This window comes from Myxocyprinus asiaticus, chromosome 6 (genome assembly GCF_019703515.2).
Source record: "Myxocyprinus asiaticus isolate MX2 ecotype Aquarium Trade chromosome 6, UBuf_Myxa_2, whole genome shotgun sequence".
NCBI classification, from domain to species: domain Eukaryota; kingdom Metazoa; phylum Chordata; class Actinopteri; order Cypriniformes; family Catostomidae; genus Myxocyprinus; species Myxocyprinus asiaticus.
In genome coordinates this window covers 20,524,754-20,596,842 of record NC_059349.1, presented here as the reverse complement: position 1 = coordinate 20,596,842, position 72,089 = coordinate 20,524,754, and the positions used below count along the sequence as shown (strand labels likewise).

At 39.8% G+C, this 72,089-nt stretch overlaps 1 long non-coding RNA gene across 1 annotated transcript; it reads left to right on the top strand.

Annotated features, from left to right (window-relative positions):
• The first annotated feature begins 12,122 nt into the window (after positions 1 to 12,122).
• LOC127442452 (uncharacterized) lies at positions 12,123 to 65,753 on the top strand. The gene is made up of 3 exons (XR_007897485.1): positions 12,123 to 12,208; positions 64,262 to 64,426; positions 65,025 to 65,753. It is a non-coding gene; the product is annotated as an uncharacterized LOC127442452 (long non-coding RNA).
• The last annotated feature ends 6,336 nt before the right edge of the window (positions 65,754 to 72,089 follow it).

Below are 72,089 nucleotides of genomic sequence, written 5' to 3'. Positions count from 1 at the left end.
ATAGGGGGATGGGGGTGTGTGTAAGCATGCAGAGGCATCAGTGGTGAAGTGTGGTGATAAAACAAGTCAGTGATGCTTCAGCTTGAATTAGGATGTCTATTATGTGCTTCCACCCAGGAGATGCTTAACGAGCTACACAGCAGGATTAAGGGTGGCAACAGAAATGGGCCTGATTGATTTCCCCACGTTGCATAATGCAAGGCTGTGCTAAAGCAGGACAGTGCAGTATCACCCGCAATCAACCAGATGGCAGCCTTGGACTTCAGTACATTTTAAAGTGGCAGCAGCTCTGCTATTATGTTAAAAAAACGGTCTTGGATGAATTGTGAAAGATAAAGAAAAAAAAAATAGTTCTATTGACTGCAGATTCATTGACATAAACTCTGCTGCCCGACATACTGCACCAATATTTCCTAAACCAGTGTAATATGTTAGAGGTTTGGGGGTTATAAAATGAAAAATATAAGGAGAAAAACTACTAATAATAGTGATTTTATTATAATATTGCGCACATACTGTAAGTACAATTACCGATAATATTGCAAAATTGTGTCCCATTGAAATGCCCACTCAACAGTAAAGCGTATATTTAGGAATTGGGATGCAGATGCACATTTACTGATAATAACAACAGTAATCTGTAAAATGTTAACACCTAATTTATATTGGGCTAAATTAAAATATTCTAACAGTGGGAATGAGTTAGTACTACTTAACAGTTTCTTTTCATCAGGCTCATACAGTAATCTGAAGGCAGACAAAGCCAGTTACTTTTTCCTACAGTCAGAGACCATTAGAACAGACTTTACAGGAAAACTTGTAGCTTGGTCCATAATTTACAAAGGTCCATACTTTAAAGCTCTTGATTATACTATGCCTTTAAAAAAAAAAAAAAAAAAAAAAAAAAAAAGTTAATACAGTGAGTATTACTATTTGTGATATATTTTTGCCTTACAATGTATGTCTGTTCATGGTGCAGTTTTCTCCTGTTGTCCTCGTCAATGCTGTTTACAATGACTTTAAACTAGTTTAAACATAGACACATTTGGAGTTTTCATAGAGGTTTTCAACAAAAACATTCAGTGCTGAATTCTGTGACCCACCCCGCCGTTCTCACAGTGCTGTTTATGATGATAAACTTCTGCGCGGTTGAGAGCTCAAGTCCGAAGGTAAACACACCTGCTCTGCGCTCGTGCTGCTATGTCTGCTGAGCCCTGCTGAAAATAGACCGTATTCACAGTAGTGCCATATTTGATTTTTGACATGAATAAAAGTGAGGCTGGTGGGGATATACTTTGAGGACTTTCTCATTGAATGTTTACTATGAAAAAAGAGCACTTTTTGCATGAAAAATGGGTCATTTGAAAGCTGTTTTGCAGACTGGGGAGCGGACCATGGTACTGAACTCGAGACTACCTGTAGGAGGTGGTCTGAGCTCAGTTGCTATGGAACTGTGGCACTGTACTTGGGTCCACTTGTTCAGGAAGTAAAATAACTTGCGCATGCGTTTTTGACAATTTAAGCATGACAGTATCATCAGTTGCACAAAAAAAACAAACAAAAAACAACAACAAAAACACGTGCACCATGAGTGGTAGGGGAACATAAGCAGCACTAGAAATACATTGCTCGCAACCACCTGTCTCCTTAAAAGACATTTTGCAAGCATCAACAGGGATGGGAGGGTTACTTTTTAAATATATTGAATACATGCTATAAAATGTAATTTGTAACGTATTCCATTAGATTACTCAAGGTCAGTAATGTATTCTAAATACTTTGGATTACTTCTTCAGCACTGGTAGATTTTTGCACTTGTTTTGACTACAAAAACTCTGCCAGTACAGTAAGACAAAATACACGTTAAAAATACATTCTCTGAAAAACCTAAATATCTTATGCAGTGTTGTTTCTAAAACAAGATCAATCAAATTGATCTTGTTTTAAGGATTTTTAGATATTTTTACAGGAAAACAATCAAAAAATTATTATCAAGAATACGATTTTTGCCCTAATATCAAAGGTCTTACTAGAAAAAAAGAATTTATGATCCAACATGAATTTTCTTGATAAAAAAGTATGATCGTAACATGTGCATGTAAAATGGCTAGAAATAGCATTTTAGCTTAGCATAAAGCTGACAATTTTCACAAGGTTTATTTCTATTTCTTCTGCTCCAAACTTACTTCAAACTTACTTCTCTGTCTGCTCGTATGAATGTAACACCCATAAGAAAGTGTTTTACCGCTGTTCAGATGTACTTTGGATCGCATCATTTATATGTATAAATGTTTTCCATCTGAAAGGACTAAATATTAAATGAAACAAATGACAATAAAATGCAAAGTAATCTCTTCAGTAATCAAAATTGACTTTTTGAATGTAACTGTATCCTAATTACCAATTATTTAAATTGTAACTGTAGTGGAATACAGTTACTTATATTTTGTATTTTAAATACGTAATCCTGTTACATGTATTTCGTTACTCCCCAACCCTGAGCATCAGATGTCCTTCTCCCGGACATGCATATCTGCTAAATGATAGCATGCATCGACAGAGGCGCAAGTGTTGTTCACTCTGGTGTGCATAATGACACCAAATTAATTAAAAAAACACACAAATATAGTGACCCGTGTTGTGTTCTACATCATGTGCACATTTGTGATGACGCAAGTTGATGACGGAAAATACCTGGGGTTTGACAAAATCTGAAAGTTTCTGAAACCAGACCAACGCTGCGGGTGGAATAATTGCACTCGGATTCAGACCGCAGCAAACGTACCCAGTATGAAAACCACCTTACTGTCTCTTCAATGGCATGCACTGTATAACACTATATAAAGCTCCTAGATCACAACTAATTTTCCACAACTCATGTTTTGAGTTTTTTTGTCTACTGAAATTTCTTTTAAATATATATTTTTTTAATGTTTTTTCAGCTGAATGATCCAAAACACTTTATAAAGCAATACAACCCATTGAAGAGACTGTAAATAAAGGCTGGTTTATACTTCAGCGTCGAACCTATGGCGTATGCTCCGCGTAGTGGCCAATGTGTTGGTTTGCATTTATAGTTCTGCGTTGGTGTTTCTGCGTTGTTTTGTGCATACACAGCCAAAATGCTATTCTTTTGAGACAAAAATGCCTTAATTTCTGTAATAACTGTATGTTTAATAAATAAACGAAGCAATACAATGGTATTCGTGTATTCAAATGTATTTCTTAAATTATTGAAACATTAAAAACGAGTTCATCAGTGTAGTATTTGGGTACATATTATTTATTATACATGTTGCCTGACATGCAGAGAGACAATAAATCAGGCATATACTGTATGATTGCTTTTGATTTGTGTAATAATAAATAAATAATGTGTCATATGTTGATGTTAATCAGTAAGTGCTTGCTTGACCAACACACAATAGGTGTCGTTTTAAAGCTTAAACTCTTTACTATGCATTTAGGTAAAATAACCAACTCTTAACAGGTGCTTTTTTAATCGGCTGACAAATTAGAAGTGTTCCGTTTTCATAACCTATGAAATATGATTATTGACATTATACAGTCAAACATATGGTCAAAACATCATACAGATCGGAAAGTTCTCGAATAGAAAATGACAAATATTTTTTCACTCATATACCTGATAAATAAAGAGTCTAAATCCCGATAAAAAAAGCACAGCATTTATTATATGTAAACAGATGTGTCATTTGTTGCATTTTTACTTGACTTGTTCATATAAAACAGAATATAAAAACAGCAGATTCTCACAAAAAACGAAACGGGTCCAAACACAATGTGACATGACCACTGATTAGTAGATATAGATGCATAGATAAAATAATCTTTGAGAAAATGCTACGCTACCACCGATAATTTCTTGTCATGCTGGGGGTGGTCTCTGGTAACACAACGGACCAACCACAGCTGTTGTCATCTGCGTTGACGCGACACACAGTTATATTTTTAAAGAGGTGCACGTCAGGCTACGATGTAGCCTACGCCGTAGGTTCAACGCTGAAGTACAGATCGGCCTCAAGTCTATCCCCCACAGCTTTGTTGTCATTCCTGTAAAAAATTAAAGATGGCACTACAGTGAATAAGGTCACAGCGCCTAGCATGTTTCTTTCTGCTTTTGGGGTGTTTTCCTTTTGATATTTCTCATATCCAACAGAAAACGACAGCACATCAGAGAGAGTCAGCCAACTTTTAGTCAGCCGACCATTTAGTCACAGTCTGGAGCCCTTTTTATTGCTGATTGATATATACAAAACAGAAATGTTTACAGTAGCCTACTGTACATAGCATCTGGGGGGTCAGGTAAGAGTGTTATGAATCTTTCAATATGTCCTCATCTATTTTTTAACTTGAGATGGATGGGAATGTCTAGGGAAATTAAAAACGGATCATACTGTTTAGATTTTAATTCTTTTAGACACTAGTCTGTGTATGCAGTAGTTTGTCCTGAGTAGTCTTTCACCACAGGAATGGTTCCATTAAAAAGCGTGGAGGAACATGACATCAGGTAACACTTTACTTGTTCTGTAAGTGCACTTAAAGGCAATAGCTTTTGGAAAATAGCTGATAGTGAGACCTGTTTGATATTCAGCATATGCCATCTTTTTTACAGATAAAATGTCAAAATTACAAACTAGTCTGGAAGAAACACCAAGCAACAGCCAGACAAGCAAAAAATATTCTAGAGAGTTACTCTCGTGCTTTTAAGATTTTTCACCTTTGCTAGTGAACTAAAGTCCACCAAAACTTTTCATGCACAGAAATGTAGGAAACAGTATGTGTGAGCTAGGAATTAAATTAAACTGTCCTTATTCTACATCATTATTATGTAAGGAAATTTATAATGGAATTAGTCACATTTGACAACCATTATAAGCAAGATAAATGACAAATAACTAGATTATTTGTCTGAATAAAATTCTCCACCATTAAAATCGTTATACAATGTCTCGTTGTATCCACTCACAACTTCTATTGTAAGGAATTAGCTTTAATAAGGGAATTATGATTAATTCACTTATTGGAGTAATATTATTCTCATGGCTTATTGAAAATAATATCACACATATTTAGTTATAGCTTCGAAGCAAAATCTTTTAAAAACAGGCATGAGATTATTTATCAAAATATACCACAGTCAAATGATCTTTGAATACAGACAAACTTTATTGCTATTCTAAACATAAAACTAATCTAACACATACAACATGAAACAGGTTGGTGAGTATTGACAGAATGTGAAATAAATGATCAATACATAGAAAATGAACTTTATGGAGTCTGTTGACAATGCGTTAAGAACAATTTATCCTTCTTTGAGTCTACATCGATTTACAATTGGATTACCCAAAGTATTTAACTTATACACCAGCACTTTGAGCAAAAGTCTGGAGATGTACTTGCGTGTCGATGCGTTTCCTTGCATTGCGTTTCCTTGTGTTGCTTGGTTCTTTGGCGTTTGAAGAAAGTTTGTTCCGTTGATGTTTTGGACCTCTGTTAGATCGGGATATCTGTTGTGTCGATGGATGACTCCCGTTGGGTGTGTGAACCGTAGAGCAGAGAGTGAGAGGCTTCCTCTGGACTTTGTGTTCCGAGTTTTCCTTGGACTCTACATGGCACGGAGGCTGCGGAGCTGAAGAGCTGCAGTGAAGAGCAAGAGACAGGACCAAGAGACCGTTCCAAGAGACGAGTTCAAGAGAGCAGTTCTAAGAGAGAGTTTTTCCTTGGTAGGAAAGTTTTGAACTGAAATTGGCCACACCGCAAAGGTGTCCTGAGCCAATCAGAAGTGGCTTTCCAAATTCACATGGTCAACTGGTCTGTCCCTTTCAAAGTTGATTTACAATCCTTTGTGTGGAGAATCCTTACATTCTTCCCGCTCAAAATAGCAGGATCATGAACTTTTATATCTTGAAAACAGTGCAAGAGACATGACATTCATTGTCATCAACATTCTCTACATAAACAAGCAAGCATTTACATTCTAAATATGACATGCTTTCATGAATATTACACATGTAAGTAACAAAACATGAAAATCCCTGTTTACAAATCATACTGGTTAATTAATTGGTTTTACAACATGGATAACACATTACACGTTATGAGAAACCTGATTGTCGGGGTATATTATCAAGTTAAGCCTTGAATAATTACCATTCTTAGTAGAATGAGATGAATCATACAAGATTAAAGATTATAATCATCGATTTGTCAGTTATAAGTGATTACAAATCACTACACATATTTTAAAAGGTACATCAGGCTATAATCATTAATTTGTCAGTTATAAAAGTGATCACAGGTCATAAAGTCATTTTCAAGATAATCTAGCAAGACTAGGTTTGGATACATTGTGGGTCTCTGCTGAGCTAAGAGAGAATGTCTTTGGAATGTGCAGATGGGGAGAGGAGGTGTCCCAGGGGAGGAACAAATGTCACTGTGTTAGGTCTATTTTGATTTTGGGCCTTGGGACTGTCTTCATGAGTCTCCGTTTCCTGATATGGCTGCGGATTTATGCATTAAGGTCACAAGGTGTTACTTGGCCATTTGGTCTTACAGAGGGTTTAAGTTTGTGGAACAAAGAAGGGTTATCTTTATTGGTCAGCTCTGTCATTACAAACCCTAGTTTGAGATTAAGCAGGCATGGGAGAGACTTCAGCAATTTAGGCGCCATGGATTAGTTTTTATGACTCTCTAATGGCTTGGTGGGGGATCTCTCTGATCTGTGGAATGTGGTGTTGTGTTCATTTGATGGCTTCGTTCATGGATAATCCTACAGAACAACACTTGTGTTTGTCTGCAGCGGATGCATTGAATATGCAAAGATTTACAGAATCTGAGCTGTTCTTTTAAGGTAATTTATTTGACAGACAAGCAGATATGATAAAAACATTAAACCATAATAATTGCAATCAAGGCACAACTTATACATCATCAGCAGTGGTTCACTTCCGCAGTTTTGGATGATTGTGTTCATACTGTATAAGCAGCGAACCGTACCGGAGTGAACATGAACCATACCCCGGACCACCTTTTCAAGCAGACTCAAGTGCGGTTCATGGGTGCACACCCAAGTTCATGAAACAGCATTTACATTATCAAAACAAACCAAACTTTGACATCAAATTAACCCAGTTGTGCACCAAATGTACTAATGTGAAAGCACCTTTACATTGAGAAAGACATTAAGTTATTGGCATCTTAGGTATGAGAAAGTTTAAGTGCTTATAACCTGCATAGCTCTTACATCAAACATACATCATACATTTTTTTTATCACGTTTTAGCTAAAGCTCTTCAGTTGCTTGCTGACATTACCCTACCCTCAAATTTTCATTTAAAGCTGTCCTTGTTTTCTCCCTCATTACCATGAGAAACAAATTGATGCAACACCTTGTGGAAGTTCGTTCCATTTCTCTGTGTCAATGCAAGCTTTTGTGTCTTTGAAGTCATCACATCCATGCGCTTAAGTTCTGAACAGTTGTTTGTTCTTTCTGGCTTCAGTAACACCACGTTTTAAGCATTTTGTGTAATTTTGTAGTTGAGTACACATATACAAGTCAAATTACTCTAAAGAATAAATTGAAAAACTAATGATACGCGTACATTGATAACGTTACATCACTAATAATGTTTCAGAATAATCTAAATAAAAAAAATAAAAATTTCAAATAAAAAGCATAGATTGTTGATCAATATGCAATAAAAAACATCAATATTTAAAAGTATCCAAAAAAGCAACAAACCCCCCCCCCCAAAAAAAACCATTAGAGCCACCATTAGAGTAATGCACATACTGTTTATAAAGACTATCACACAAAATGAAATACATTAGTAGTGTAACTTTTAGCCTGTTAACAACAGGGGAGAAAATGTGCTCTGCTGGCACAAGGACACATTGATACAGGTCTGAAAAACAACCAATTTTACTGTGTAAAATTGTGCTTGTAGTGCTTCATGGTTTCTTTCCACCATAAAAGTGGATCCTCATCTGGTGAGATGCGTTACTCAAACAAGAACCGAATATACCAATAAGAATCAAAATGTTGCCACAATTGGATACACCTGAAAGCACACAGCATCACCTCTCATCACTCCGACATCATGTATCCACAACATCATCCAGAGAATTCAGTTGTAACAGCGAGATTTGGCTTAGAGATTCAGTGGGAATCTACATCTCATTGTTACCTACAGCAAACAAAGGCACCATTGTAAATCAAATTTTGAATTTTGAATCTTTTTTTTTTTTTTTTTTTTGTCAACTAGTTGTTGCAGTCGATTAGTCAATTACTCACGCAAATCCCTAGTTTCAACTTGCCACTCAGCAATAAATGGGTACAAAATATAGCAAATGCAAAACTTTATGGCAAATAGGAAAAGATAAGGCAAAAAAGTTCTGATTGTTTCATGTAAAAAACTAAAAGTTGGTTGAATATAGCCTGATAGGAATAAGTCTGCAAAAATTACATTAATCTTTCATGCAGATGGGGATAACACTGACATGAGGCAACTTTTATTCAACTGTGCGTGCAATTTAGATGTCATCAGGAAAGATTGGCCTGTATTATACTGTGTAAAATAGTGCTGGTTAAGAAACAGAGTCAGCACAAGACAGGCTGCATCCATCAATTTGCTATTTAGAGGGATGAGTTAGGCTGCACTTTCACACCATGAAACTCTTCCCAATGTGACTTGCGTGGCAGGGCAGAGGCAGTGGTTAATTAATCAGCCTGTGAGTGGAGCACCAGTGTAAACACTCCTGATAACAGAAGTGTGAGCGATGTGGTCAGGGGGAGATAAACAGAGTGCAATGGGGCCCTTTGGCAAGAGCACTTCATTAAGCTGTTTTAGTTCACTCTTTCTCTGGCTGCTCCTAATGCCTAAGTTATCAGTAAATTTGCTGTGGCTGTGATCTTACTCAATACTCACATGAGGAGTAATTAAGCAGGAGAAACCAAATTAAGCAGTGACATTTGCATATTCATGCAACTTTAAGTTGAGGGTGGAGCCAGAATGCCCCACCTCGCTGCTGTTTAGAGCCATTTTGGTTTGGAAAGTAAAGTATGCTGTTTGAATGAAGAGCCATTCAAAGAGAAATTAAGGAACTGGTTCTTTCTGAATTGAGCAGATACATTTGGAATTGAGTCTTTTAAGTAAAAATGTAAACACATTTCTCAATGTTTCCAAAGTTAGAAAGCTCATCAAACAGCAAAACATTTTGTTAGCTAACAGTAGTTTGCAGTTTAAATGAAAAACAGATCTTTTGTTGAAAAAATAATAAATAAAAAAAATCTATTGATCAGGGACTGAACAGTTGTCAGTTATGTTTCATGTATCAAATTTGTCTCAAATGTTTCTCCTAAAATTCCTTTGACATTGTTCATCATACTTAACATCAACATAAGTTAGCTTTGTACAGAAGGTTGTAACTTATTTGAATAAACATTGTTTGAGTCATATAAACTTAACCTCTAAAATGTTACGGATGTGACACAGCGCTGAAACGCAGTGACATCATAAATGTGGCTCTTATAATTTTAAAAAGAAGTGCTGTTATGACACAGTAAGTGAACATATTTTTCACATAATTCCTTCCTTGTCTCTCTGGAAAATAATTATTTTTGACATACTGTAAAGTGAAAATAAATAGACCTTCAGCGTCTCTTTTGCCATTATAAAATATGGCTGTTTGAAAATTTTGTTTTAGAAATTCAACTCATGTGAGTTGAATAAACTATGCCATTTCCTAAACAAATCCATTCTAGCAATATAATAAAGTAAAATATAGATCTAAATGAACAAATTAAAAGGGGTTTTCTGCCTTTGCTTAAAACTTTATTTTTCCATGGAATGGTTGACGTTTTCGTGAAATTTCTCTGTAGGGAGAATGGAGACTTCACCAGCAAGACTCCATTGGTGAGCCAGGTGTGGGAGAGATACGGGCAAGCTGTCATATCTCTTCACATTGCCCAAAAATGCTCACTTAGTTTAATCTGAACCAGTTGTGTCAAAAGCAAATCTGTGCAAGAGAGACCCAGCATGTTTGTTAATAGAGACTGAATGGCAGCCAGAAATATTTTTAAAGAGAAGATTTTAAAGGGGTCATGACACGAGGAATCAAATTTTCCTTGATCTTTTGACATATAAGAGGTCATTGTACTATAAAAACATACTGTAAGTTTCAGAACTGAAAACTTCCTCCTTAATAGAAAAAGAGCATTTATTTAAACCAAGCTGCAAAAACAGCTCATTTGGAAATCGTGGAACTTGTGACGTCACGAGTACCAAATGCATCTGCATATGCAATACCTGTTTTTCTGTCATTGCACCCTTGGCCCCTCCCACTTGTTCTCAGTCAGTCACACAGTTGAAGTGGAGAGAGATGGGGCCTGTCATGGGAGATTCATCCAAAGTGGACTTACACAGAACACCTTTATGTGCCTGTCTGGATTTTAATGTTTTTCTACATAAACATGCATAGACAGACATCTTTGATCACTTGATGCATATCTCGGGCCACTTTTAAAAGACGCAGTGTCAAGTTACAACTCTGAAGAGGATAATATCTTTGTCATTCAGCTGTTGCCTCGCGTTCTTTCGCCCATCTGCACTATTTTTAGTTGTTGGTGTATGAAAACATGATGGATTGATTCTGGAAACTGGGTGTGGATGTGTCTTCAATGTATTTTAGAGTGGATTGTATGTTCAGCTCATATCATACCAGTCATTTTACGATTCAAGCTTTGCAAAGGAACTGTTATTGAAGGATGGGGCAGTTAAAAACACTTGGACACGATCACAAAAAACTTGAGTAAACAGTTTCATTCATGAATATTTCACATGTTATGGCTGTGTGATAGTTTATGGTGCTGATATCCGATGCAACAGCTTGAGGCTGCCTACACCAGGTGCGTCGATTCAAACTTTCGAAACCGTTTATTTGTGTTGTTGGCTGTAGTAGCGCTACAACGTGCAGTGCAAAATGGAACAGGACATCTGTTTACTGTCGGTGCAACGTGACGTGCCGCAATGGACGCATCCATGGTAGACAGCATCATTGATTATAATGGGTTCTATTGCTTTTGACATGACTCTCGCGTCCGGTGTAGACAGGGTGTGTGTTAACAGTTGTGCTTGAGTTGAACAGTTTAATATATTTGGATGCAATGTGTTGGATGTGCGTTATGTATAAACATTATATTGTGGTGCTTATTAATTTTTTTCTGACTGAGTTTCAAAAATGGCTCTATTCAAGGGGCTGCAGGATGCTAGCCAATCATAACAGTGGGCATTTACACTGAAGTTTTAAGGGGGTGCTTTGGTCAAAACCGAGCTTTTCAGACAGAGGGCCAGAGACAGGGTGCAAAATTATCATATATTACTAAATTATGAGTGTTTTAATGCAAAAAAACTTTACTAACATTATCAGTGGACCTCAGGGAAGATAATACACTATAAAAAAGAGCATTTCATGACCCCTTTAAAAACTTCAGCATTCAATTTGTTTTGTATCTGTATGTATAGTGTCTAATATATTAATGCATTGGCAATGTACACTTAATTTTATCTTGCCAATAAAGCTTGATATGAATTGAATCTGTCCATTTGGTCCTATTATTTTAAAAAAAGTGTACTGGAAAATGGCAGAAGATTTTGCCCAACTTTTAATTACAGCATGTCAACTGATTTTATGGCATGTCTTCATGGCTCATAGTAGAACCATTATCCCAAAATTCCTAAGACTTGGCAGCCCATTATTACACCACTTTCTGTCCCTCTCAATAATAGCAAGCTTGTTTTAATGGACCAAAGATCTCAGAGGCAAAAAAGCAAGTCCGATGTTCACTGGTGGTCTAAACACAGCATCTCTGTCCTATGCTCGTGATTTTGAACAACCTGAAAGCAGGGCTGAGGGACAAGGCCAAGCCATGTGGCTCTCTAGTGGACTGGCTCTACCACGGTCTGTCTGGCTTAAGCTTTGCACTGCCCGCTCCTTCCTGACAGATGGCAAGGCTAACCAAGCGTGATGCCCCACTAGTGGTGCACTGGGTATTTATAGAGCCAGACCAGGGGAAGGAATTTCTTTTGAAGTGCTCATGGATATTGATGGTGGTCAGAGATATACAGAATGTGAAGATATGTGGGATAAAATGAAGGACAGCAGGATTTGACCCACACTGCATGTAAGCTGGAGCCAGCTGACCTCATTATATTATCTGAATTTGCTATTTGTTATATCTTGTGCAATATTTACAGCTACTTCTGTCTTTGATTGTGATTTGATTTTTAAGTAAAAACCATAATTGTTCAGGTTTTTTACTTAAGGTAATTGATTCAATTGAAGTATTTGACATCAAAGGACAGTAGCGCCATATTTGATTTTTGATGGGAATAGAAATGGGGGGATAGACGTACAGTCTCTTCAATAGCATGCACTGTATAAAGTTATATAAAGGTCCTAATTTTTACAACTTGTGGTTTCTGCCTGGAGTTTGTAGGTAACTCTCAATCTGCTGCTAGCAATGACTCATCATGTAACAATATATCAGGCCCCTTTGCCATATTTTATGTGTGATCATAAATGAACAGTTTTGTTCTGTTATGTATCTGTTAGTAAGAACGATATTATATGTGTCAGGAAAATGCAAATTTTTGATTGGGCACAATAAGGCATGACCGGGTGTTTTTGGAAGCATGTTTGGAAGTAGTTAACATGCTTATACACTGCAGGCACTTATAAATTTATGTCTTGGTCATTGGTCAGGTTGAAAGGAAAAATTTCGGTACACCCAAAGCATTGGACATCTTATCAGCATTTCTAATAGAGAAAATTAAAATTAATCCTGTTTTGCATTACAAAGAAATAGTGGCCAATATTTTATATGTTTAATTAAAAAAGCTTATAAAGAAGTCACATTGATCCATACATGACATAATACAAGTTCAGCCATTTTCTTCCTGCTGGCAGGGTGAATGGCTTTTTGTTTGTTTTATTGGGGGCATGAAGGTTATGATGTTGCTTGGAGCTGTTGATATGCAGTAGATTGTCTGCTCACTGTGTGCCATGCCAAAATAAAAGGAGAAACAATCGCAGCCATTGTAAACCAGGCTAGCATAGAATATAAGGTCGTATTTTTTCAGACAACAGAAATACAAACTGACTTTGCATACTGCTGTGCAATTTATGTTACAAAGCTTAATATACCCTCTCAGTTCATATCATACAATAAGGAAAGAATATGAAAAGATACTGTTTGTTGGCCTATACATAGCTTGCTACATTTACATCATTACATTAGCTCCACCTTTGTCCTGTGTCTCTGGGATCTTGCAAGTAAACATACGCTGCTTTTCTACCTTTGGGTCGAACGGTTGTTGCGGACCGTACCGTTCAGTGCTGATCCTCACCAGTTGGCACTGTGGTTACGGTTTCTTTTTTCACTGTGGTGCTTGAACGTACCTAACAAATACATCAGTTAGCAATGATGTGAGAGGTAAACACTGGAGTGAGTGCGCTATGGAGGATGATTGCATAAAGCACAGGAAAGACATGTCCCATGTTGCAAAAAGGAAAGCAAAGAGAAAAAGTCGAGAGATTTACCATCCTATGCTGAGAAGTTATGCATGCCACCAGACACAAACATACAGAAGGTAAAAGTTCCCAGACTAGCTAAAAAATACATTTATTGACAAAACATTATACGAGTAATAAATTGATATATTATATGAGTTTTAATGAGCTATCTAGCGTAATCTCACTCCCTGATGAAAAAGGCATGTAGCAAAATAATGTACCATACTAGTTAAACCATCAGCATAAAATCATGAAGATACACCTAACATTCACTTTTTTTTAATAAAGAATTAAACTCAATTAACCATAGCAAACTTTGCCAACTACCTAGAAACAAATGTGTTACCTTGGTGTAGGAAAATTGACAATCGTGAGTCCCCACGTACTAAAGACATTCCACCAGCACGGTTGAGCGCGGTTAAGAAAGGTTAGCTAACTATGCAGAGAAATCCAGGCCAGGAACGTTTTGTAATCGTGCCGTGCGGAACAGTGCTCAAGTGGAAATGCTACTGGAACCGTTCCTTTCTGTGAAAAGCAGCTGGGTCAGTTCTTAAACACAAGGTGACGTACACGATGTCATGACAATGATTTTACCAATAAAGAAATTTAGAAACATTTCACAAGTCTCAGGATAGGAAGTGACATTAGGATTGTTATTACTGTATATCAAGTGATACTGTAAATAGATGTAAGGACTATGGCAGTTGTTAGAAATAATGTCAGAGAGATACTGATGTTTTTCTGATTTAACAGGGTGCTGATATTTCTACATCCATCCATTTTCTATAGCTGCTTGTCCTGGGTAATGCCGCAGGGAGTGCTGGAGCCTATTCCAGCTGTCTCTGGCCGAAGGCAGGGAAACACCCTGGATAGGTATCCAGTCCATCTCAGGGCTAACACATAGAGACAAACACATTCACACTTTCACTTACACCTATGGGCAATTTAGATTCTCCAGTTCACTTGACCTGCATATCTTTGGATTGTGGGGGGAAACTGGAGCACCTGGAGGAAACCCACTTAAACACGGGGAGAACATGAAAACTCAACACAGAATGGCCTAGGGTGAGCCAGGACTCGAACAGGGGGCTTCTTGCTGTGAGGCTACAGTGCTGCCCACTGAGCCACCGTGCTGCAGTATTTAACTGAACAATTCCTGAAAATTTAATAAGAAGCTTGCAGACAACCGGTTCAATAACTAGAACAAGACTCTTTAATCAAAGATTAGACAGCTAAATTGAATGTTAAAATCGGCAAGATCAGGGGCGTGGGTAGCTCAGCGAGTGCTGACGCTGACTACCACCCCTGGAGTCGCGAGTTCGAATCCAGGGTGTGCTGAGTGACTCCAGCCAGGTCTCCTAAGCAACCAAATTGGCCCGGTTGCTAGGGAGGGTAGAGTCACATGGAGTAACCTCCTCATGGTTGCGATTAGTGGTTCTCGCTCTCAATGGGGCGTGTGATAAGTTGTGCGTGGATTGCGGAGAGTAGCATGAGCCTCCACATGCTGTGAGTCTCCGCGGTGTCATGCACAATGAGCCACATGATAAGATGTGCAGATTGGTGGTCTCAGAAGCAGAGGCAACTGAGACTTGTCCTCCACCACCCGGATTGAGGTGAGTAACCACGCCACCATGAGGACATACTAAGTAGTTGGAATTGGGCATTCCAAATTGGGAGAAAAAGGGGATAAAAAAAATAATATATATATATATATACAGGTGCATCTCAATAAATTAGAATGTCGTGGAAAAGTTCATTTATTTCAGTAATTCAACTCAAATTATGAAACTCGTGTATTAAATAAATTCAATGCACACAGACTGAAGTAGTTTAAGTCTTTGGTTCTTTTAATTGTGATGATTTTGGCTCACATTTAACAAAAACCCACCAATTCACTATCTCAAAAAATTAGAATATGGTGACATGCCAATCAGCTAATCAACTCAAAACACCTGCAAAGGTTTCCTGAGCCTTCAAAATGGTCTCTCAGTTTGGTTCACTAGGCTACACAATCATGGGGAAGACTGCTGATCTGACAGTTGTCCAGAAGACAATCATTGACACCCTTCACAAGGAGGGTAAGCCACAAACATTCATTGCCAAAGAAGCTGTTCACAGAGTGCTGTATCCAAGCATGTTAACAGAAAGTTGAGTGGAAGGAAAAAGTGTGGAAGAAAAAGATGCACAGTCAACCGAGAGAACCGCAGCCTTATGATTGTCAAGCAAAATCGATTCAAGAATTTGGGTGAACTTCACAAGGAATGGACTGAGGCTGGGGTCAAGGCATCAAGAGCCACCACACACAGACGTGTCAAGAAATTTGGCTACAGTTGTCGTATTCCTCTTGTTAAGCCACTCCTGAACCACAGACAACGTCAGAGGCGTCTTACCTGGGCTAAGGGAAGAAGAACTGGACTGTTGCCCAGTGGTCCAAAGTCCTCTTTTCAGATGAGAGCAAGTTTTGTATTTCATTTGGAAACCAAGGTCCTAGAGTCTGGAGGAAGGGTGGAGAAGTTCATAGCCCAAGTTGCTTGAAGTCCAGTGTTAAGTTTCCACAGTCTGTGATGATTTGGGGTGCAATGTCATCTGCTGGTGTTGGTCCATTGTGTTTTTTGAAAACCAAAGTCACTGCACCCGTTTACCAAGAAATTTTGGAGCACTTCATGCTTCCTTCTGCTGAAAGATGCTGATTTCATTTTCCAGCAGGATTTGGCACCTGCCCACACTGCCAAAAGCACCAAAAGTTGGTTAAATGACCATGGTGTTGGCGTGCTTGACTGGCCAGCAAACTCACCAGACCTGAACCCCATAGAGAATCTATGGGGTATTGTCAAGAGGAAAATGAGAAACAAGAGACCAAAAAATGCAGATGAGCTGAAGGCCACTGTCAAAGAAACCTGGGCTTCCATACCACCTCAGCAGTGCCACAAACTGATCACCTCCATGCCACGCCGAATTGAGGCAGTAATTAAAGCAAAAGGAGTCCCTACCAAGTATCGAGTACATATACAGTAAATGAACATACTTTCCAGAAGGCCAACAATTCACTAAAAATGTTTTTTTTATTGGTCTTATGATGTATTCTAATTTTTTGAGATAGTGAATTGGTGGGTTTTTGTTAAATGTGAGCCAAAATCAACACAATTAAAAGAACCAAAGAATTAAACTACTTCAGTCTGTGTGCACTGAATTTATTTAATACACGAGTTTCACAATTTTAGTTGAATTACTGAAATAAATGAACTTTTCCACGACATTCTAATTTATTGAGATGCACCTGTATATATATATATATATATATATATATATATATATATATATATATATATAGAATAAATTGGCAAGACCCAGAAGCATATTAGAAGAACTGTAAGGAACAATTTAAAATAACAAATTTGAGAATGCAGTTCCACAGTTGCACCCCTAAACGCCAATGATTTTTAGAAGACAATATTCTGCATTTATAACAATGTATGCACAATCTTTATTTGCCTCAGCAAATATTAAATAGGCCTATACCAATTACTTCAGTGATAATATCTTCATGGCAATTAATTATTATGTGCATGTTAAGTATTCAGGACCTATAAGCACATTGCACCTGTCTAGTTAGTCTAAATCCCAGCTGCCTCCCTGTCAGATAAGCTGTTTTGTTTTTTGTTGTGAAGCTTGTGCAGAGATTGCTCCCACTGTCACATGTTGCTCCTCCATAATGCATCAGTCAATCTGGTTTTATCAGCAAAGAAAACACATGTTAAATCCCCAGTCAATTCAGTGGCTTTGGCAATCTTTTATTAGTTGTATATTATGCTTGGAATAATAAGTTTTCTTTACACCCCCTACATTTTTCATAGATGGAAGAATGTGTGATATATTTTTACCCCTCATGCATTTTTCAGTGCTCTTCAGGTTAGTACCAGAAAATCCTCAAGGAACTGTGCTGTCACCTCTCTTAGTGCTTCACCATCTACAGTATACTGTTGCTTTTTAATAGATCTCAATCTCTTTCTATCAGCCTTCCCTCAGAATGCCCACAACAATAAGCTCAAGGATTTTTTTTCTTTCTGCCAGCCTGGTTAGATTTGTATTTTTCCTGCCAATATTTTCACTGACCCCAGCACAAAACATGAAATATTTTATTTTGAGCAACATAGGCTATTTGTATGTTTCAGAAAAATATATATTTATATTATGGATGTCAATTTTACATGTTAATTTAGTGTGATTAATTTATAAACAATGTGAATATTAACACAATTAATCATGCCCCCTTGACTAATAATCTTGACACGGCATCTAAGTGCAGAACGGCCAAATGGATTGCTGTGGACTAAAGCCCAGGGATAGACTCTAGATGTTCCAGTCATCTGCCACCGTACTATACTTTCCTTTGAATTATGTTCATTTGGGGGCTTACTTGATATGTGATTAATTGTGATTAATTAATAAGCATAACATGTATTTAATTTACATTTTTTAATTGATTGACATTTGACAGCCTTAAAGTACAGCATATGTAGGAGTTCGATAAACATTACAACATTTATTTTAGGTTTTTAATTCACAGTAATAGCTGGGAATTATACAGCAATAACGTATCCCCATGAAAGCTGAGCTATAAATTACTAAATTCAATCTGACATTTAAGTCTTACAGAATTTGCAACAGCCATGCTCAATACATCACACAAAAATGTTTAAGAGTGCAAGACATAAAAACTCATGTATTATCAATAAATGTAAGACATGGAGACAATACAGCTCTGGTCCGAAAGGGCAAGTGACTGGCCCAAAATGCCCTCACACAGGCCCTGTGGCATCAGGCCATCTTTATTGTTGAGCCTGAACTATTCATCCCTCCTTTGTGATTCAGGAATATCATAGAGTCACAGTATGACACAAACTCTTTGAAGTGTGTCCTTTAAAGAGCCTGGACATAGGAGCAAGGTTGAGGGAGCATACATGATGAGTAATGGAACTAGGGTCAAGGGTCAGATCCCTATGGAGTAAATGCCAGCTGCACAACTGCTCTGCTCTGCTGCAGCTTAGAACAAATGTGGGAAAACTTGATGCATTTTTAGTAGCACTTAGTCAAGGTATTGCTGCTCTTCTGTAAATACTGTAGTTTCACTATGACTACGTTTACATGGACACCAGAAAGCGGGTTACTGCGAGAAAGAAGTGTTCCGGTTTACATGCACTGTTTAAGTGGTGTAGTCTTTACTCCTGTATACATGTGGCCTGGTCAGTAAGCAGCTTTCTCCACAGCAACGTAATTTCCCCGTGACACTTGTGTAAATAACAAACATTTAACATGCTATCTGAGGAAGACTTCACTATTTTATTCTCTGTTGCTTCGCTTTATTTCCAGATATTCCAGTGTTGTTGCTGTGTTTGTTTCCTTACCTTTCTATCGTGACCTGCTGCGAAATTGTGCTTCAGTAGTGGGGTTTCCCTTTGTGTAAAACTCCGATATTTCCTCAATGTACCAGCGCAAATACTCGAACGTTAGGGACTGTCAATATTTTACAGTGGTGTTTATAAATGGGTATAGTTTATAGTGTATGAGCTTTTCCCACTGTACTCCCAGAAATGTTTTGTTGACATGTTGTTGGGCTCCGTTTGTTATTCGGTCTGTTCCACACACATGCGCACTCTTCAAACACCTGTTAGAAAGCTGCTTATGTGTTTCTCTTAATCCCTTAAATGGCATTAAGGAAATCAGCATTCTCATTTACATGACGTTTCAGAACGCCGCTCTCTGCAAAAACCCTGGAATAACCTGTTTTCTTAAGTGCATGTATACATGGTCTATGATCCCACTCTGGAAAAAATTATTCATCCATTATTTTTATGCTGCATGCTTTTAACTGGAAGCCACCAGATGCTCAAAATCTGGTGCTCTAAAACATGCTCTAAAACAAAAGTACCCGATTAGCAGTGATTGTTTGGTTCGTTGGTGCAGTTGGTAATCAAGTAGTGCTGATCAAGGTGACCAATACTGATAGAGCAGAGTGGCCAGTGGTAGGGCCCAATGATATCCGCGATACGGAAAACATCGACGGAATCACGGAATCCAGTAAATTATAAAATGTGGAATGTCACGGAATTTAACATATTTTAGATAAAATGAATATATGAAAAATGATACAATTAAAATCATGATATGTCCTAGTGTGATGATTAAACCACAGAAGGCTGCAATTTAATTAAATAAATAAATAGACAGTCTACCTGTGCTGCATGCTTCAAAATGGATGTGTGAAGGCTGCCACTCATACACTGATAACACCACATTGTCCCTTTTAAAGCTAAATAGTCTCTCATCACTAGCATCAAGTATTTAAGCAGATAGCAGATTGTGTTAAAGTCCCCGTGAAGTGCCTTGAAAAGCACAGCTTACTTTACACTGTTGACGTATTTCCTACTGAAACATGAAGTTGGGGCGGGACTTGTTGGCTCATGCCATTATTTTAAATAGCCAATAAGCACAGTCATACAGACACACACACGCATTCCTCTGTCCACCATGCTGCTGTTAGAGAGTGAAACTGTACAGAAACTGAGCGATCTCAACCTATTTACAGCCGCTTTTCCACTGACTTGAGATCTGAACAGTGATCAAACTGACCCTGTTACAAACAAAAACAGTGCATCGCGGACTTCACTAATGATAAGGCAGGAGCTGTTGTGCAAGTCACGAAGATTAATCAGAAACAAGCGAATAAAACATTACAACATATCAATGTTTTGAATCACACTACACTAAATAAAAAGAGCAAAGAACACTTACTTGTGATGTACATCCCAAGAAACCTCTGAAAAACGGCTGTATTAAATATAAACTCCAGACACTTTCATCGCGTCTAACTCCCGCGAGCGCGTCCAATTAGAAGTGATAGTCCCTATGCCCTATTCCCATCAAAGACAATTACCCTCCACTCTGAGAGCTTCAGGGGGCTGAAAGGTGATAACGGTCAGTCACAACTCATTTCTACAGAGATTATTATTGAAAATTCAGTTTGGAAAGACCCCACAGCATGGGATATGCTCTCTTTGAAGTGCCCTGCAAAGGAACTATCAGCGCAGCCATGTGCAGTGAGCAGATTAATTGGGCGGGTGCGTTCTCGTTCTAGAACATATTTGAGGACGACAAACTACAGCCGGTGCTAGCCTGACATCACATCAGTTTTTTTACTTCAGAGGATGAACTGATGCCAGCTCCAACTGCAAGACATCGGACACTTCATATGCCACTGCCTGAACCTTGGACTTAGGATGGACCCCACTGAATCTCACCGAAATGACCTGCCGGTTGAACTGCCATGCACCTCATCATTTATCTCTGCCTGCATCACCTTTGTCTATTGATGGACTACATTTCTGAAATGGAATACATAGACTATCATTCAATTGCCAACAAAAGCCTTCATCAGCCAATTAACAAAGATCAATGCATCTATGTAAACTTCTGCAGTTAATCCAGATTGGACTTCAAAGACATTAGTCATTAATCGTAAAGTAAAAAACTTTTTTTTTTTTTTTAAATCACTGGACCTTAACGCTTAATTTACACATTTAAAACCATGATTTGCACTGCACGCAAATAACTAATATTGGCATTATATTCATGTTGTTTTGCCAGAGGGGAACTGGCCCCCACAGTGAGTCTGGTTTCTCCCAAGGTCATTTTTCTCCATTAACCAACATCTTATGGAGTTTTGTGTTCCTTGACACAGTCGCTTTTGACTTGCTCACTGGGGTTCTAAATACAATTATTATTTAATTATTTAATTTCTATACACATTTTACAATCATATTTAATCAAACTACACAATGATCACTGTAAGAAATTATACATATTACAGTTTCATATTTTTGTTTTTGTTAATGCATGATTTCCTGTAAAGCTGCTTTGAAATTATGTGTGTTGTGAATAGCACTATACAAATAAATATGACTTGACTTGATTGGACAAAGTTTCTCTAGAACAGTTTGAGGTCATGATTTGACTGTGTCTTTCTAGTCGGAAGAGAAACTGCATAATTTAAATGCTAAAATCTTCTGAAAATGTATTTTGTCAACCTTTAGAAGTACACTGGCATATAGATGACCCTAAAGCTAATAGAAGCTAATGTCAAAAACAAACAGAAACTGTAAAGGCTTCACTCAAAAATAAAAGCATTTAGCAAAAATAAAAGCTCAATTTAACTAGATGCGTGAAATTGAAGAAATTGCGACAAAAATATATCACTACTATATTGTAAAATTTTATATTCAATGTAGTTGTAGTAATAGTAATAAGAATATATCAATAATAATTACATTATATTTAAGCAATATCTCACAAGCAAGAGTGCTTTTGTACTGAAAGCTTTTATCAATGCTTGACAAAAGTCAATGACAAAAATAAATAAATAAATAAAATAAAATTAAATTAAATTAAATTAATGATAATAAGTCCAATGTTGTGTTTTGGATTGTGTTGTGAGAATCTGTAAAGAAGCACTTCATTTTATATAATGTTTTTTCATTTGTTTAAAAGTTCTAAAAATGTATTTGATTAGACAGTTTTTTGTAAGGCTGGGTATCGACAGCCACCTCACGACACAATATGTATTGTGATACACGTCACGATTCGATATATCACGATACATCACAATATCATGATTCGTTTCCTATTCACAAGCTTTCAATTCTAAGTTGGGTATATTTCAGTTATAATGTCCATTTTGTTTAGATACAGTATGAAAGAAATTCTCTTTCAGTTAATGCTGTAACTAATTTTACAGAGCATCTTCTAACTTTGTTAATTGCGTAAATATTAATTTAAAAATTTTTATCATTCGTTTTTCGTCATTTTAGTCACATTTTAGCTTTTAAAAATACTCAAATTCCATGCCTTCTATCAATAAATATGATGTCTTGAGTACGGTTACGCCATGTGAAGGGCAGGTGACGCCATGCGAAGGGCAGACATGTGAGAGACAGCTCTGCGCACTTTGCTAATTTTTTTTATTATTTTCATGATATAATCTGGTGAAATTCGATACACCCAGTTACACATTTACTGTTCGAGGTAAACATGGCAAAGAAGTCAGAATCCTCTGGAGACATTAAAAGACACTTACGGGTTCAAGATGAAAGCCCAGACAGGCCTGTGGACCGGGGACTCGATTTGGATGGCGCGGCAGGAGAAGGAATCCAGCATCAACTGTCCAACATGTCACTGATGTTGACGAAGGTACTTGCAGACTTGGAGGATCTTGCTGTAATACGTCGATCAATTACGGCGATGGCAAAAACATTCTCTGAGCTAGTCACAAGAGTGACAGATGTTGAAAACGAATAGATTATTTGGAGTCATCAGAGAGGGAATTAGCCGCTAAACCGCCCGCGACCAATGTTGATTTGGAACGTGTTCTTGAAAAGCTTGAAGATCTTGAGAATAGAAGCCGCAGGAATAACATTCTAATTGTTGGAATTCCTGAGCATGAGGAGGGCAGAGATATGATGAAATTCCTAGACGAGCTTTTCCCGAGTCTGCTCGACATAACAGACCACAAGCTGGAAATCGAGCGAGCTCACAGAGTCCCAGCTCACAGATCTGCTGAGGGAGGAAGGCCCCGATCGATTCTGGCCAAATTTTTGAAATCATCCGATAAAGATCTCGTGTTGCGCAAGGCGAGGAGCAAATGAAAGCTTTCTTGGAAGAATTACAATATTTTCTTGTTCCCGGACTTTGCAAACTCGACAAGAGAGAAACGCGATCGGTTTAAGGAATGCAAGAAACTCTTACATCAGTGGAAGATCACTTTTGCTCTGATGTTTCCAGCCAGACTGAGAATAAACACCAAGGATGGCAGCAAAGTATTTACATGTCCCAATCAGGCAATGTCTTTTATTGAAACAATGGGTGAGTAACCATTAGGTGTTTTTCTTGTGAGTGGATTGACTCACTGTACATACTCTGGCTTTCAGAGGAAGCTGGGCACCATTTTTGTTTCCTTTTGTGTTGGCTCCGCCGAGTGGTTGGAGTTTGTTTTGTTTTGTGGATTAATACTTTTCCTTAAAGAAACTTTTGCACTGACGGAAGATCACTTTTACAATGAAGTTCCCGGGCAGATTGAGAGTGGACACTACGGATGACCGCAGGATATCTACATGACCACACGGGGGATGTCTTTTATAAAGTTGGCGGACTGTATAAATCGTGGGATATACTTTTATGAGGCCTCCGAGTGAATTGGCACTTGACCATCCGAGGAACTGGGATGCGTGTTTTGTTTCCTTTTGTGCTGGTTCCGCCTAGCGATTGGAGCTTGTTTTGTTAAATAACATTGCTTTGGGACAGTTGTGGATGAATCTGTCAGATCCTTGCAAAATATTTGATGTTATGTAATTTTGCCTTACAAATTTGTGAGGCAAAATCGAGCAATCCGATGGCAAAGTTGTTGCGGGGGCTCTCGTAGGCGTACATTGACTCTTTGAGTTTAAAGTGATTGACGCCGCTTGGCGTTTTCGTGCCCGGGGTTAATGCACCCTTTTTTCTTTTTTCTGTTTGTTTTGTTCAGGGTTTTATTGTTGCATTGATGTTGAAATGTGGTCTTCATAATTTTGTTTTTGGCTCACAATTTATTTTTTCTATTATATCAAAATGTCAAATGTTGGTATGAGTGTACTATCTCTCTCCACATGGAATGTGAATGGGTTGGGGCACCCCATAAAAAGAAGGAAGGTTATTTCTTTTCTTAAACGTAAGAAATATGATATAGTGTTTCTTCAAGAAACACATCTTTCCCTGCAGGAAGCTGAAAAATTTGGGAAGATATGGGGTGGACATGTTTTCTTTAGTGTTGGCTCAAGTAAGAGCAAGAGTCATTATATTGGTAAATAAACATTTACAATTCAAATTTCTCAAACAGTTTAATTATAAATTAGGAAGAGTCATTATTGTTTTAGCAGAAATTCAGGGGCAAAGTCTGATTTTGGCTAACATTTACCCACCTAATGCTGATGATCAGGGCGTTTTTACAGATCTTGAAGGGATGTTGCAAGATATAATATTGGGAGGAGACTTTAATCTTTTGATGGACTCAGTCCTTGATCATAGTGAAGCAAAAGTGTGTAAGCCCCCTAGAGCAACATTGACGCTTCACATGATGTGTAAAAATCTTGGTCTTACAGATATTTGGAGACTTTTGAACCCATCTGGTAGAGACTATACATTTTTTTCATCAGTCCATAAGATTTATTCTAGAATAGATTTTTTTTTTATATCCAAATCCCTCATTTCATCTGTTGTTGATTGCTCAATTGGAAATATCTTAGTCTCAGATCATGCCCTGGTGAGTTTAGAGGTGTTGCCACAAATAGAGAAAAATAAATCATATAGTTGGCACCTTAATGTGTCCCTTTTGCAAAATCCTGATTTCCAACAAATATTAAAGACTGAAATCAGTGTTTATATGGAGACCAACTGGTCCTCGGTATCCTCTGTGGGCGTGGCTTGGGAGGCACTTAAGGTGGTTCTTAGGGGTCAGATCATACAGTATGCCTCATTCATCAAAAATCCAAAGCACGAGAACTCGTGGAGTTGGAAGGAAATATTAAAAGTGCAGAGGTAGAGCTGAAGCGCCTTATGTCATCTGATGGCCTCAGAGAATTGACCCGATTGAAATACAGATATAATACTATTTTGTCGCAGAAAGTGGAGTTTTGGTTATTCAGGGCAAGACAGTCATACTTTGAGTCAGGGGACAAAGAAGGGAAGCTTTTGGCTAGATATATAAAGCAGAGAGAGTCTTTTTCTACCATTCCCTCAGTGAAATCTGCTGGTGGTGAAATTTTTACCTCAGCCATTGATATTAATAATGCCTTTAAAGAATTCTATCTTGATCTTTATAGTTCCACGTCTTCATCTACTGATGAAGATATTAGAAACTTTGTGGAACCATTAGATCTTCCTAAACTGAAGACTGATCAAAAAAACGCTCTTGATTCTGAGATAACCTTGGAGGAGCTTGACGAGGTAATTAAGTCCCTACCTACTGGCAAGTCTCCGGGCCAGATGGTTTTGCTGCAGATTTTTTTGGATCCTATGCTACAGAACTGGCTCCACTTTTGTTAGAAGTTTATACTGAATCATTAAAGAAGGGAAAGCTTCCGCCAACCATGTCACAAGCCCAGATCAGTCTGATTCTTAAGAAAGACAAAGATCCAAGCAATTATAAAAGTTACCGTCCAATCTCTCTGATCCAACTAGATGTAAAAATTTTGTCAAAAATTTTGGCTAACCGATTAAGTAAGGTTATGACATCTCTTATACATATAGATCAGGTGGGGATTATTCAGGGCCGCAGCTCTTCTGATAACATCAGGCATCTCATCAATATCATGTGGTCAGTAGTGAATGATCAGTCTCCGGTCGCTGCCATCTCACTTGATGCCAAAAAGGCATTTGATATGGTAGAATGGGATTATCATTTTAAGATTTTGGAAATGTATGGGTTCGGGAGTACATTTATTGGTTGGATTAAGTTAATTTATAAACACCCGGTAGCAGCGGTACAAACAAATGGATTAATTTCAGATGATTTTACTCTGAATAGGGGCACTCGGCAGGGTTGCCCTCTTTCCCCATTATTGTTCTGTCTTGCCCTGGAACCATTAGCAGCCGTGATAAGAAAGGAGGATGATTTTCCAGGGGTGATTGCGGGAGGTGTGGCGCATAAGCTTCTGCTTTACGCAGATGATATTTTATTATTCGTCTCCGACCCCATTAGATCTATGCCTTGCCTCCACAGAATTATTCATTCCTATTCCAAGTTCTCAGGATACAAAGTCAATTGGTCTAAATCCGAAGCTTTGGCTTTGACAGCGTACTGTCCAGTAACGGCCTTCCAGCCGGGCGCCTTCCAGTGGCCCAAACAAGGCATTAAGTATTTGGGAATTTTATTCCCAGCAAATTTGTCTGATTTAGTCAGAGTTAATTTTGATCCCTTAATAAAAAGGTTTTCGAATGATGCGGACAGGTGTGTTTCATTAAACTTATTGATGATTGGGAAGGTTAATGTAATTAAAATGAATTGTAGTCCAAAATTCAAATTTAACTACCTGTTACAATCTCTCCCTATAGATGTCCCCCTCTCTTATTTCAAGCAATTTGATAACATAGCGAAGTCCTTCATTTGGAATGGTAAGCGTGCCAGGTTAAATTTCAATAAGTTACATAGGCCGATTGACAAAGGTGGGTTAGGCCTACCCAAGATTTTGTTTTATTATTATGCATTCGGTCTCAGACATTTGGCTCATTGTTCACTTCCACCTGAGAGAGCCCCTCCCTGGTTTTGTATTGAAAAGGAAGTTCTTGCCCCTCTCTCGCCTCTGCATAGCCTTTCGATCAAATTAATCGGAGAAGTTAAGTCACACCGTTATTTTGCATTTACACTCGATATGGACAAAAGTGTCCAGAGTGTTTAATTCGGATATTTATTTAAACGTTGCCTCGAGCATATGGCAGAACCCTAAACTATGCATTAAAAAGTCCCCTTTCTGTTGGTCAGATTGGATTGTGATAGGGGTTAATACACTCAGTGACCTATATGAGAGTGGAGTATTGAGACCTCAAAATTTTGGGATTAAGGTTAGGGTTCGGGAGGAAGGGTTGTAAATAATATAATGTGATTCCAAATATTCTGTAATTTTATATATATATATATATATATATATATATATATATATATATATATATATATATTATATGGAATCAATAAAAACTTTTAATATGAAAAAAAATATGATATCTTGAAACTGAATATTTTTACGTTTGTTGTTTACATGCATTATTTGTACTATTTACAAGTATTTACATCGATATGTAGAACAAGTGCTAAAACGTTACTGTTTGTTTAAGAACAAAGGCAGGGACTTTGACAGAAGTGTCTATTTTGGTCAAATGGCTTCTTTACAGAATCTGGGCAATGTGTGATTAGGATTAAATGTTTCTTTTACTGTAAAGATTAAAGAACAGAAAGGATATTAAAAGAGACATTATTTAATTACAAATGGACAAATGCATGGATCTCGTCTTTGGACACACATTACATGGATAGAGTCACAACAAATTTTAGGCTACTCCCAGCACAGAGTGAAAAGATCTTAAACACTGGTGAGTGAAATCTCAAAAATGACCAACCAGTGGCTAATTACAGACTTGCATTGTACAGGTTTGCAAATAGAGTTAAAGAGTGATCTTGAGATTCGAAGAATCAACATCGGGATCGTTCAAATAAAGATAGTGATTAGGCGGAAAATCAATATCTTTGCCCAGCCCACGTGAGAGAGGCCAAGCGTGTCCGTGAGAGAAACTTTTTTGTCCCTTTTAGGGGTTGACTGATATGTATTTTTCAGGGACAATACCGATAACGATTATTAGTAATCAAGGAGGCCAATAACCCATATTTGGGGCCGATATACATTTGCAGTAAAAATTTGCATTTTAAATCAACAGTCAAAAAGTATCTTAAGAACTGGGGAAGAATGAGGACATTGTGGCCCAAAGACAATCAAAGTAGTGGACTATGGGGGATCTTCTACAATTTATATATACATTGGAAAGATAAAGTTTGGGGGTTCAGGGGTAACCCCTGAGAGAAACTGTATGTAAACTGTATGTAAACGTCTTAATTAACCATTTTTATATTTTCCTTAAAGTGCAAATCTACCAAAAACAAACAAACAATGTACATTGAAATAGTCCAGTTTAAAAATACTGTTTGCTGTAGTTAAGTATAAATGGGCTGCCTATCAAATAATGGAAATGTTTTTTATCATAAGCAGAGAACTCGTAATTTCAAAGTTTTGATTGTCTTTCTTGCCATCCATGCCAGAAATGATATCTCTGATTAATTTTCAAAAAAATTTAACAAAAATCTCTGTTTATTATCAGTAGGTTTGAAACATGTTGATTGATAAAGCTAATTTTATACAGAATTTATTTATTTATTTTTATTTTTTTCTAGTCTAAAGGCACTCTGGCACCACAATCAATTGTCCTGTCACAAACCTTGCTTAGCTGAACCATCGGAGTCATATCAGATGAAGATTGTTTCTGCTTCATTTTCATTTTCTGCAGTGTATTTTAGCGAAAAGTGCCGGTATCCAACTATATTCCTACTCACTGTTTTTCACCGCTATGGCCTAGTGTCGTTAAAATAAATGAGTCTGCAGCTCTACTATACAGAACCTCATGTCACGGGGCGGTGGAGAGAGGCATTAATGAAGTGTGTTTGGTGCTAGAGAAAAATATTCAAGGATATAGCGCTGTAAGATCATTGTTTTTTGGAGCCATTGGCTCCTAAACTGAAACATTAAGGAGCCAAATGGATGCTTTTATTTGCCAAATCACAGATTTGCTCAATTTAGACTGCTGTTCAGAAACCAGACAGAAATCCGAAGACAGCTGATCCATTAATCGAAGGTTTAATAAACAGTATATATATAGTTGAGGAGATAAGTTTGCATTCCCTTTTGTCTCAGAAATGTTCACACCCCTTTCATAATTTAGACAAATTTAAGAGATTATTATTATTATTATTTTTTTTATTTAGTACTGCTCTTCAGAATCTACATTACAGGTATTTACATAAAGTATAGTATGCATAGTAGTGTGTCGTCTTCTTGAGCATCAGTGAATGTTTGCACCTTGTGTAATAGTTCTGTGCAAGTCCCTCAATTGTCCTAAGTGTCAAAAGCTTTATTTTATATATATGAAGTGTGGTGCAGTGAGCTCATCACAACAGAACGGGTGAAAAAGGCACGAGACATACTAGTGCACGCTCTAAAATGTATTCAATAACTCACAAGATGATATCTGACGAAACCGCATATGAACGCACACAACCCGATTGTCACCAGTAGCGACTAGATTTTAAATTACTGTTGCAATCAATAATTGTTGGTCGAGTCTGGAGCCCTTTTAAAAACACGGATCTTGGAAATAATCAAACGGAAAATACGGAATTTGGGTAAAAATATAACAGAATTTGGAAAACGCAAAAAACGTAAATCTGATTGAATCCTATCGCTTTTCTTCGTGTTTGACGGCGGCAAAACAAATGCTTGAAAAGCTTGAAGCGTCGCAATAAATCCAAATGCACATCTGCCATTGTATCATCTCCATAGTAACAGTGTAAGCGTCTCCATCTCGTCTCCTCCACGTTTTGCGTTCACTATCAAAATCCTTCTCTAAACCAGTGTTTTCCAACCACTGTGCCGCGGCACAGTAGTGTGCCATGAAAGATTATCAGGTGTGCCGTGGAAAATTATCAAATTCCACAAAATAAATCAATGCATGAAAAAAAAAAAAAAAAAAAAAAAAAAAAATCAGAGATCCAAACTCCTCACCTTTCGGAGAAATTCGCCGTTTTGAAACCATAATCGGTCACTTTTGTGATTGTGAAGAGCCATGATTAATGTGCAGAAGTGACTGTATTTATACGCGTTAAGGGTCTTTCACTCGCGTCACCGCTGCAGAATACATTGAAGTCTATGAAGTGACGTCACTTTACACCAAAGTGTTTTCCACACACGTTTTTGCTTCACCAATAATGTCTTTGAGAGTACTAAGCAACAAGAAATATTTAATCTCTTAATTTCTTTTAATTAAATATTACCTTATCGTTTACGAATATCAGAGACCCCACTTACTGAACTAATTTAAATTCACCAAGAAAACGCTTAAACCTAAACATAAACGAGTCCTTTTATTACTTTCTACGATCAAAGCAACTGTAAGCTTTTTATCTCTCTTCCAAATACATGTTTTCAATGTTTATTGTGCACATCTCCCTCTTTTTTACGTGGCAAACTCGTAAAATCGCTCCTCTGTGACGCTTTCTGCAACTCCTCATGTGGAGGGCAATGCGGCGCATGACGCGGGCGTTGAACGGAGCGTTGACGCCTCGACTCAACTCATGTGAAATGCGCTTTACAATGACGAAAGAACATTATTGAAACTCAAAATTATTATTATTTGTCTATTATTGTGGTGTTTTCTGATAAAAGCCATGTTCAGCAGTTTAAATAGGCTACTGTATGAAAATGATACGGTAGATCTGCTTCCTGTTTATAATTCTTATACTGAAGTCAGCAGATTTGTAGCCATGCAAGTTTGAATAAAGGAGAAGGTAAGGACGTTAGTGAAACTCACTATTATTAGACTATTATTGTTGTCTTTTTGGATGAAAAATAATGCTCAGACTGAAGGAAGACTATAGATCTGCTTTGTTCTTTTAATGCTTAAACATTATAAAGTCTCTTGGGAGATTTCGGTCATGAACGACTCAAAATGATTCACTGACTCACTCATGGCACATAAGACGCTCATTTGTCGCCACCTAGTGACATTTCCAGAAGGGGTCACTGAACTAATCAGTTAATAAAATTGAACAAATTTGTGAAACAGAAGCAAGCCTCACCAAAATACTCTTTATTTTGCAGCTAATTCTGCACAGTTGTAAACTTGAATAAACTTGAATCACTAAAATAGCTGGAATTGGTGCTTTTAGCTTATTCTTTAAAAAAAAAATATCCCCAGAAAATTTTTCATGGACCAGTGATTGTCTTACCTTTTTCACCCCTCGAGTTTGCATCCCTGTAATTTGTTGTGGCATTGCAAGAACAAATCTACAAATTAGAAAAGAAGCAAATTTGTTGTTTTTTCATTACCCATTTGCGCTCTTGCCACCTGTGACCTCACACAGTGTAGCCTACCTATGTGACTTGTTTTTTTTTTTTTTTTTTTTTTTTTTTTGCATAGCCGAATTTCAAACATTACAAGTAAACATGCTACTAAGATGGACAGAAAACATGGAAAAATATTGACGATGGTTAGTCTATATGGGATAGTGTTGTGCCGTATAATTTTTTTAGTCGTAAAAAGTGTGCCGTGGCAGAAAAAAGGTTGGGAAACACTGCTCTAAACTTTCGCAGGACCGCAGACAGCACACATGCCACATACATCACAGTTAGCATTTAATCTTCACACTGAGTGCTGAGAATGAGACACTAAACCCACGTTTATACAAAGAATCCCTAATATTCACTTAAAATCTCCATTAGTTGTGTAATAAAATGTGATTAGAATTTGAAGTGCTTAATACAGTAGAGTACAAACCTGAGAATGGCAATTTATGCTGAACAATTATATGCTGAAAATAAATGTTCATAAATGTTTTTTACTGATATAAAGTTCACATATATACATGTATGCAACATATCTTTCAAAATATGACAAAAATGGCCATTTTCATTTATGCAACAAATTTTTTCAGAACACTTGTAAATATATGAACTCTAATTGTATTTGTTCATATATGGCCATATATCAGATTTCAATATCAGACAATGTAATAATTGCAACAAGCTTAATGAATCCTCATTTGTGTTCTTAGTTTGCAAATTTATTGCACATCTATTTTAACCTTAGATACATTTTCTTGCATTGTCTGAGGCAGACATTTTTTATAAAAAAATAATTAAGGGTCTTCCAATACCCACAGATTTCACCTGAATGTATGGTATTGTTGTGTGTAACTCTTCTTCTTTCTTTTTTTTTTTTTTTTTTTTGTTTTGTTTTTGCTTGCTAACTGCTTATTCAGTTATATTTACATGTATTTGCATTTACAATGTAATTAACACAATTACAGAGGTAATGATAATTTGTGAGTTTTCATGGCAAAACAACCCCCAAAAAATTTGCAAATTGCATCACACAATTTGAGAAAAGCAAATTCAGTCATTTTGGGCCGCAAAGATCACGATAAGTGCCGCAAAATCCTGGTGGGACTGATTTGGGCTTTAGAGCACAACGATGATACCCATTTTTTCAGCTGTCTTGGTTTCAGAAGTATTTATACCATTTATTTTTTTCTGTAGGGATTTTACAAAATCCTTCATAAATTAGTTCAAAGCCATGAACCAAACCAATTAGCTCCAAGTTAAATCACAATATTACAAACTATGATTTGAACCAAAAAAGTGTTTGAAAAAAGGACAAAAATACACAGGTTGTGAGATTTGACAACTTTCGTGAGGAAATGAACAACAATCCCATGAAGCATTGTGAATGACATTAATAAAAACCTTGGAAAAACATATATTAAAATATATATATTTTTTATTTTATTTTTAAAAATATTTTTTATTATTATTATTTTTTATCATTGATTTAAATTTGCAGATTTTAAGTATAGAAAAGTTTGTTGCACAATATTCAAATATTTACAGATATGTACACTAGCATATATGGCCAAAAGTATGTGAACACCCCCTACTAATAACGAGTTTTATTAATCTATTAATCTAAAAATATAGACAAATAATAATGCTATTCTAGGGGTCGGCGATCTTCCCAAAAAATCATATCACGATCATTATAACACACAATCACGATCCATGATCTGAATTGCAATCTTTTTCCCAATTTTGAGATGTACTATCGAGAATATCCAGACCAGAACAAGCCTATGGACTTATCTATTTGCACAATTTAAAACACAATATTGCATTAAAGAATCAGATGTCAAAATGGTCATTAAAACCTGAGTTAAACTTTATTTTAAATATTGAATTTGTAATCAGCAGTCACTAGATAATACAACCATTAAATGACACAAGATTTTTCAAGCACTCAGTACTCAACTAGAAAAAATTGCAGTAGTAAAATGTAAACAACACAAAAGTGCACTTTTCAAATTCTGACACTTTCTTGAACATTCTAAGAAAAATAAACATTCAGTTTCAACTTCAAGTTGTAATCAGCAGCCAATAGATAATTTTATATAAAATAACAGACTTTTCAAGTACTCAGAACTCAAATAGAAAAAAATGTAATAGTAAAATGTAAACAAAGAAGAATGTAGTAAAATGTAAACAACACAAAAGTGCACTTTCTGACACTTTCACACTTGAACATTCCAAGAAAAATAAACATTTAGTTTCACAGTTTCAACTTCAAGCTGTAATCAGCAGCCAACAGATAATATTCCATAAAATAATTTTCAAGTACTCAGAACTCAAATACAAAAAGTAGTTAAATGTAAGTACAAAAAAAATATTCAGACTGTTTCACAGTTACATTTTAACAGCACCACTATTGAAATGAACAGAAAATATAATAAAACTGAAACAGAGCAACAAAGACTTACTAGGAATGATGAGGTAGAAAAGGGTGTAGAATCAAATGTCAAATATCAGTACCTTTCATTTCACCAATCGTGCTTTATTTGTGCAGCTATCCTCTGCTGGCATTCGCTATACATATGGGGAATGGCGGTATTAGAAAAATATTTGCGACTTGGCAGATCATACCATGCATCTAAAGTGTGCATCAGTCTCTTAAATCCCACATTGTCCACAGCTTTGAAAGGCAGCATATCCTTGGCTAGATAGAATGTGACTGCCTCAGACACCTCTTTCCATCGTTTGCTGCTTTTATTGTATTTTTTCGACTGCTCTAATGCGTCAGTCACTGATAACTGTTTATGTTTTGGGACCTCGTGAGATACTGATGAGTGGGGTTGTTGTACCAACCTGAGTGAAACACTCTTGGCATGGTCCTTCGGATGCTTCCTTTTAAGGTGGATGACAAGATTTGTCGTATAAGTGCCGACCGTTGCCCGACAAAGTTTACAGATATGCTTTGAGAAATATCTGACTGCGCATAGCCAAACCACTGCCGCACTACTGATGTCAAGTACTTTTTTGGCATCAGCTCCTCATGCTGCTAGCTCGTGTTGAATTGTTTTTCAAATACGTCACGCATGAAAGACACATGATAGAGACACGTGATATAATTTGGCCAATCAGCACAGCCATCTAGTAGGCAATCATTCTGTTGTAGTTTTAACATTATTATGAGGACATAAAAGGTCACGATCTCTATGATTCGCTTGAAAAGTAGATTGTGGACATCTTCAAGATCGATCACGATACAAAATCATCAGATCGCCCACCACTATGCTACTCAATTCAGTGGCATTCTATGGCATTGTGTGCTCCCAACTTTGTGGCAACAGTTTGTGGAGAGCCCATTTTTATTCTAGCATGATAATGCCGCTGTGCACAAAACAAGGTCCATAAAGAAATGGTTTATTGCGTCTGCTGTGAAATAACTTAACTGGCCTGCACAGAGCCCAGACCTGAATGACTACGAACACTTTCGGGATGAATTGGAATGCCAACTGTGAGCAAGGCCCCATTGCCCCATCAGTGCCTGACCTCACTGATGATCTTGTGCCTGAATTGGAGCAAATCTCTGCAGCCATGTTACTACATACAATATAGTAGAAAGTATTCCCAGAAGAGTGGAAGCTGTAATTGGCTGAATTGATGGCTATGGTTTTAAATGTTCATCAAGCACATATGGTGTCCACAGTCTTTTGGCCACATAGTGTATGGCTGTGTTCAAAATATAGATACAGTGATACATCATTATGTTCTCTTTGCCAATGCACGTATCAATGCAGCTGCATCCAAATTGATATTATGCAGCACATTAAGAGTGTACCCTATCACGTCTATCAAGCGATGCAAGTTAGCTGTTTCAAGCGCTTGAGGAGTAGACCACCACATTAAAATTGGATGAGACTCTTGCTACCGCCCAAACCTTAAATCTAATACGTGCATTTTGGCTTTTTTCCTAAACATGGCAGTTGGGAGAACTTGAGTATAAGACATGACTCCTGTGATATCTAAATACTGCAAAACTAAAATACTGTGCAACACGACGAACCTCTATTTACCAGTGCATATGTCAAGATAAAGCATCCCGTGTGCGTGTCTGATTCACTGTTTGTTGAGATGTTCAATGGCTTCTAACAGAATGCGCATATGAAGTTTCTTTCTTCTCTATGACCTGCAAACCCTTTTGTTCTTTATGTGAGTGCTGCAAATGATCTCAGGCTATCTCAGGAGGTGCTCAGATTTAAATAACTTTAAATCTAGTATTACTATAAATGGATTGTGAATAGCCTATATCAGCGTTTTCCAACCGGGGTGCCACCTGGCGAGATCAGGGCTGCCTTGTGAAAAATGTGTAAAATATTTAAAAAAATCAAAAAATGCATATGCATATCTTAAAAACCGGAATATCATATATTTCTCAATAATAACAAGTAGTAATAATAATATTACTGCCACTGTGTCTCTCTTGCTCGTGCACGCAACCTTCTGCAGCTCACTGGGCTCAGTGGACGTGAAGCGCATACTGTAGATATACCGTGATGATGCCATCCCCCTTGTTGCAAGAAATACCAAAAAGCATCCCCCTTGTAACGGCCCCCCCCCCCCCCCCCCCCATCATCCCCTTTAGATCAATTGTGTCATGTGTTCTAATCATGTAAAAGTAAAATATAAAATTTTCTACGTTTGATAGATAACAGACTTTAAATAAGGGCGATGAGCTGGTCAGAATTAGATTTCAACATGAGTGAGGCTGCCAGATTTCTAAAGGTAAAATCCCCCAAACAGATCTAAACATTTGTACGGTTTGGATATATTCTACCAGTGTGACGCTTTATTTATTCACACAGTCTGGCAACCTTGTGCGCACGAGCTCTCTCTCTACTGCAAAAAAGACACCGGTTTTCTGAAAACACAGGCAAACATGTTTGTCAGAGTTTAGCAATGGGTTGACTTGTCCTTCCTAGTGTTCACATGAAATTTACACCACTGAAGGCAATGCAAGTTTTCAAAAGTTTTGCGTACTTTCAAAAATTGCCAAGAGAACAGTTTAATTAAATATTTTGTCTTTTTTTAAAGAGAAGAGAACAGAAAGCGAGATATTGCAATGACGAGTGTACAGCATGTTTTGGCCTGGTTGCATGTGCATGTTTTTAATTCAGTTTTCAATTTTCAATTTTCAGGGTTTTGCCCATAAAACACTTTTGTGTGTAGAACAACTTTTTAACACCACTGTTTAAGCATCCTTCACAGAAGTAAAACGACCCAAGCATACCTCCAAAGTTGTGGCAAAATGGCTTAAGGACAACAAAGTCAAGGTATTGGAGTGGCCATCACAAAGCCCTGACCTCAATCTGAATGCCCAATTTGGAATGCCCAATTCCCAATGTGCTCTAAGTCCTCGTGGTGGCGTAGTGACTTGCCTCAATCCGGGTGGCGGAGGACAAATCTCAGTTGCCTTCGTGTCTGAGACCGTCAATCCGCACATCTTATCACGTGGCTTGTTGAGCCATGGTACCGCGGAGACCTAGCGCATGTGGACCTAGCGCATCCACGCACAACTCACCACGTGCCCCACCGAGAGTGAGAACCACATTATGGCGACCACGAGGAGGTTAACCCAAAATGACTCTACCCACCCTAGCAACCAGGCCAATTGGTTGCTTAGGAAGCCTGACTGGAGTCACTCAGCACGCCCTAAAAACATTTCACATTCTTAAAATAAAGTAGTGATCCTAACTGACCTAAGACAGGGAATGTTTTTCTAAGATTAAATGTCAGGAATTGTGAAATACTGAGTTTAAATGTATTTGGCTAAGGTGTATGTAAACTTCTGACTTCAAATGTAAATATTGCACTATAAGTGTTGGGTCTGTGCGAGCCACCTACTGATAGCCAACCCCCCATTTTAAAATGAACGCTACACCCTTGCTGTATACTACCATCAAACCTCTAGGCTCTTGGTAGGTCTGCCTTTAAATGTTTATAAGCTATCATTAACAATCAATACCTCTATGGAGAAAATTAATTAATATATCTGGAACCAGATTGTTATAGTCTATATTGACTGGAAGTGATTTTAACTAGCATGTAATAAAGTGCTAGGGTGACATAGGTCAGAGCTAATAAGCTATGACCATGCTGTGTGTCTGCCCTTTTCAGCATAGTAAGGAGTGATCCTAATGATTCCTGAGTCACTTTGATTGACAGTGTCACTGGAGGTGTAAACTGAATGACCACATGTCTGATTTGAATTTCCCCAATCTATGAGGGGAACAAGGAGTTATCTCTCTCTTTGGCCTTATTCTGTATAACTGTGGGGTTTTGAGGGATTTTGTACATTCAAAACTAAGAAAAGCAAACCTCTTAATTGGAGACCCATTCATAAAAAAATAAAAAATAAAAATGCAAATAGCAGTCAAAAAACTCAACTGCCAGAGCAACTGCCAGAGCAAGAAATAAAGTCTTCAACAATCAGTTTTGTAGTGTCTCATTTTCTCCAACTCAGAACTTCCCTCCAATAATTCTAAAGGAAGATGCTATTGATGCCAATTTGTATACAGTATAGGATTATTAGGGGGATGTTTTTGCTGTTGTGGGATGTGCAGCGAGGCAGGAAATTGAAAACGGGAGTGACGGCAGATTTAGCGTGTCACCACTAATAAGCCTTGTTTTCAAAGACAGGAGGGTGCACACATCAATTTCACGCTTTTAGACCTAGAGTGCTACTGTTACCTGGACCTGTTTAGCACTTCTCTGAATGCTTAACAGATGTTTGAAGCTTAAGGAGCTGAAAAGATCTGAGAAAAAGATGCACTGAATGCACTGCTTGCTAAAGTGATATAATTACAGTCTGGAATTTACATAGATGTGCGCTGAATAAATGATTAGGTGTGTACAAGAGATTGTTTTTATAAGTATGAGACATGTACAAATACAAATAGTAAAAAGGAAAAGAAATGCATAAGAGAGATTTCAATACTAATTGAGAATACTGCAGCAATGCAATTTAATATTTTATCATCAGACAAAAAAAATAAAATAAAAATGCTGTTGCTTTGATTTCATTTACTGACAAGGTTGTTAAAACTTCTGAAGATTAGTTTATCATGACATACAGTTGTTGTATTTTATTTTTTTCTTTGTTCTTGAGATATGTTGACAGAATAGGTGCTTCATGGATTATTACTTTCAAGTTGTTTTTGATCGTTAAGAGTATTTTTTTATTTATTTTTTTTACATGTAGAATCAAGAAAGAAGAGATATTGTGGAAATAACCAACCTGGTCTCATAGCATCACGTTACTGTACCTACATTTTTGCAAAATGATTTTCACGGGGTTTGCTGTACATATAGCGGCATTTTCCTGGTGAAATGAACTACAACAACAATACTTTTTATTTACTTTTCACACAAATAAAAAAATGATCACTTACTTTTTGCCCTGTTCTTCATACAATGCTATCCTATGATATTAGAATCAGAGAATCAGAATCAGAATCAGCTTTATTGCCAAGTATGCTTATGCATACAAGGAATTTTTCTTGGTGACAGGAGCTTTCAGTGTACAACAATACAAAAACAATACAAAAATAGCAGCAAGACATAGATAATAATAAAAAATACAAAATAGTTATACACATATGTACATACACACACACAGACACACACATACATAAATACACACATACACATACGAAGTGCAATCTAATACAAATCTGTTATGTACAGTGCAAATGTTTTTTTGTTTTTTTTTTCAGAGGAATGAAATCAGTTGTATCAGCAACTATATCAGCTGTATCAGCAGCACCTGTGGCAAGTTGAACTTCCTCAACTGGGGAAGGAAGTACAACCTCTGCTGGGCCTTTTTCACAATGGAGTCAATGTGTGTCTCCCACTTCAGGTCCTGTGAGATGGTAATGCCCAGGAACCTGAATGACTCCACTGCTGCCACAGTGCTTTTTAGAATGGTGAGGGGAGTCAGTGCTGGGGTGTTCCTCCTAAAGTCCACAATCATCTCCATTGTTTTGAGAGTGTTCAGCTCAAGGTTGTTTTGACTACACTAGACAGCCAGCTGTTCAACCTCCCTTCTGTATGCAGACTCATCGTCATCTCAGATGAGGCCGATGACAGTGGTGTCGTCTGCAAACTTCCAGGAGCTTGACAGAGGGGTCCTTGGCAATGCAGTCATTGGTGTAGAGGAAGAAGAGTAGTGGGGAGAGCACACATACCTGGGGGGCACCAGTGCTGATTGTACGGGTGATGGAAGTGAGTTTCCCCTGTCTCACAAGCTGCTGCCTGTCCTTCAGAAAGCTGGTAATCCACTGACAGATAGACATGGGAACAGAGAGTTGGTGTAATTTATTCTGGAGTATAGCTGGGATGATGGTGTTGAAAGCCAAACTGAAGTCCACAAAAAGGATCCTTGCATATGTCCCTGGTCTGTCCAGATGTTGCAGAATATGACGCAATCCCATGTTGACTGCATCATCCACAGACCTGTTTGCTAGATGAGCAAATTAAAGGGGATCTAGAAAGGGTCCAGTGATGTTCTTCAGGTGGGCCAACACCAGTCTCTCAAATGATTTCATGACCACAGACGTCAGGGCGACAGGTCTGTAGTCATTAAGTCCTGTGATTTTTGGTTTCTTTGGGACAGGAATAATGATTAAGCATTTGAAGCAGCATGGGACTTCACACTGCTCCAGTGATCTATTGAAGATCTGTGTGAAGATGGGGGCCAGCTGGTTAGCACAGGATTGAAGATATGCTGGTGAGATGCCATCTGGGCCTGAAGCTTTCCTCGTCTTTTGTTTCCAAAAGACGTGGCTCACATCCTCTTCACAGATCTAAAGTGCAGGTTGAGTAGCAGGAGGGGGGAGGAGGGGGGTTGCAGGAGGTGTTGGTGTTTGTGTGAATTGAAGGTCAGAGTGGGTGTGGGGTGTGAGATTGGGCCTTTCAAATCTGCAGTAGAACACATTCAGTTCGTCAGCCAGTTGTTGGTCCACCACAGGGTTGGGGGTAGGAGTCCTGTAATTTGTGAGTGATTTCATGCCACTCCACACTGATGCAGGGTCGTTAGCTGAAAACTTGTTTTTCAGCTGCTCAGAGTATCTTCTTTTAGCCACTCTGATTTCCTTGTTCAGTGTGTTCCTGGCCTGATTGTACAAGACTTTCCCCACACCTGTAAGCATCCTCTTTGGCCTGATGAAGGTGCCTGAGCTCTGCTGTAAACCACGGTTTGTCATTGTTGAACTTACATCATGGACTTATATGTATCCTCACAGAAACTGATATATGATGTAACAGTATCTGTGAGCTCGTCCAGGTCTGTGGCTGCAGCCTCAAAAACACTCCAATCCATGCAATCGAAGCAAGCTTGTAGTTCCCGCTCTTTTTCATTGGTCCATCTCTTTATAGTCCTTACTACTGGCTTGGTTGATTTGAATTTCTGCCTGTAGGTTGGAAGAAGATGATCCAGACAGTGATCAGAGAGTCCCAAAGCTGCTCTAGGGACAGAGCGATATACATCCTTTATTGTTGTGTAGCAATGATCCAGTATGTTCCTGTCTCTGGTGGGGCAAGTAATGCGCTGTTTGTATTTGGGCAGTTCACGTGTGAGATTTTCTTTGTTAAAATCCCAAGAATAATAAAAACTTAGTCCGGGTATTGTTGTTCTGTGTCTGTGATTTGATCAGTTAGCTGTTGCCGCGCTGCATTCAAACACGCGTTTGGCGCGATATACACACTCACCAGAATAAACGAGGAAAACTCCCGCGACGAGTAGAAAGGCTTACAGTTAATAAAGAGCGCTTCCAAATTAGGACAGCACATCCTCTTTAAAGTTGTTACATCTGTACACCAACTTTCATTGATGTAAAAGCATGTTCCACTGCCTCTCGTTTTCCCCGTTAACTCCGCGATGCGATCCGCTCTGAACAGCTGAAAGCCCGGCAGATGTAACACGCTTCACTCAGCCAGGTTTCTGTGAAGCACAAGGCAGCAGAGGTTGAAAAGTCCTTGTTTGTGCGGGTGAGGAGATGTAGTTTGTCCGTTTTGTTAGGAAGAGAGTGGAGATTCGCAAGATGAATGCTTGGCAGGGCTGTTCGAAAGCCGCGCTGACAGAGTTTGACCAGTGCACCAGCTCGTCTCCCTCGCCTGCATCTCCTAGCGCGTTTAAACAACACAGCTGCGCCTCTGACTAAAATGTCCAGCAAAACGTCTGAATATTCAAAAACCGGGAAAAGACTGTCTGGTATAAGCTGTCGAATGTTCAGCAGTTCGTCTCTGGTAAAACTGACTGGAATAAGATTACTAAACACAGGACAAACAAACAAAAACAACAAAACAATAGGAGCGTTCCACACCGAGGCGGCCATCCATGGCGCCATCATGATGTAAACCTGACTAAACGGACTAAACTCTTTTAGTATAGTGCATGACTTATTAGGCGAAACATTTTTAACATTTGCATTAGGCTACATAATCAACTACAGTTATGAAACCGGATGAGCACGGAAGTCGTCACGTGAGCCCAAAGTGTCCAAGAAGCACCACAAAATGACATGGTTGCTTCAGCAATTGTGTTTTTCATCTCTTTTTTGCTTTTAGGACACTTTAGTTTAGGGTAGGAAGTTAGGTTTATTTGCTTATTTAAAATTCAATAGAGCATTAACCTTAAAAATCTCATCTGTTTTTCATTTCACATTTTATGACACTTTTGGTTAGGTTCAAGGTTTTCGGTAGGGTTGTAGGTTTTGTTGGTTTAAAACACAATGGAGCATAAACCTTAAAATCCTCATCTTTTGGGAGGAAATGTAACTTGCTTTTAGCACCACTCAGTGGACACCTTGGAAATAATTTTGCTAAAATGTCACGACAATCACATAATTTTCATGAGATCAGGCTGGAAATAACAGTGCCTCTCACTATTGTTGCCAGCCTTCAAGGGATAGTTTACTAGGGATGTCAAAAATTATCGATTATTTTGGCTTCGTTACGATACCAGCCCTGGTACCTCGGTATCGATACTAAACCGACACTATAATCAACAAATAAAAAGCCTCAGATTATTTTATGAAATTACACAGAAAATGACTTGATTAAAAGAACTGCATAAAGTCTTACAGATACAAATTATGCATTTTCTGTTTTAATTGTTCTGGATTTAATGTTAAATGTTTTAATTAAATGTTATGATCAAATGGTGGTTTTTATTTTTATTTTATTTATTTTTTATTAACAATTTTTTATTGATTCCATATACAAATTTAAACAACACCCCCAGCCCAGCCGTCTATGTGACACCTCTTCAAAAGCCGCCACTCTGAAAGGAGGGTGCATAATCCGACTTCCATCCCCTTAGCATTACCTGCCTGCCTATCATCACACTGGTAAGGACAAAGTTTTTTATATGTTTATTCATTATATTAATACCTGTCCCATCACCCAAAATACAAAGTCTGGGGCAAAATAAAATCAGAGTGCTCAAGACCTTTCAAATAAAATTCTGAACCTTCGACCAAAACTCTTGAATCTTAGTACAGAACCAAAAAACATGGGATATGTCCCCATCCTCCAGCTGGCATTGCCAGCAAGTAGGTGTGTCTTTAAGGCCAAGCCTATACAATCTAGAGGGAGTCCAATAAAAATGATGCAGAATCTTAAATTGAATGAGGTGCACCCTTGCATCCGTAGACATAGACTTGACATTTTTTTAAATCTTACACCATTCTCCATCTTCCAGTACTAAATTCAAATCTCTCTCCCATAACTTCTTCAGAGATGTTAAAACCTCATCCCCTAAACTCTGAATTAGCCAGGAATAGTACACTGAAGCCTTGTGACCCTTTCCTAAAGCAGCAAGCACCATCTCAAGAGTGTCTGCGTACTACACCCAAAGGTGGTGCAAATTAGATGGTGCAGCTTTAAGTACCTGAAGAATTGAGATCTGTGAATCCCAAACCACTGTATAATATTTTCAAAAGATCTCAATGCTCCATTTTCATACAGGTCACCCAGCATAGCAACTCCCTTCTCAATCCACTCTGTCCAGCAGAAAGGGGACTTGTTAATGCACAATTTAGGGTTTAACCAAATACTTGCGGCAACGTTCTGGTAAATGTCTGAATTGAACTTTTGTCCACACTAAATCCATGTGCGAGATAACGGGATGTGTCTTTACTTCTCCGGGCAGCTTGGTAGAAATACTTTGCAATGGCAAGATAGGGGCCAGGGAGGGGCTCTCTCAGGTGGAAGCAACCAATGCGCCAAATAAGACCAAAAGCAAAATAGTAAAACAAAATCTTGGGGAGACCTAACCCACCTTTGTCAATTGGCCTGTGTAACATGTTAAAATGCATCCGAGGATGTTTACCATTCCAGATAAAAGATTTAGCTATACTATCAAATTGTTTAAAATAAAAGAGGGGAACTTCAATGGGGAGAGACTGTAGTAGGTAGTTTTATTAAAGGGTCAAAATTAACTCTGACTAAATCACATAAATTTGCTGGGAATAAAATACCCAAATACTTGATACCCTGTTTGGGCCACTGAAAGGCGACCCACTGAAAAGCCGTTACCGGGCAGTATGCTGTCAGAGCCAAAGCTTCGAATTTAGACCAAATAGCTCTGCGTGCTGAGAACTTAGAAGAGGAATTAATAATTCTGTGGAGGAAAGGCATATATCTAGTAGGGTCGGAAACTAATAATAAAATATCATCTGCGTAAAGCAAAAGCTTATGCACCATACCTCCCACCACTACCCCTGGAAAATCATCTTCCCTTCTTATTGTGGCTGCTAATGGTTCCAGGGCAAGACAGAACAATAATGGGGAAAGAGGACAACCCTGCTGGGTGCCCCTATCCAGAGTAAAATAAGCTGAAATTAATCCATTTGTTTGTACCGCTGCTACTGGGTGTCTATAAAGAAATTTAATCCATCTAATAAAAGTTGGATGTTCCCAAAGTTCCCAAACCCATATATTTCCAAAATCTTAAAAAGATAATCCCATTCTACCATATCAAACGCCTTTTCGGGGGCATCAAGTGAGATGGCAGCGACCAGAGTCTGATCATTCGCCACTGACCACATGATATTGATGAAATGCCTAATGTTATAAGAAGAGCTGCGGCCTCAAATAAAACCCACCTGATCTATATGTTTAAGAGATGTCATAACTTTACTTAATCGGTTAGCCAAAATTTTTGACAATATTTTAATGACTTGCTGGATCAGGGAAACTGGACAGTAACTCTTACACTCGCTTGGATCATGATTGGCGAAAGCTTACCATTCTTTAATGATTACGTATAAACTTCTAGCAAAAGTGCAGCCAGTTCTGTAGCATAAGAACTAAAAAATTCAGCGGCACCATCTGGCCCCGGAGTCTTGCCTGTAGGCAAGGCCTTAATTACCTCGCCAATCTCCTCCAATGGTTATCTCAGAATCAAGATAATTTTTTTGCTCTGTCGTTAGTTTAGGGAGTTCTAATGGTTCCACAAAGTTTCTAATATCTTCATCAGTAGACAAAGATGTGGAACTATAGAGATCAAGATAGAATTCTTTAAAAGCATTATTAATATCAATGGCCGAGGTAAATATTTCACCACTAGCAGAATGGTAGAAAAAGACTCTCTCTGCTTTATATCTGGCCAGAATTTTTCCTGCTTTGTCCCCCGACTCAAAGTATGAATGTCTTGCCCTGCATAGCCAAAACTCCACCTTCTGCGACAAAATTGTATTACAGTACATACGGAAAGTATTCACAGCGCTTCACTTTTTCCACATTTTGTTATATTACAGCCTTATTCCAAAATGGATTAAATTCATTGTTTTCCTCAACATTCTACAAATAATACCCCATAATGACAATGTGAAAGAAGTTTGTTTGAAATCTTTGCAAATTTATTAAAAAAAAAAAAAAAAAAAATCACATGTACATAAGTATTAACAGCCTTTGCTCAATACTTTGTTGAAGCACCTTTGGCACCAATTACAGCCTCAAGTCTTTTTGAGTATGATGCTACAAGCTTGGCACACCTATTTTTGGGCAGTTTCTCCCATTCTTCTTTGCAGGACCTCTCAAGCTCCATCAGGTTGGATGGGGAGCGTCGGTGCACAACCATTTTCAGATGTCTCCAGAGATGTTCAATCGGGTTCAAGTCTGGGCTCTGGCTGGGCCACTCAAGGACATTCACAGAGTTGTCCCGGAGCCACTCCTTTGTTATCTTGGCTGTGTTCTTAGGGTCGTTGTCCTGTTGGAAGATGAACCTTCACCCCAGTCTGAGGTCCAGAGCGCTCTGGAGCAGGTTTTCATCAAGGATGTCTCTGTACATTGCTGCATTCATCTTTCCCTCGATCCTGACTAGTCTCCCAGTTCCTGCCACTGAAAAACATCCCCACAGCATGATGCTGCCACCACCATGCTTCACTGTAGGGATGGTATTGGCCAGGTGATGAGCGGTGCCTGGTTTCCTCCAGACATGATGCTTGCCATTCAGGCCAAAGAGTTCAATCTTTGTTTCTCATGGTCTGAGAGTCCTTCAGGTGCCTTTTGGCAAACTCCAGGTGGGCTGTCATGTGCCTTTTACTGAGGAGTGGCTTCCGTCTGGCCACTCTACCATACATGCCTGATTGGTGGAGTGCTGCAGAGATGGTTGTTCTTCTGGAAGGTTCTCCTCTCTCCCCAGAGAAATGCTGGAGCTCTGTCAGAGTGACCATCGGGTTCTTGGTCACCTCCCTGACTAAGGCCCTTCTCCCCCGATCGCTCAGTTTGGCCAGGCAGCCAGCTCTAAGAAGAGTCCTGGTGGTTCCAAACTTCTTCCATTTATGGATGATGGAGGCCACTGTGCTCATTGGGACCTTCAATGCTGCAGAAATTTTTCTGTACCCTTCCCCAGATCTGTGCCTCGATACAATCCTGTCTCGGAGGTGTACAGACAATTCCTGGACTTCATGGCTTGGTTTGTGCTCTGACATGCACTGTTAACTGTGGGACCTTATATAGACAGGTGTGTGCCTTTCCAGGTCATGTCCAATCAACTGAATTTACCACAGGTGGACTCCAATCAAGTTGTAGAAACAGCTCAAGGATGATCAGTGGAAACAGGATGCACCTGAGCTCAATTTTGAGTGTCATGGCAAAGGCTGTGAACACTTATGTACATGTGAGTTTTTTTTTCGTTTTTTATTTTTAATAAATTCGCAAAGATTTCAAACAAACTTCTTTCATGTTGTCATTATGGGGTATTGTTTGTAGAATTTTGAGGAAAATAATGAATTTAATCCATTTGGAATAAGGCTGTAACATAACAAAATGTGGAAAAAGTGAAGCGCTGTGAATACTTTCCGGATGCACTGTATATCTGTGTTTTAATCGGGTCAGTTCTCTGAGGCCATGTCGGCACTTGTCGCCAAATGTCAGTGCTTCAGCTCTTTTAATATTCCCTTCCAACTCCACGAGTTCTTGTTTTTTGATGAATGAGGCATACTGTATGATCCGACCCCTAAGAACCGCCTTAAGTGCCTCCCAAGACACGCCCACAGAGGATACTGAGGACCAGTTGGTCTCCATATAAACATTGATTTTGGCCTTTAACATTTGTTGAAATTCAGGATTTTGCAAAAGGGATACATTAAAGCGCCTACTATATGATTTCTTTTTCTCCGTATGTGGCAACACCTTTAAACTCACCAGGGCATGATCTGAGACCAAAATGTTTTCAATTGAGCAATCAACAACAGATGAAATTAGGGACTTAGATATATATAAAAAAATCTATTCTAGAATAAATCTTATAGACTGATCCTGAATCTTATAGTCCCTACCAGATGGGTTCAAAAGTCTCCAAATATCTGTAACACCAAGATTTTTACACATCCTGTGAAGCGTCACTGTTTCTCTAGGGGGCTTACACACTTTTGCTTCACTATGATCAAGGACTGAGTCCGTCAAAAGATTAAAAAGTCTCCTCCCAATATTATATCATGAGGGGTGCCAGCGGCTTGCAACATCCCTTCAAGATCTTTAAAAAAGTCCTGATCATCAGCTTTAGGTGCGTAAATATTAGCCAAAATCAACCTTTGCCCCTGAATTTCTGCTAAAACAATAATGACTCTTTCTAATTTATCTTTAATCTGTTTGAGACATTTGAATTGTAGATCCTTCCTTATCAATGTAATGACTCCCTTGCTCTTACTTGAGCCAGCACTAAAGAAAACATGTCCACCTCATAACTTCCCAAATTTTTCAGCTTCCTGCGGGGAACAATGAGTTTCTTGAAGAAACACTATATCATATTTCTTACGTTTAAGAAGAATTCACATTCCACGTGGAGAGAGACAATCCACTCATATTAACATTTGACATTTTGACATAATAATAGATTGTGTGTCAAAAATAAAATGATAAAGACCACATTCCAACATTAGAGCAACAAACAAACCCCGAACTTCCCACCAGCACAAAAGAAACAAAGAATGCGCCCAGTTTCCTCGGACGATCAAGTGAATATTCAGTGAGTCAAGTCTACTCGGCTGCATCACACAGTGACTTACTCATTCCATTGACTTTATGAAGGACAATGCTTGTTGGGGACATGTAAATATTTTGCAGCCATCCTTAGTATCTATTCTCAGTTTGTCCGGGAACATCAGTTCAAAAGCGACCTTCCTTTCCAAGAGTTTCTTGCATTCCTTGAATCGATCACAAATTCGCAAAATCTGGGAACAAGAAAATGCTGTGGTTCTTCCAAGAAAGCCTTCCTTTACTCCTTGCCTCGCATAACACGAGATCTTTATTGGATGATCTCAGAAATTTGGCCAGAATTGATTGGGCCTGTCTCCATCTGTGGATCTCCGAGCCAGGACACTGTGAGCTCACTCGATTTCCAGCTTAGGGCCTGTTATGTCGAGCAGACTCGGGAAGAGCTTGTTTATGAATTTCACCATATCTTGACCGCCTTCTTTCTCAGGAATTGCAAAAGTTGTTTTGCCGATTACGATTCTCAAGGTCTTCCAACTTTTCCCAAACACGTTCCAAGTCTGTCTTGGTCGCTAGCGGATTAGCAGCTAATGCCCTCTCTGATGACTCCAGATAATCGATTCGTTTCTCGACATCCCCCATTCTTGTAACTAACTCAGAGAACTTCGTCTCGATGGCAGTGATCGATCGACGAATTACAGCAAGATCCTCCAAGTCAGCAACGACCTTCGCCAGCATTGCTGACATGCTCAACAGTTGATGCTGGATCTCTCCCACCACACCATCCAAACGGCCTTGTCAGGGGTGTCAGCTTGAGCACGTAAGTGTCTTTTAATGTCTCCAGAGCCCGAGGATTTTGAATTCTTTGGCATATTATCTTCATAGAACAGTTATGGAACAGGGTGTATCAAATCTAACCGGTTTATGGCACAAAAAGTATTAAAAACTAGCAAAGTGCGCAGAGCTCACTGTTCACATGTGTAGGGCTTTACTGGTTGTTTAGATCAGTGTTACTATCAAAAATAATTAATAATTATTTCTGTAGTTATTAATTAATATTTAAATTAATTAATTGGATCTAACTCATTAAAACCTCATATGGGACTCCAGTAAATGTAATGTGCTACGTTTAGGAGCAAGTTTGGTTATTAGCAATAATTAATAATTATCAAAGATAATTATTAATTATTAAAATCAGTAGAATATTAATAAGGATTAACATTGACGGGGCACCACCCTGAAATCAGGGACTAATAACCGAATAGTAAAACAGTCTCAATATTAGATTGTTTTCTTAGGAAAATCGACATCCGAAGAATATCGATTTTCGGGAAAAAAAACAATGAATGAAGGTTTGAATCCAAGCACTGACATCCCGTCAGCATGACACAGGTGTATGCAAAACAAACCCAAACACTTCTCTTTGTAATATAAACAAAGTTTATTTATGCAGTAATATCAATTAATAATTAATACAATGCAGTCAATAAACTTCCGACTTACAACTACAAACTAAACAGTGATATGATTAGATATGGAAATAAAAATAATCCTATAACACATAAGGTGTGTGTGTGACAGTGTGTGTGTGTGTGTGTGTGTGTGTGGTTAGTAAGAGAGAGAGAGAGAGAGAGAGAGAAGTGACAGCCCTAAAGCCGATTTCGCGATCGTGGGAGAGAAAACAGCTGTCAGTTTATCACTCAGAGACGCGGTGGACGGCTCGTAAACAGTCCCGCATTATTTGACTCTTTAATGGATGAACTCAGTTGCTGTCTCACTCGCGATGGCGAAAATGCACAACAATCCAATTTGGTTGGACCACAATACAGCAAAACAAATTTGTGATAATTAATACCCTGAGTATTAATAATGAGCGGACATGGTGGTCAGTAAACTGTACAAGCAAAAACCTTGAAACACAAGAATAACACACAATAATATTCTATCTCTGCCCAGACGTAAACCTCTTACTTGAATCGCATGAGGACACAGATAGAGTGTGTTTTCCTCCGTCCTCTATATTCGGTGAACAAAGTCGCTGGAAGTAATTCTTGAAGCATTTCAGAGGTATTTAAACTCCTGATGATGTCATGTTTGAGGGACGTTCTGTTGTGTGCCTCATCCAATAGGAGTTGAGAGTTCGATCCTTTAGTGAGCAAGGCTTCATGGATTTGTAGTCTGTTTTGGACTCCCTTTGTTTGATTTTGGCGCGATTTTTATCAGTAAGATGTTACGACTTAGAAGGTGGGGGCTTGAGTTATGTTTTTACGACTGTGTTAGGCCTGCCTTTGTCTTCTATCTGCACATGTCTGACCCGCGTATGGTGCCACGCAACTCCCCTCGATCAAATGGTGTTTAATCAAATGATACATACAGTTTTAATCAAATAAAAAGATCATAATAATTATTATTTATTTATTTATTTTAAATTGCAATTGTAAGTTTGGTCAAATAAAATGCTACACAACAAAGCTTCACAGTGGGCTATTAATGAAACCATTAATTTAACAAATCTGATTACCAGTGGCACAAGGCTTACTTTTGTGATATTGCTTACAGATAATATTAATAATAATAATAATAATAATAATAATAATAATAATAATAATACAACCATTTAATATTACATAATTGTTATTATGAGTATTATTGCCACTTTTTGAAAATAAATTTTATACACAGTAGTTATATTTTTCTGTCTTCAATTTCACGCATCCATTTGAATAGAGCTTTCATGTTAGCGGGACATTTATTTTGACAGACCTTTGAGTTCTTATGGGTTAGTTATATCAAGCTTCCCATTAATGCTGAGATACACCCGTCGCAACTCTCGAGCTGAAATCTCCAAGCTGCACCAGAGGAGTTCATTTAAATGTTAACAGCCATTTATACTCTAAACACACTGCATGAAAATTAAGCACCAGTAGTAGTCTGTGTTGCATTTGTGTGTATGCACATGTGTGTGTGTGTGTGGTTGGGGGTAGGTGTGTGGGAATCATATGACAGAGCAGAGTGGCACATCTTGTTCATTCTGTAGCGTGCAGCGCATGTGACTCTGTATTATTTAATTAAATTACATCCTTCTGTTGTTTAAAGATCATACTTGGCCAGATCCAGAGTCTTTTTATTTTATTTTCAAATTTAATCTAAAATTTGTCACATCTCATATCATTTTGCTAATGACGGCATACTGTAATATGGTACTGAAATTAACAACAAGATGATAACGTACTGTTTAAATTTTTTTGGTATCATGGTACTTCGGTAGTACCGGTAAACGGCGCAACCCTAGCCTCCGGAGACGGTGAGCCCGTGATGTGTTTATACCTTCATAGAATTTTAGATAATTTTAGAACACGCCACGTCGTCCACCAGACGCATCCGGTGTGTGACCCACTTTAATTAAGTCAAGTCATTTTTGTTTGTATAGCACTTTTCACAACACACATCGTTTCAAAGCAGCTTTACAGAAAATCATGCATTAACAGAAAATTAAACTGTAATATCTATAAAGTTTTAGAGTCATCATTGTGTAGTTTGATTAAATTTGATTGTAAATTGTGTACAAAAATACATAATTAAATAATTAAATAACAATTGCATTTAGAACCCCAGTGAGCAGGACGAAGGTGACTGTGGCAAGGAACACAAAACTCCATAAGATGTTGGTTAATGGAGAAAAATAACCTTGGGAGGGCTCACTGTGGCAGCCCGTTCCCCTCTGGCTAAACAACATGAATATAATGCCAATATTAGTTATTTATGGGATTACCACAGGGGGCAGCAAGAGGAGTCTTGGGAGGTGAACAGGTATACCTGTGTCTCCACTCCCCGCTGCATGGTTGAGGATGCCCAGATGGTGAGTGGCTCGCAGGGACTTCAAGGTCTGCTGACTCCAAACGAGGAGGCGGCGGGCGAGTTGCATCATGCGACGCGAGGGTACGCTGCCTTGGCAGTTTATGTACGCTACGGTCGCTGTGTTGTTGGTTCGGACCAACACGTGCTTGCCCTGAATCAATGGCCGAAGCCTCCTCAGGGCCAGCAATACCACCAGCAACTCTAAGCAGTTGATGTGCCATTGGAGTCGGGGCTCCGTCCAGAGCCCCAACACTGCTTGCCCATTGCACACGGCGCCCCAGCCCGAATTCGAGGCATCTGTCATGACCACGACATGCCTTGAGACCTGCTCTAGGGGAACACCTGCCCATAGAAATGCCAGGTCCGACCAAGGGCTGAAAGTCTGACGGCACTGGCGTGATGGTCACACGCCGGGTGCCGTGGCGCCATGCCCACCTCAGGACTCGAGTCTGTAGCCAGTGCTGAAGCGGTCTCATATGCATCAACCTGAGGGGGAGAACCGCCACCGAGGATGCCATATGCCCCAGGAGCCTCTGAAATTGTTTCAGTGGCACCGCTACCTTCTGCCTGAAGGTCTTCAGGCAGGTCAGCACTGACTGAGCACATTCGGTCGTAAGACGTGCTTTGAGAGTGACCGAGTCCAACTCCATACCGAGAAAAGAGATGCTCTGCACAGGGGAGAGCTTGCTCTTCTCCCAGTTGACCTGAAGCCCAAGTCGGTCGAGGTGCTGAAGCACAAGGTCCCTGTGCGCACACAATAGATCTCGCGAGTGAGTTAGGATTAGCCAGTCGTCGAGCTAATTGAGAATGTGTATGTCCTGCTCCCTCAGCGAGGCAAGCGAAGCCTCTGCGACCTTGGTAAAGATGCAAGGAGACAGGGACAGACCGAAGGGGAGGACCTTGTACTGGTATGCTCGTCCCTCAAAGGCAAACCAAAGAAAGGGTCTGTGTCGAGGATCAGTACACGAAAGCCCAGGGGGGATGTGCTGCTCCACAAGTCCGCAATGGTGGCCGGTGACTGGGGTGGGCGAGCGACCCCAGAGACCAGCACATTTACCTGTTCGCCGACTGTCTTTCGACAGAGAATGAGGGAACGGGAGGTACTCGCATTCGCCTGATTGACCGGAAAGACTTCCAGCGCCTGGTCGTCATGAGTGCGCTGGCCCAGGGAATGAGGAAACTGCTCTTTCATTGACCATGTGGGTCCCGAGGCCCAGAGGGCACTCGGCAATGGAATACTTACCATGCGCTGGCCCAAGGGTGATGGTGGGGCTGGAGAGATCACCTGGGCCAGACCGGTCAAAAGTAGTTGCCTCATCCCTGGGCTGCCAGTATCAGGACCGCCTCGAAGCCCATCTGGGGTTCTTGGGGGCTGGCTGACGGGCAGGTGGAACTGATTCATGGTGTCACTACATCGACACAATGTCAAGTGAGTGACAGATAGGAAACTTTGCTATTACTGTGGTGAACCAGGTCATCTCAATGCTGCATGCCCACACAAGAAATCAAGTTCCATGAATCAAAGCTGAAAGTGAGTACCACCAACTTTGTATCACCTATCCTTCACAGTTTTTTGCTGCCTGTAGAGATCTCCATTGGTGATCATATAATTTTTTACAGCTTTAGTGGATTCTGGGGCTGCTGTGAATCTCATAAATCAAGAGATCATACAAGAACTCAATATATATCCACCAGTCAATGCATTCCAACAATTAATATCACCACAGTTGACAACGCTCCCATTGGTACTAGTATAACCCAACAGACTGTTCCCATAAGCATCAAGATTGGACTATTTCATGTGGAGAAAATTTCACTATATATCATAAACTCACCCAATCATGCTCTTATCCTGGGTCATCCTTGGCTGGCCATCCACAACCCTTCTATATCCTGGAACCAGGGTGAGCTCACGCAATGGTCAAGTTTCTGTCATGAACATTGTCTCCATGCCTTGTCTTACCACCAGCATTGAAAGCCCTGAATTCCAAACAGTACCCATGATTCCTGAGGAGTATGCAGAATTCAATGAAGTTTAGTAAAGTTAAAGCTACTCAACTTCCTCCTCACCGTCCATGGGACTGCGCCATTGAACTTCTGTCTAATACAGCTCCACCGAGAAGCAAGTTTTATCCATTGTCATGCCCCGAGACCCTAGCTATGGAAACTAACATCGAGGAAGCCCTTGCCTCCAGTTACATCCATCCCTCCATCTCTCCAGCAGCTGCAGATTTTTTCTTTGTGGAGAAAAAGGATGGAGGTCTACGTCCATGTATCGACTATCGATGCCTGAACTCTGTCACCTTGAAATAGGAGATTTATACTAAGCTCGATCTAAGAAGTGCTTATAACCTCCTCAGAATCAGAGGAGGAGATGAGTGGAAAACTGCATTCATCACCACCAGGGGGCACTATGAATATCTGGTCATGCTGTATGGACTTGCTAACGCCCCCTCTGTTTTCCAGTCTTTTGTCAATGAGATTTTCAGAGACCTACTGAATCAGTGTGTGGTGGCCTACATTGACAACATCCTCATCTACTCTTAAAACAAGGAACAACATATCCAGCATGTCAGGACAATCCTATCACGTCTCCAAGAACACCAGCTATTTGTAAAGGCAGAAAAATGTGAGTTTCATATCTCCCATACCACGTTCCTAGGTTACAATATCAGCCACCAAGGTGTTGAAATGGATGTCACTAAAATCACAGCAGTTACCAAATGGCCTCGACCTTCCACAATCTAAGAACTACAGCGGTTTCTGGGCTTTGCCAATTTCTATCGCCACTTCATCAGAAACTACGGTATCATTGCAGCACCACTCACGTCATTGCTCTATGGAAAACCCAACAAGTTACCATGGAACGACGCCGCATACCAAGCCTTCATCTCCCTCAAGTCAAGCTTCACGACCGCTCCTATACTGAAAGACCCCAACCCCAATCTTCCTTTCATCATTGTGGGATTGGAGCGGTCCTGTCACAATGTCACGGAACCCCAGGCAAGCTTTACCCTTGTGCATTTTTCTCCAGAAAGTTAAATTCTGCTGAACAAAACTATGATGTGGGGAACAAGGAATTACTTTCCATGAAGGAGGCACTCGAAGAGTGGCATCACTGGTTAAAGGGGGCAGTCCACCCGTTCCAAGTTATCACTGTTCACAAGAACCTTGAATACATCAAGGCAGCCAAGAGACTGAATCTACCTGAAGCCCGATGGTCATTGTTCTTCACCAGGTTCAATTTTACCATCACTTACCACCCTGGCAGCAAGAATAGCAAAGCAGATGCACTTTCATGCAGGCATGATCCACTCCACATCCAACCTCATCCTGGATCAATCCTACCACCATCTGTCATCATTGCACCGATTAGTTGGGATATCATGGAAGAAATACGAGCATAACAGCACAAACCGTCACCACCTGACTTCCCCCCAACCAAGTATTATCTACCAATCAGTGTAGTTGTCAGGTCGAACATCAAGCATGGCCAATCAGATTTAACAGAGACAGAGCAAATAACTTTAATAAATTGTAATTTTGAGTTCTTAACAATTAAAATCTTAATCTGCAAATAATTTCATGAAACATACCTTTTTGAGTTCTGATGCCAAAACGTGATATTTTAAGTGATGTTAAGTAATGATCACTCGATTGCTTTAATGACAACATTAGGGTTTACAGTGTGATTAAGGCTAACATTCTGGCTAAGATCTCTTATGGTGTGAAATGGAAGAAAGAAGGTCATAAATGTTTGGAATATCATGAGGGGGAGTAAAGAACAGAATTTTCATACTTGGGTGAACTATTCCTTTAACCAACAGTCTGGCTAGCGTCGTCTTCTGTTGACCATTAAGATGTCCTCTAAGGAAAAGTATTACCAGGGTTAATTTTCATTTAAAATCTTGTAGCTATTGCCCAGGGCCAATGCTGAATCTGCAGGTACAACATCCAGAGCATTACTAGCAGCACAAAAGTGGGTCATACTGAAACTGCTTAACAACTGCAGTGAAATTCCAAAGTCATTTGTACAAAATAGAATTTCTAATAACGCTGAACAGAGCACTGAAAATGTTCTGTTCCCTTCATGCCATTATATGAGGAAAGGAGGACAAGAGGGAAAGCATAATCGTGGTTTATGGAAATAAGGGGTTCTGTGAGAAAATCATTTATTGTGGCTTTATAAAACTTTATGGCTTGGTGATAAGTCTCTCAGCCCTCTGAGATAATATCACTGGGACTTGATGATGAAAGCAGAAATATTGCCATCCTTTGTGTTGTGCTCCTTATTCTCAAACACAAAGCATCAGAATAATGTGTTCCTGTATGAAATTCTCCAGAATGGCAGTTATCAGCCTTTTCTAATCGTTTCAGCTGCACCTTGCTCACAGCATCTGTCATTGATTAAAGGGTCAAGAATCCTCATTAAGCTGCAAATCCACAGCTTCTGAGGAGGTTAAGTTCTTAATCTTGTATCAGCGCTCTGGGAAAAAAAAAACTGTTATTAAAGTGCTTAGACAATAATTGTATTTGATATTTGTGCGATGAAGCTGCTGGATTGTTAGATTCTCTCTGTGAATGTTCTGGATTGTAATGTGATAATATATTGTTACATTTTATTTTTATAACAAGAAACGTCATGGTTACTTGTGTAACCTCCGTTCCCTGATGGAGGGAACGAGACGTTGTGTCGATGTAGTGACACTAGGGGTCACTCTTGGGAGCCCGAGACACCTCTGGTCTTTGATAAAAGGTCAATGAAAATTGGCGAATGGTATTTGCATGCCACTCCCCCGGACATACGGGTATAAAAGGAGCTGGTATGCAACCACTCATTCAGGTTTTATGCTGAGGAGCCGATATAAGGTCCGGCCATTTCAGCGGGTAGTTCAGCGTTGTGGCAGGAGGGACACAAAGTCTCGTTCCCTCCATCAGGGAACGGAGGTTACACAAGTAACCATGACGTTCCCTATCTGTCACTCACTCGATGTTGTGTCGATGTAGTGACACTAAGGTTCCCTATACGAAACGCCACAATTGGCTGAACTGTGTTACGTGAACTGGTGGTGTGTGGTGGGCAGACTACTATGTGCCTCATAGCAGCACACCAGGTCGACACATAACTTCCCCCAACATAGTTATGAGTGACGTACCGGCAGGTGGGGCCTCGCGGCGGTGCGGAGCTCGAGGTGCCACACCACGTTGTGGCCGTGCTGAGTCTAGGGACATCGAAGCACTTACCTGGCTCCTTGTGACCACCCCCGGAACAGCCTGGGACAGGGGAAGGAAGAGGCCTGTCCTCGTAACCTTTGGAGACTGCCACATCGGGGGCGGCTGTGTGCCACAGCTGGGTGCTCAGGGGTGGAAAGGCCACCGCTGGAGCGCCAATCCTGCAAGAAAAATCCCATGGACGGTAGCCGTGGTGACGACCATGCACACCGGGAATGTGACCCAGGGAGGAAGGAAACCACTCTTTTGCTGAACTGTTGGGTACCGCAGCCACTTGGGCATGCGGCGAAATTAAACAAAAAGGCAACAAAAGATTTTATTTTGCCCGGCCCTCCACCGGGGGATGGAGTGGTCTTTTTACCAGCTCCAGGTGAGTGGGTTCCCTCGTCTCTGGGTCGCCCATCTCAGGGGCGCTTTGATGACCTCTGTGGGTTCTTAGGCGCCGGCTGTGAGACAGGTAGCGTCTGCTTCCTGTGGTGGGCTCCACGCCAGGGCTGGGCCGAAGGGGCGGGCTGTGGTGGAGCCGGTGCAGTCACCGCAGGGGATGCCCTTGGCGACGAGCAGATGGGGTGCGGGATCTTGAGCCGTGCCAGGGCAGGATGTGCCAGATTGCCTCCGTCTGCTGCTTCACCGCCGAGAACTGCTGGGCAAAGTCCTCGACAGTGTCGCCGAATAGGCCAGCCTGGGAAATGGGGGCAGCAAGGAACCGTGTCTTGTCGGCCTCGCCCATCTCGACCAGGTTGAGCCAAAGGAGGCGCTCCTGGACCACTAGTGTGGCCATCATCCACCTGAGAGACCGCGCCGTGACCTTCGTCTCTCGGAGAGCGAGGTCGGTCGCCGAGCGCAGTTCCTGCATCAAATCTGGGGCGGAACTACCCTCATGCAGTTCTTTCAACACCTTGGCTTGGTGGACCTGCAGGAGAGCCATGGCGTGCAGGCAGAGGTGGCTTGTCCAGCAGTGCTGTAGGCTTTAGCCGTCAGGGACGACGTGAGCCTACAGGGCTTGGACGGGAGCTTAGGGCGTCTGCGCCAGGTGGTGGCGCTCTGTGGGCATAGGTGCACCACGAGTGCCTTATCCACCGGGGGAATCGCCGTATAGCCCCTGGCCGCCCCGCCATCGAGGGTAGTGAGAGCGGGGGAACTGCGGAATCGGGGCCGGGCAGTAAAAGGTGCCTCCCACCATTTCGTCAGCTCCTCGGGCAATTCTGGGAAGAATGGCACTGGCTGCTTTGAGCGGCGCCCAGGAACCAATCATCAAGCCACGAGGGTTCAAGGGAGAGCGGAGGGTTCCACTCTAACCCGACGCTCGCAGCCACCCGGGAAAGCATGTCCATCATTTCGGCATTGGCCTGTGACTGGGCAATCATCCCCAAAGGGGGAAGCCCAGCTGAGGCTTCTGCATCCGAAGGGGGAAGCCCGCTCTCCGATGCTGTGCTTGAGAGCTCATCATCTTCGCGGGGTCCGAACAAGAAGCCAGACTCGCCGTGAGACGAGCTGGCAAACTCATCCGGAAGCCCGATTGGGGCAGACGAGCTTGCTGGGGAATGGGAGGTCCGCGGGGGGATACCCGGCGGAGACAGTCCCATTGGGTTCCCCAAATCGCCCCCTGTGCTAGCCGCACTGGCCTCATACCCGTAGGTAGAAGGACCAAGGCGGGGAGCCGCTGGGGTGGCTTGCTTTCTTATGAAAGTAAGCTGCAACCGCAATGTTGCCATGGTCATGTTCTCACAATGAGAACATGAACCATCCAAAAACGCTGCCTCCGTGTGGGTCGCGCCCAGACAAGAAAGACAGCTATCATGACCATCCGAAGTTGAGAGATAACGACCACAACCAGGAATAACACACAATCGGAAAGGCATCTTTAAAAAGACGCGTCTTTAAAAAGACGTTCTGTGTGTGCCGCTCTTTTAGAGAAGTATATACTCTTTTAGAGGAAAAAAGCTCTTTCAGAAAATATACTCTCTTGTTTTCTGCCGAAGCGCCCAGGGGTGTTCTCTGCAGTGCACCAGTGCAGAGGAGGGAGAAGCTGCTGAAATGTGCCGTCAGATCCAGCAGAGGTGAATGAACAGGAGAATTCAGCTCAGTGAGCATGACCGTTCGGCTCCGAAGAGAAAATCTGAATGAGTGGTTGCATACCAGCTCCTTTTATACCGTATGTCCGGGGGAGTGACATGCAAATACCACTCGCCAATTTTCATTGGCCTTTTATCAAAGACCAGAGGTGTCTCGGGCTCCCAAGAGTGACCCCTAGTGTCACTACATCGACACAACGTCGAGTGAGTGACAGATAGGGAACAGTTTTTTGTTACCTGTCTTATAGGTGCTAACACACCTTTTAATTTATTCTGCCAGATGTTAGTCATTTGATTTTAATCACCTTTAATGTTTCTTTTGCACGTTTACTTATTAAACCAACCACTCAAGGTGGTTACAGTGAGCGCATTTACATATAGGCATTAAAGTTTTCTTTTATCTGTGTAAAGTCATAAACGACTTAAGAATAAACCAACTGACACAGGTGTATTTTTGTTATTCCAAACTGACTTTCTTTGTTCTCTGAAACAAAAATTGAGATGTTAAGTGGAAAGTTGGCTTCAGTCACCATTCACTTTCATTGCATCTTTTTTCCATACAGTGAAAGGTAATGGTGACTAAGGCTAACATTCTGCATAACATTTCCTTTTGTGTTCTACGAAAGAAAGTCATATGGTTTTGTAACAACATGAGGGTGAATAAATGATGACAGAGTTTTCATTTTTATGTAAACTACTGTAAGCCTTTAAAGACTGCTGTTAATCATGGTAACAACTAAAATCATGGTGTGTTGTGGCTTATTGCTTTATAATATAGCAGCAACAGCAATTTGATAAAAGATAACCACTTTCAATTAAATGTATTAATGATAATAATCACAAGCCTCTAAACAGTACAGTAGGATGTTAATGATCGCAAAACAATGCAGCAACTTGATGCAGTCACAGGTGTGCATAAATTGGCTGCTTGACAGTGGCTTTGAACATGTCTCATCCAATCAGATTTTAGTGCCAGAACCATCTCTTTCATAAAGAGTCAGTCATCATCAAAAAGTAATTAAGGCTGCTTGTCCACTAAATGACTCTCACTGTACTGGTGAAGGCTGACTAGTCATAAATGAGCCGGCTGTATTGACACAGCATTCATTTCACTCTTTGGACCACTGTCAGAACACTGTATTTGCATGTTATTGCCAAAACAGACTGTATTGTTCGTCAGTTGACCAAAGATCCACCTGGTCTGTCAAAAACAAAATATATTTATAAAAGAGTGACAGGCTCTGTTACAGGCTCTGTAAAGCCACACAAACATGTTTTGTCTAACTTGCTTCATTGTGTTTGAAACAGGCATATACCGTATGTACCCCAGAGGCCTTTTAGAGGGTTTTAACACTCACATGGTGGATGAATATTTGAATATAGTATGTATAATAGTTGTAATATACATAAAATAATTTTCAGCTCTGTGCAAGAAATTATAGTTGCCAAAAATTTGTCAAAGGCAATTCCAAAGTTATAGATGTGACATTTAATGAAAATTTGAAATTTAAATTAATATATAAAGTACTCACTACCAGTATATCAAACAATTTTTAGTTATAATCATAGACCCCTGCAGATAGAGTCCATACATCAGAAAAGTTTCAGTATGAACACGTTTTTTTTTTTTTTTTTTTTCAGTTAAGATCAGGAAATTAACTTGCTTTTTGGGAGACCACACTTTGTAAAAACTCTGTGAACTGAAATGCACCATCCAGAAATAATAACATCCAAAAAATTCAGAAGGGTTGGCACTCCTAAGAACACGTAATATTTATTTTTGATTCATTGTCATTTTCACATAAATGGGGAAAAACCGGATGTGACATCTCTTCGTTATGGACATGACAGTTGTAAAGGCAGCACTTACATCATGAGGGGAAACCATCCAAAACGCTTTGCAATCTGCAGACTTTGACCACTGAGATTTATTATTTTACGTTATAACAACTATCAAGGGTGTATGATGAATTAAAATAAGAGTGAAATTGCTGTTTTTCCGTGGTATGGTTGACATTTTTGTCGAATTTCCCTGAACACTTTTAATTAAAATGTTTGGCTATTGCATTAAAGCCAAATCTTAATGCTACAGCATCGTGTTCTTCCAACGTTGTGGTAACTGTTTTGGGAGAACCATTTGAACCCCACTGAACTAGGGCTGTCACTATTGATTATTTTTGCAGTTGAGTAATCTAACGATCGAGTAATCAGAAAAAATATTGTAACTCTTCATTTATTGCATAATGTTGTTGAGGTGAAGTCATTTTTGGCTAAAACGTGTTTATTAGCCTAAATTTTGATGTACTCTACTATTGAATAAAAACTACAAAACGATTGTCCAAACAATATCTAAAGCCAACAGACACCCAAAGCAGATCTAAAAAATACATAATTCAACACAATCTACCCATTTTAGTTTAGAACTGAAATATGGGAAAACAGGCCATGGAAATAAAATATTTAATATTTTCGAAAACAATGTTCTTGTTTGTTGAGGATGAGTTATATTCATGGTAAAACTATTTAATGGAGATATAAAAGCCCTTTTATCACTTACTTGCACACGGAATACAATAGGCTATTTTCAGTTATTGCATCATTGAGAGGTTTTTTACTCTCTTGCGTTGAACTGGAGCAGTTGCAGGCATTGTTGAGCTTGTGCAACATACTGCCCGGATCACAAAAGTTTGTCACTTGCCACAGACAGTGTCAAATGCCATTAAGCATCTGGACAGTTCCTTCTTGATTAAACACTGTTAATAATTTCACAAGCGAAGACCAGCTGTTTCTCCCTCATGTAAGTCTGTTTTATATTGTGTCTGCGGGGTGGAGAGATTTGCATCCGTTTGGCTTTAGCTGCAAGCTTTGACTGACATCAAACAGACCTGCTGCTTTATTCAGTTGAGTTTCATTCTTCATTGAGTTTTACCTGTGATAATGGCCATAAGCTATGAAATATTTATTGGAAGTGGGGCATTGCGAACTATTACAAACTTCATCATAAAATCTAATTTACATGCGGAGGAAGATCGCATTTACATTCAAATTGTAAATAATTTACACAGAACGAAACTCAAACTAAAATTTTCATAAAATAACTTTCTTAGATTCAGTCAGATGTATTGAATAGAAAGTGTTTGTGCATCCATCACTGCATGTGGCGTGTGTAAATTTAATAATATTTTTCATTCTATTCATTTATGTTTCTTCATAAAAGCATATTGCAAATTATTATGTAATAAATATGTTTAGATTGCATTTCAATGTGTTTTTTGCTGAGTTTAGCATGTCCCACGTGGAAATGAAGGGGTCAACTTCTCTTCCACATCTGGAGGTGGCATCGCCAAATGCATACAGTCTAACTAGTGAACTTACCATGCTGTGACCGGTGGGTCTTTGAAAACCGGATGTATTCTTTTTTAAGTGCTGTTGCATTGCTGAAGTGATGTTATGGTTTTTCAGGTCGACAGACAACTTTCAAAAAGTTGCTAAAGTGAAGTGCTCTTACACAGCTGACACTTCTTGTCATTGTGTTCGGACCCTCGCCGTGGACTGCGTCACTTCCGCCTTATTTTCTACACTACACTACAATTTTGTAATCGTGAAAATTTTTATTTGAGTAATCGAATTAAATCGAGTAATCATGAAAGCCCTGCACTGAACACCTTTTGGATGAATTGGATGCTGACTTTGAGCCAGGCCCCATCACTCAACTTCAGTGTCCGACCTCACTGATGCTCTTGTGTCTGAATGGGAGCAAATTCATGCAGCTATGTTCCAACATTAGGTGGAAAGCCTTTCCAGAAGAGTTAAAGATGTTATAGCAGCAAAGATTGGGATTAATTCCTATGGTTCAACAAGCACATGAATGATGATGTTCAGGTGTCCACAAACATTTGGCCATATACTGTAGTGTAGCTATATAATATTGTTATTATTTTAGCCAGTGGGTCCAGACAGAGGATGTTTTTAGGAACAAATGACATTAACACCATTTTAGGTATTTACCTTTTCAGTACATGTAATTAAATGACTGAACCCAATCTGGTGCTTGCATTTGGCGTTTTGTACAATTTTAGCAGGTGGCTTTAGTGCTGGGGACATTGGACTGATAAGAGTTTGCAAGACACATCAAAACACACATTAGTATTTTGGATCTACTAAAAGCCAGTCTGCATTCGCTGTCCGGCAGTTATTAGGTTTTAGGAGACAGGAGGTGTGAAGCATTTCTCATGAGATATTATAGCTACTGTGGCCCTGAAACTCAAAATAATTAATGTGTTCATGGTCCACTGGGGAAAAATAGGCCATGAACCATTCTCTTCTGAGCAAGTTTAAAAATGTCCTGCACAATTCTCAGTTGTTTATATTTGTGCAGTCTCAGCAAGGACCCCTGTGCCTTTTTCACCACCATTGTCAGTTTTCACTGGACAGACCCTTGAAGGAATCACGGTCATTGTTAAATGTGAGCTTTTCCAGGAGGCAATTCAGCTTTTTTGGAAGTAGAGCTGTGACCTAAATCAGCACTATACAACCACCAGCTGTGTCATAAAGCCCATTGAAAGTGACTGTGTGAACTTAGTTTCATGGACCATTGACCATGTTTCTGATAGACACTGCTTCATGGGACACGGTAGTAAAGCTACAGCCATGGTTTCTCCAGAAAGACATCTCATGCCAAATATGTAGTTTATTAAGCATGTAACAAAAGAGACAAAGTAACCTAAATCAAGACCTTAGATTGCAATTCATAGGAGACAAAGCACTTTGTTCTGATGTTGTTTAGCGATAGGAGTTGTAAGAAATTTTACAATTCAAGTTCCGACATGATTCCTCTTAAAGATAACGGTTACTTAACGGTCCCAGTAACTATTCATGTAGTACTTTTGAGGAAGAACAGTAGCCTGTTAGCAAATAATGAGATCATTTCATATTTTATCAGAACAGATTCTTGCAAAAGCTGTGTACACAGACTTTTTAATTAAAATATTTTATTCATTCATTTTCATAAAATACAACTAATTACAACAAAACTCATAGTGTGTATCTTTAACTACATATTGTCATATCAACAACTATCCACTAATTATTCTGATTTAAGCCTCACATGCATTAATATGTACACATAACACAGTAGCAGTTTTGAGTCGGATATGACAAATTAATGACTTGTGGTTCAGTAAGTTTTTGATTCAATAAAAAGAACTTGCTGATAAAAGAAAATTCATAGCTCTGAAAGGTAGCTCTGTATGTTTTCTATGATGGCAGGTGACATTACAGGAGCCAGTTTATGGCAGAGCCCCTTCCTAACTTTCAAGGCAAAGAAGAGTGGCTTCATTTTGATTGGATCATGGCAGGACCAACACAAATAAATGTCAAGAACAGCCATCAGATAAGCTGCTCGGACAACTGACAGACACCCCTCACAAGGAAGTAAGAACGTACACTTGGAAAGAGACTTCTCATTGGTTCTTTACTGATTTTCCAGCACCAAAATCTGAAAACCCCATCCTAGATAAGATAGTCATAAAAATTCCAGAGGCAGCGTTTACGTCCCATGTGGTAGAAAAGGCTGAAACAAAGAAGCCACAAAGACAAATCTTCACACACACTTTCCTCCAAACATGAACACCAACTTCAACACACCCACTCCATGTTTGTTCACAGAACTGTTTATGTAAATTACAGTTGTTCAGTTAGCACAATATTTCACACAAACTGAACTATGGTGGTATAAATTAATGCATGTGTAATATGTAATCTTTCAATATCATGTTTGATCTCTACATCTTCAGAAAAAATTGAGTATTTTTGAAGAGGTTTGGAAAAGGAACAATGCATAGATAAAACTTTAAAGACATTGTTCTAACGATGTAACAGAATAACAGAATAATAATCAACGTCCTGAGTCCCTGTCCAGAGGGTCATTAACAGGATACACTTCTAAAACACCTTTGTCCTGAGTACCCCTCCAGTGGGTCGTTAACAGGATACACTTCTATAACACTTCTCCATTCTGGTCTAACTCTAGGGGAGAGAGAGGAGAACAGATCATCCAATGTTCTTAGTGTCCATCCGAAACAGAAGAAGACTGACCAAGTACCAAGTCTCACTACAAGAAACTATTGCAACGGCAAGTTTGGAATCCCTATACCAGGGAGATAACTACAGCAACATGGTTTAGTTATGGTGAGCAAACCCTCTCTTCAAGTTTGTGCATCTGCATGTTCCAGGTGATGAATCTTGCACCGACATAAGGGCTGTATATCTGCATGCTCCAGATTGTAAGAACCCCATCGGTGCTTCCAGGAGATCAGCATTCCTCAGCTCATTCGTATCCAAAGCTGTTGAAATGGAATCCAGCTCCTTCTCCACTGTAACGTGGCCTGAGCCCCAGTGGAAGACATCGCTATCACCGAACTCATCAATCGAACAAGGAGAACATAAATATCACTAATAAACCTCTTTCCAGAGACCTTGGCATTAGTGTATACTATCGGTTTATGATTTTCTAATGTTCTTTAGATTACATATCCTGTGTATCAAAGGTCTTGCAAATAATCTTTGAGTTATTTGTTGAAATAGAAATATGGTTTTCACCTTAATAATTAACAGAGAAACAGCAACATATCTTGCATAAAATAATAGTCATACTTTGCCATTGCTACATCCAATTCAACCACTTGCAACTTTCCATCCTATGCACTTTATTTACCTATTAATTTATTTGATTATGAATTATTATGATCATATTTGATCATATTAGTACCATTTTGTAGTTTTTCTTAGTTATTCTTGTTTATCTTTTTGTAAATAAAACTCATTTTATTACAACTGTGTGTTCCTTGTGTTGATGATACAGAAGAGCTCTAAAGAGTTAGGTAATCTCACAAATCCTTCATATTATTCAGATTACCAACTTCCTCCAATTTACATAATTTTAATTTATTGAATAGTCCATTTGGATAATTCTTTTACTGTTAAGGTGAAACTCCTTAGCTGATGCCCCGAGGATGGAGGAAGGGGCAATCTGATATTAATAATCACACACACATACACTTTAAGTGAAGTGTGATAAACAAATCACCACATATTTTGGTGTCTTGTGTGAGGCCCAGTTCATTTCAATTGGTGCCAGGGTGAGTCTCACAACACACCCTATGGTCTGCACTGTAGATTAAAAAATAATAAATAAAAACAGCTTATGAGAGTCATTTGTTCAGGAAGTGGACTACACTCATCGTGCTTTATAGTTTGTGCCAGGGACGGTATAGGATTCAGTCTTTAGGGGGTAAGTGTTATCTTTAGGGTGGGCAATAGGTAGATTGGGAAAGTTGATATTTTTATTTAAAAAAAATTCACAATTTCAAAAATGTAAAAAAATGTAGTTTATGCAGCCTATTGTATCCATATGATGTCATTTTCAGTGCTTATATGATGTTCAACTTTTCAGTGCTTTCAAAGTTTAATGTCAGCTGCACGTTAACACTAAATTCACAACAATGGAAGCTAAGATTTAACATTGAATTTCACATAGCATTAAAGTGATGGTACACTGTGAAAAAGAGCAATGTGTCTGTCTTAGCTGTTTGAATGTTACCTGCAATTTCCAAATTACCTCAGTGGGTGTTGAAAAATTAACATTTCCAGTGACTATAGTAAATCACCTCAATTGCCTTTCCATGTGCTGCACGAAGAAATGGATCAGCTTTAGCTCTAGCTTCATCTTCTTTCAGCTTCTTTCAGCTTGCAATTGAAATTTTCATTTGGGTATGTGTAACTTCCGCTGACTGACAGGACCACAGAGAGCAGGAGCAAACACTTGACGTTATTATCATGGTAACCAAATACACTGTAAGCTGATTTGCTGAAGATTAGAATGAAAGTGTATGCAAATCAATGCACAATGGCAAAGAAACAGCTTTCTTTCTCTGTAAACAAAACCAGGGAGAGGAATAAAATGAGCCGTCTTTGTGAACCGGTCTACCACTGTCAAAATGACAGTATTGCCATGGGATGGGGTAAACCAGTAAAGAAATCCATGGCAATATGAAACCAGGGTCTTGAAGGGACTGGCAGCAGTTGAAGAAGCCCTGCTGGAGGGTAACTGGAGGCCTTGTTACTGGCAAAGACTGGACAGGCCGAAAAGAACCAACGGACATCCTGCGCTAGCGATGGACACCAAAACCGCTGTTTGATCTTAGCCTGAATGCGAACCACTCCAGGGTGACAGGCGAGCCTGAAGGAATGCCCCCACTGGAGGATGTGAGTTCGGACCGTCCACGGAATGAATAACGGGCTCACTAGGCATCTCGAACGCAGCCTCCCAAGACACAGCCACAGTAACCCTCTCGGGCGGCACTTTGTGTCCCAGGAGTTCAAGTGATCCTCTATCTCAAAGGCATGAGACAGATTCTTGGGTCCCGGATTATACGAGATTGAAAATTTGAATCACGCAAAGAATAGTGCCCTACAAGCCTGTCTTGAAATTAGATGCTTGGGAGAGTGGATGTATTCTAGGTTCTTGTAGTTGGTCTAAACCATGAAAGGCACCCTCGAACCCTCCAATCAATGATGCCATTCACCCAGCACCAGCCTGACAGCCAATAATTCCCTATTCCCAACATCATAGTTCCGTTCCATAGAAGAAAGACAATGCAGAAAAAAGCACAGGGGTGCATCCCTCCATCCGAGTGGGATCTCTGAGAAAGGACTGCCCCCACCTCTGACGCATCGACCTCCACCATAAACTGACAAGTCGGGTCAGCAGTTACCAGAATGGGGACCAAAGCAAAGAGGCTCTTAAGTTTCTCGAACGCTGCCTGAGCCTGCGACAACCAACAGGCTAAACGCCATCTTCCACTCATCCCCCTCCCTAATCCTGATGAAGTGATAAGCGTTACGGAGGTCCAACTTCGTGAAGATGGTCGCCCCCTGAAAGAGTTCAAAGGCTGAGGACATCAACGGCAAAGGGTAACGGTTCTTTACCATAATGGAATTCAGCCCCCAATAGTCTATGCAGGGGCGTAATGACCCGTCCTTCTTCTCCATGAAGAAGAACCCCGCTCCTGCCGGAGAAGAGGAAGGGCGGATGAGCCCGGCTGCCAGAGAATCATTGATGTACCTTTTCATGGCCTCCCTCTCAGGAGCAGAGAGTGAAAAGAACTGACCCCATGGTGGAGAAGAGCCAGGAACCAAATCAATTGCACAGTCATACCGGCAATGCGGATGAAGAGACGCCGCACGAGACCGACTGAACACAGCACTCAGGTCATGGTATGTCTCCGGTAATCTAGTGAGATTCACCGGTTCATCCTGCAACACAGAAGACGAAAAGAGAGAAGAAGGTGCAGAACCAAGACAGTGGGACAAACAAAATGGGCTTCAAGCCACAACAGAATTATCTACCCAGTTAATGTGTAGATTATGTTTTACGAATCAAGGGTGCCCCAAAACCAGAGGAGCAGCCGGAGAGCAGAGGAAGTAGAACTGGATCTCTTCAAATGATTACTGGAAACAATCAAGGTAATCAGAACCATAGCTTGGGTGATTTGGGCCAACGGCGTGCCACTCAGAGTGCTGTCTGATATGGGCTCGTCCAGCTATACAACAGGTATGCCCAGCTGAGTGGTTAGTCCTCCATCCATGAAGCTTCCCTCCACTCCAGAGTCAACAAGGGCAACACACTTATGAGAAAGTCCTCCACACTGCAGCTTGGCGGAAAGCAAGGTTCGGAAGCCAGGGGATTTCTCCAGCAGGGTAACGCTCACCAATAACCCTGTTCCTACTGGTGAACAGCCTCTTTTACTGGGCAAGAGGCAGAAATGTGCCCTGGCCGGCCGCAGTACAGGCAGAGAACATGGGTGAGGCGATGCCGCTTGTCCTCCGGAGAAAGCCGAGTCCAACCAATCTGCATTGGCTCATCCTCTGGAATGGGTGGGGCAGTAGCAGCCGGCGACAAAGGACAGGTGCTTGCCGGCGAGTAAGCAGTGGAAAACGGTACCTGGCGGCGGCGCCAACAAATATAAAGCTGATTATCAACTCGAATCTCCAGGTCCACTAAATCGTCCAGACTCGTTAGGAGGTCTAAGGAATATATCTCGTCCTTAATCCACTCGGCCAGCCTGTGAAGAAACCACAGGAAGCAGTGAGCATGCAGAAATCAAGAGAGTATTTGGACACAGACTTCTCCTGACGCAGCTCTGACAGCTCTCTCGCAGCTTCATTTCCTCTTCAGCATGATCGAACACCTTGCAGAGCTCAGTGGTGAAGTCATTGAAGGAGGAGCAGCACCGATGTTTCCTGTCCCAGACCACGGTTCCCCACTCATGAGCCTTCTCAGTAAAAAGTGTTATGACGTACGCCACTTTGGCCTCCTCAGTGGGGAACAACGGGGGTTGGAGAGCGAAGACCAAGGAACACTGAGACAGTGTGATGAGGAGGAGGGCGGGGCTGGGCCGTGATTACGCACGCCCGGCCCCCAATTGGGCTAATCAGCCGAGGAGAGGGATAAATGCAGCGGAATGTGGCAGTTCGGGAGAGAGTGAGCCACATGCAGCTGCCATGTGTGCATTTGTATTCTGTGTGTCTTTTTGTTTAAGTTCTTATGAAATATTATTTTGACTGTTCAGCCGGTTCCCGCCTCCTCCTTTCCCATCCTTAACCTTTGCTACAGACAGGAATAAGTGGCAAGTCATGTGGTCCCCCGAGTAAGGGGTGGGAGGATTCAGTCGAGGCTGGGAACGGAGAGGTGTAGAGGTTCCCATCAACAAAGGAGCCACTGTCTCAGCTGCGGGATCAGCATCAGGAGACAGGCAGAGCTGGCACATGAGAGAGGTAAGTTAAGCTTTTTTCCCTGCCATGGTTTTGATAGCTTGTTTCGATGTGGAGATTTGCTCTTGTTGCTGCCCTAGTAAGGCGTCTTGTTGGGTGAGTGCAGAGCAAAAACCTGCATCCTCTGCTGGGTCCATAGTTGGCCAGATTGTTATGTCACAGTTTGTTAGGAAGGACCCAGAAGCAGAGGGTGACATTCCAGAGCATCTTTATTAGAGTTTCAAAATCAAAAGTCAAAAACCAAAGATGACTCAAAGGAGTAAACTGGCTCTGGGAGACAGCAGTGAACAAAACTGGTTGGCGAGGGGCACCCAGGGCTGCGAGGGAGTAAATTCCAGCACCAGGGCAGGTAGGGTGAGCGTAATCCACAAGAGAGCGTAATATATCCAAACAGAAGCACACCTGGAACACACAGACAAAACCAACAGGATGGCTAGATTAGTTCAGTGAAAAGCACACAAAACAATCTGGCGACAGACAACACTCACAAGGAGTCTTAAATAGGGAGAGATAATAGGGCTCAGGTGACAATGATCAGCTGGTGAGCGGCACGCAGGATAGTTTCCATGGAAACGCTAATCTAGCAACTGCATAACACCTGTAAACACAAGAGGGTAGGGGAAAACACATAGTCACACAGGAAAACCCAGGTAGAACCACCGAGACCATGACACCAAAGACTCAGCCATGGTTTGCGCTGCTGATTCAATAGCGGTGTTGCACTGCCACCAAATGGTAGTGCAAGAAACAATAATAGAGTGTTTTAGTGCGTGTTTTTTCCACTTCCGCAGAATAATGCATGTTCAAGAACCACTAAAGGGGTCATTGAAGTGCTTTTTTAAAATAATTTTATTATCTTTCCTGAGGTCCAATGATAAAGTTATAAAGTTATAAAAGTTTTTTTGCACCAAAACAGTCACAATTTAGTAATATATGAATATCCGAAATGCTTGGTTTTAGCCTAAGCACCTCCTTATAACTTCAATGTAAATGCCCACTGTTAAGATTGTCTAACATTATGCAGCCCCTCAAATTCAGCAAACTCAATCTGAAGAGAATGAACCTCGACATTACAAAACAAAATTGCAGGGTTTACACATAATGCACATCCAACACATTGCATCTAAATATATTAAACTGTTCATCTCAAGCACAACAGTTAACACAGCACCATAAACTAACAAACAGTCATGACATTTACTTAAGTTTTTGAAGTGTTTTTAACTGTCCCATCCTTCAATAACAGTTCCTTTGCAAAGCTTGAATCGTATATTGACTGGTTACAAGCAATCCATGCTGACATGAGCTGAAAAAACGAACACATCATAGTCCAAAAACACACACATACTGTAGGCACACTAAGGTGCACATCGCTGGAAACACACCGAAATGGTCATAGACGTCCATTGTCAAAGACATCCATCATCAAAGACATCCTATTTTTACAAACAACAACAATTAAAAACAGCACAGATGGGCGAAAGAATGCGTCCATGACGCAGCTGAATGACTTCTGAATTGCTTCTCCCTTTCAGACTTGACACCGATTCTTTTAAAAGTGGCGAGATACATGGCAGCAGTCAAAGAGTCTGTGTAGTTCATGATTATTTACAAAATTATTCAAAATAGTCCAGATGGGTCCCCCTTTTGTGTTATGTTAGAAATAGTTAGCCACGGAAGGCCTGCTCTCTTGACTTGAACTGCACGCCAGTGGGCGGGGCCAAGGGTGCGATGACACATGTTGTGGTATGTGTAAATACAAATGAGCACTGTTTCGTGACATCACGAACAGACAGATTTCAAAGCGAGATGTTTCAGCAGGGTGGTAACTATAAATGCTCTTTTTAGACTGGAGAGGAAGTTTTGAGTTCTGAAATTTACAATATGTTTTTTATAATACAGTTACCTCTTATAGGTCTAAATATCAAGGAAATTTGATTCTCCATTTCATGACCCCTTTAACAGAACCAAAAGTCATGAATATCATTTGGTTCCAGTATTTTTTTTAATGAAACCAGCTATGAATAAGAATCGGTTTTCGTGCTCCAGCCCTCATGTTCATACTATGCTATGCTATAAAGATTTCAACACTGACAAAGATTAAAAACGACATGCAGTCCATTAACAACAATTTAACTGTGAATTCATTGACACCCATTCTCTAGTTTTCAGGAAAATAACAGCTAGCATTTGATGTCACAGACACAAAAGACTCACAGCAGGTGTATTCAGTTTTGAAGGTTTGCATATGTTTAAGATGTTC